Source organism: Vombatus ursinus, unplaced genomic scaffold, assembly GCF_900497805.2.
Source record: "Vombatus ursinus unplaced genomic scaffold, bare-nosed wombat genome assembly UNPS02014839.1, whole genome shotgun sequence".
Taxonomy (NCBI): domain Eukaryota; kingdom Metazoa; phylum Chordata; class Mammalia; order Diprotodontia; family Vombatidae; genus Vombatus; species Vombatus ursinus.
In genome coordinates this window covers 6,784,127-6,856,215 of record NW_020954617.1, presented here as the reverse complement: position 1 = coordinate 6,856,215, position 72,089 = coordinate 6,784,127, and the positions used below count along the sequence as shown (strand labels likewise).

General features: G+C 38.7%; 2 protein-coding genes across 7 annotated transcripts; one reads left to right on the top strand and one right to left on the bottom strand.

Moving 5' to 3' along the window:
• Positions 1-192: 192 nt before the first annotated feature.
• LOC114026454 (low affinity vacuolar monovalent cation/H(+) antiporter-like) lies at positions 193-6,952 on the top strand. 4 transcript variants are annotated; one of them, XM_027840155.1, is made up of 6 exons: positions 193-280; positions 1,472-3,042; positions 3,885-3,997; positions 4,384-4,532; positions 5,270-5,364; positions 6,565-6,952. In XM_027840155.1, exons 2-6 carry the CDS (start codon positions 3,005-3,007, stop codon positions 6,848-6,850), a joined length of 681 nt encoding a protein of 226 aa, XP_027695956.1. In that variant the 5' UTR covers positions 193-280; positions 1,472-3,004; the 3' UTR covers positions 6,851-6,952. The 4 variants fall into 4 exon arrangements, with proteins under 4 accessions (XP_027695956.1, XP_027695954.1, XP_027695957.1 ...); XM_027840156.1 differs by having other exon boundaries at positions 205-280; positions 3,005-3,042; XM_027840153.1 differs by having other exon boundaries at positions 1,472-3,997.
• Positions 6,953-15,390: 8,438 nt separating this feature from the next.
• On the bottom strand, positions 15,391-70,711 carry KLHDC10 (kelch domain containing 10). Of its 3 annotated transcripts, XM_027840149.1 has the most exons (10): positions 70,447-70,711; positions 53,606-53,692; positions 30,292-30,513; positions 28,920-29,074; positions 22,340-22,488; positions 21,226-21,310; positions 19,821-19,887; positions 19,008-19,055; positions 17,541-17,680; positions 15,391-16,919 (listed from the first exon to the last, which is right to left on the bottom strand). In XM_027840149.1, the coding sequence occupies exons 1-10, from the start codon at positions 70,607-70,609 to the stop codon at positions 16,710-16,712; spliced, it is 1,326 nt and encodes a 441-aa protein (XP_027695950.1). In that variant the 5' UTR covers positions 70,610-70,711; the 3' UTR covers positions 15,391-16,709. The 3 variants fall into 3 exon arrangements, with proteins under 3 accessions (XP_027695950.1, XP_027695951.1, XP_027695952.1); XM_027840150.1 differs by lacking the exon at positions 53,606-53,692; XM_027840151.1 differs by lacking the exon at positions 53,606-53,692 and having other exon boundaries at positions 70,594-70,711.
• Positions 70,712-72,089: the final 1,378 nt, after the last annotated feature.

Here is a 72,089-nt window from a genome sequence, read left to right as displayed (position 1 = left end):
AACTTTTCTAGTAGAAAATCAGTAGATCAAAGTTCAAATGCTACTCCTGTTACTTACTACTCATGTGTACCCTTGGGTCTCAGCCTTTCATCTGGAAAATGAGAAAACTGGGTTAGACAAATGATCCCTAAGGTTCCTTCCAGCCTAAAATCTGTGATCTGATGATGCTGATATTTCCAGGGTCTCTGCATGGTGATAGGAGCAATCCACCACCCTAAACAGAAGTTTAACAACTGGTCAGTGGGGGTCAGCTCTGCACTGCTCTTCCTGTCTGTGGCAGGTAAGCCAGGGATGTATGGGGTGGGGGTCAAAGTATCCCACAAAGAACAATGGCAGAGAATATCTGGGATGCATTTACCTGGTTTAAATTCTGGAAACAATGTACCAACACCCCAGATTGGGGGGGTGAGGGTGGGAAACAAAACTAAATTCAATCAGGTTTAGAGGGTGCTTAGGGACAGCTAAGTGGTACAGTGGATAGAGATCTGGGCCTGGAGTCAGGAAGACTCATCTTCCTGAGTTCAAATGTGGCCTCAGACACTTCCTAGCTATGTGACCCTGAGCAAGTCACTTCTCCCCACATCTGGAAAATGAGCTGAAAAAAGGAAATGGCAAACCACTCCAATATCTTTGCCAAGAAAACCCCAAATAGGGTCACTAAGAGTCAGACATGACTAAAAAACAACTGAACCTCAACAACAGAAGGCGCTTAAAAGCATATACAGGAAAGCCGAATAAATCTTTTTCTAAGGCCTTGGAAGTAAAACTCCCGTGTTCTCTGATCTGATTTCCACTCCCTTCTCCTCCTTCCTAATGTAATGGTGACTAAGGGAGAACCTTCAAGCCAGAGGCAAGTTTACAAGTCATTCAGTCCAGCTCCCCCAACCACTCCCCTTTTGCAGATGAACAAGTTGGAAGGGCAAAGGTGACTTGCCCAAGGTCACACGGGTTTTGATTATGAGTTTGGGGCTTTTTTTCTACAGTTGCCCCTTTCTTCTCTCAGGAAGGGGAAGCCTCCTCTGTTAATATAGGAAGCTTGAAGGCTGCTCAAACTTTATTCCCAGAAAGAAAGCCTGGACCTAAAAAACCTTAAATGGCCCCAGATGGGCTCAAATCTCAGGTTTCACTTAACTGCAGCCCTCGATTCCTACTTCCTGTCTTTACTTAGTCCTTACTTTTACCCTAATAAATGGCAATTTCTTAGATTCTTGAGATTTTAGGTCCTTAATGTGCTGAGCTCCTTTTACAGAGAATAGGGTACCTTGCCCTTTGAGAGGTAGCTGGCTGGCCAAATTGGAAGGCCATCATGACTTTGGGACCAGTGATAGAATTTGTTTGACCCTGGAGAAGTCTAGAGAACTTGTTCTGAGCCTTCAGGTCTCGGGCATCAGCAAGTATAGTGACCAGAAGAGTGAGGTCTCGGAATCCTATGTATCCATGAGACCTGACGCTAATTTCCTGACTGCGGCAGGTGTGATTGCCCTGATGTTATTCTCCAAGGTCTATGGGAGAATGATCTGTGGAGAGTGCCAGAACATTACCCCGGACCTCTCAGGAAGCTATCTGTGCCACAGCTGCCCATTTGACTTGGTAGGTAGAATGTCCTGCCCTGAGTTTCCCTGAGGCCAGCAAGACAGTAGGATGGAACCCAGCTAAGAAAACCTCATAAAGTACTAAATATGTACCTATATGTAGTACTGAAACTATTATGGGGGAAGAGGGGAGGGGAATGGAGAAAAAGGTAAATGCTGAACTAGGAAATAGAATTCCTGGAGTCTTTTTCTACTACTACTCAACTCCCTGTGTGACCTTGGGGAAGACTAAAATCAGTTTTCCCAGGAACACTCTCACGAATGATTGGTTATGGGCACTGCTAGCTTTTCTAACAGGGTTTAAGGACCCTAGAGGAGATGGTATATTAGACAAAGTAACTGGGTAGTCAACTAAAGTGTCCCTCAGCTCCTAGGTTTTTGAGGGGCCATAAATAATATAGGAATTCAGAGAGAGGGCTAGAATAATCAGGGGAGACTGTGGTAGAATTTAGATGGGGACCATTATAAACTGCATTCTAGGCAAGATTAATGAGAGTAAGGGAGTGGTGGACATGGAGATGAGTGTGGTGGGTGTATTGAAGACAGAACCACCCGACTGGAGTGAAGGATGCATTAGGCATCACTGGGAAAAGTAGAACTGAGGTAAGTCTGAGCCAGGTCATAAAGGGCCTTAAAAGAATTCTGGTATTCTGCTCAGAACAGCAGAGTATTGTTCTGGGCTTCATGTTTTAAGCCCAACAGTGACAAACTGGAGCACATTCAGAATAGGGCAAAGCGTGTCATGAGGATTGGTAAAAGGAAATAAGAATGTTTAGCCTGGAGAAGAGAAAACTGAGCATATTCATCTGAAGAAAACCTTATCCCATTATAATTTCTCTCCTCCCTAGCCTTTCTTTGTGTACTTCTACCCCCAAACCACTCCAGGCTCTACAAACTCTAGGGTCTCTGTAAGGCCCTGTAACGAAGCAAGCCCAGTGGAAAAACTGCCAAAGGGGAAGGATTTCCTAATCTTCTCATTTTGTATGGAAAAAATTCTCCCAAGGCAGTAGCTTCCCTTACCGATCGCCCTAGCTCTTTAAGAGTTTTGGTCAACCTCGTACTGAAACCAATATCCTAAGGATTATATCACTGCCTCCCTAAAGTTTACAATCCAATGAAGATTTCAGACTTCATCCTTTATCTATCCCTTTTCGTGTTCCCCCCAAGGGTAGGTTCTCCAAGTGCCAATCCTCTTTTGAGGCGGTCATCTCTTTATGTGAACTGGGCTAAGCAGGCGGCAGGGACAGGAGGATAAGTGGAATGAACGAAATGAGCCAGAGCCCAGACTCGATCCTGGGGAAGCACGAGAATCTTTTTGGGGGAAACATAAGACATAACTTGGACATGATGGAATAGCTCTTAAGGGTAATAACCCCTGTCCATCTGATTAATGGCTCAGGTCTGCCTTTCAGATGGAGAACAATGGAACTCTCTACTATAGCCATGTGCAGTAAGTATGACCTTGACCCTATGACCAGAGGGGAACCACTACTGGTTTTCTAGGATCGGGAATCTTTCATAACCAGTATCTGACTGCTTTGCCCATATCCCACCTGCTTGGCCCAAACACTTGGGACATTCTAGAAAGAACTGACTAGCCTTGTGACCCCTCCCTTCTCTGAGCTTCAAATTCTTCTCTAAATTGGGAATGTGTGCTACCTGCTTTGTAAAGTGGTTGTGAGGTGTGTGGAAGAGGCATTGAATTTGGAGCCAGAGGGCCTGTTGAATCCTCATCTGTGGCATGCTACTTGTATGATTTTTGTCTTATCTACCTCTCTGGGTCTCCCTCAGTTTCATCTATAAAATAAGGGGAACTGAAGTAGACATATTTTAACATTCCATGGACCTATGACTTGGAGATTCTCTCTCAAGAGGGCTTCATTCTTTATGGTCCCCCACAGGTAATAATAATGTGAATTATTTATTATTGGCCCAGTGGGAAATGGGCAGATGGGATGGAAAGAGGTTCTGAGAGTTGGAAAAGTGACTCATTATAACGGAAGTACTGATGTTAATTGTTATTTGTGGTGGCATCATACCAGCTGTGATATGGTGGCACTTGAGGCTGAGGTTTTCTCCTTCTAAACCAGCATACCTGCCTATTTCTGCTGTTGCGTCTCTCTGTATTTTCTTTGCCTTTCCCATCCCCAACTAGCTATGTCTTGCAGACATGGGCTCAGTCTCCTTGTCATTCTCACAAGACCTTCTCCCTTGTGGGACGAAGATATTAGGGTCCTTGCTGGGGCTGTTGGCCTCTGCCTTCTCCCCCTTCAACACAACATTCCGTTCCAGGCCCTTGGTATACATGGTGTCTCTCCTCCTCCCTGCTGCCTACCTCGTGGTCCTCCTCTTCACCCTGAAGACTCGCTCTCACATCTCTGACATCCACATCAGTGACTTCCCTTGTGAGTTGCTCGATGGTTAAAACCATCCTTCCCTTTGGCTTTTCTCTACATGGACCAGAGATTAGCAAGAAATTAACCAAGTTTCTCAGTTATGAAAGTGGTAGGAAGGGGGACAAACCATTTCACTTGGCAGAACCTGAGGGGGCTCCTGCACCTGGACTGTTATGCCCCTTATGATTAAATTGTTCAAGTTGAGAGTGGTGTTCTCCTTGCCCATCCCCTCCCCAAATCCCTGAAGCAGCAGAAAGGTGAACTCTGGAGGGACACTGGGGTCCACAAAGTTGAAGAGAGGAAAGAGTTTAGAGAATCTACAAGGGGCAATAACTGTTAGTCTTAAGGGTTTCACTTCAGTCTTCTCCCTCCTTCCCTCTACTCGTCCCTACCAGTGCCTGGGCACCATCATGGTGCCGTGGTTCACTGGCCCCGATGGCACGCGCTGCTCTTGCTGCTACTGTCCACCCTTTGCATGTCTGCCTGTGCTGACCTGACCACAGAGCACATCAGCCCCATTCTGGAGAGTTCCACCGTGTCCCAGGTGAGTTGGTATCTCCTGCCAGCTTCATTGTGGAGGCAGTGGCTCCATTCAGACAGACAGCCAGTGTTGCGAGGAGGGTCTATATAAGGAAAAAAATACTAGGCTGAAACGGAGACCAGGGTTCTAATTCTGACTCAGCTCAAAACTCACTGGGAGTTTTGAGTCTTCAAATCACTCTTGTCCCTCTTCTCTCAGAGGGGAGTGGTAATACCCAACATGCTCATTTCATAGTCTTGTTGGACCTGATATGATGCTGAAAAGGAATAAGCCCTCCACCTATTCACAATATCTATCATAAAATTCCATACATGAGGGTGACTGTTCCCATCATGTTCCTATCCTTGCCGGGCTCAACCAAAGCTCAGAGCCAGAGTAACGGATCCAACTTTGCTTTTACCCCAGACATTACCTTCTAGACTTGGGGCTCAGTATCTGTATCTTCTCACCCCATCCCCTGCCCAGTGGGGCTGCCTCAACTGCCTAAAGTAGCCCTTTTGAATGGTAGAGTTTTCCCTGTTGAGACTAAAGGCACTACTGCCATTGCCCTCTGAATGGGTACATCTGGGGCTTGCTGCCTTGGCCTAGGACTGCTGGGTATAATCTGCCCTGACCAAGTTAGTCAAATTTCTTGGTCCAGTCCAGATGCTAGTGCTCGGTTGCTTTTTAGAGATTTTTCTGTAGATACAAAAAAGATAGCAAGTTGTGGTTCAAGTGATTTTCTCTTTTCCTTCTCCCAGTATTTTGTAGGAGTAACTGTACTTGCCATGGTGCCTGAATTGCCTGAGATGGTCAATGGGATTCAGTTTGCCTTGCAGAACCACCTGAGTCTTAGGTGAGGATGCTATCCCTGCAGGGGTGGAGGGGCAGGGCAGAGCAGAGGATAGTCAGTAGGTAGTGCTGGACTCCTGGCAATAGTCTATTTCCCACAGGCCAAACACACACTGTTAGAGGTGTCCTGTAGAATATACTTCCCTAGTCCTTCCTCAGCTGGAGATCTTGTGACTGAAACCAGCATCAACATTCCAGCTAAAGAACTCTCAGCTTGAAGTAAGCAGAAGAAAGCTTTGTTAATGGAACCGAAGTATAGTAGGAAATACCTTCAAATAGCTTTGAGGTCCAGGCATATTATAAAGCTGGCTAGAGAGTAGGGAAGCCAGATTAGCCAAGGAAAGAGGTAGACTGAAATGAGACAGATGGTTCTCTCTGATTAGGCAGTATGACCTAATAAAATGAGAAGAATGATCTGGATTTTAATCCATTACCTAGCTGAGTGAACTAAGGCAAGTTACTTAACTTGTCTAAGCAAGCCCCAGTTTCCTTATCTGTAAAATAGGATTGGAATGGAGGTCTTTTCTAGCACTATGATTCTGAGTACTCTGTAGATAAGGTCATTGATGGGTCGCAGCTATTTCAGAAGGAAATGAGCTCTGGCTGTCACCTGGGGGTACAATTCAAGCACTGTGGGAGCTGTACTCCTCAGGTAGATACTTTCTCCATGGACAGGGGAAGAGAAGCCCTCAAGCACAAGGGAAGCATCCAGTCACGTTGCCCAAAAAGCCCTGTTGTTTTGAAGTGAAGAAGCCCTTCTGCTCTCAAGCTGTTAATTTTGCAGATTAAAAAGTAAAACTTTCTGTGTCCCTGGCAGAAGATAGCTTTGAAGCAGTAAGGACTAAGAAAAGGCTGGTATAATAACACTGTGAACAGAGGGTCAGAAAATCTGGGTTTGACTCTCAGGGTGATTTTCTGGGGAGTCTTTTTACACCTTTGGGCCTGTAAAAGGACTAGGTGATTTTTAAGGCCTCTTTTCAGTCAGGGGCATGGGGCACTGATTGCACCTACACCTGTGGCCCAGCTCACCTGGACAGGCACACCTTTCTTCCAGCTTCCTTTTTGACCACCTCACAGTCGAGAAACTCTGCCTATTCTTCAAGTGACTTGATCCCTTTTCTTTTTTTGACACACCAAAAACCATCTGACACTTATAACTTGACCTCTCTTTTTTTCTATCTCCCATTCCAATTCTTTCTTTTAGCATTGAGATTGGCAGCTGCATTGCAGTACAAGTCTGTATGCTGCAGATACCTATCCTGGTGCTGTTCTCTATCTTCTATGTAAGTCAACCGGGGAGTGCAAAGGATTTTCAGGGGGTCACTGACTTCGAGCACTTTGTGGAGGTGTATGCTACTCTCAGGAGTCCAATGGGCCTCCCTTGGGAGATAGGACACTTGAGTGTCTTCTGTGGACATTCATTCAACCCTCTGGAACACCCTTTGCTTGTGAGTAGATTAGACCCAGTAGTTCTTGGTTATCTTTTATAGTTACCTTGGACTTTTTCCAGATTTACATGTCCACTAAGGAAGGCTATCAGAAAGCACAGGGCACTCCTCTGCCTCTGTGCAAGAATGCTGATGAATTACTGAGACCTCTCTTGGATTGGAAGGGACCCACATAACTCAATGTGCCTGGCCTATTTCCCCACCTACAAAATGAAGATGACAGCATGTTACCATGCGAATAAAACGTGATGGCTGAGATGATATAAAGGGTTATGACAGAAAGAAAGAACACTGGATTTGGGGGGTCAAAAGATCTAGATTTCAATTCTGGCTCTGCTCCTAAGTAAGTGCCTTTTATGACCTTGAGCAAGTCAGAATGTTCATCTTTTTGGGCCTCAGTTTTATCTGCAATATAAGGAAGGTTGAAGTAGATCTCCAGAATCATTTTAAAACATGGAAGCACTCTGGGAATTGGGAAGTGTTTTAAAAGGGCTGTTAAAAAAGGGACCCCCTGTGGTCCTAAGCCCTCCCATCCTCATTACAAAGTTAAATTACCAGTAAGTTATTCTCTTCAGCCAACATGATTTACGCTGTTCTTCAGTGACCTTCACGTCTATGCCACCATGTTCAGTGTCATTCTCATGAATTATATCTTCATGGATGGCAAGTGTGACTACTTTCAAGGTACGTTTGAAGGGGAAGGGAGGAAAGTACATACAGGTAACCCTTGTATGGTCCTAGCTATTAGAACCTTTTTAAGTATGAGGTGCATTTTTCAAAATCCCCTATTTAGTTCTAGGTAGTAGCTCAGAAACTCCAGGTGGGACAGAGATACATATGTCCTAGGTAATTCTGAGTAGGGTAGCCTCTTGAATTGATTGTCCACTTACTTGTGGTGGAGGGGAGCAGCCTCTGTTGAAGGGAGGATATGTTAAGTTCTACTTTAAACTACATGACAAAGAAGGCTCTTAACTAGCCTCCAATTTCCAGGGAAACAGAAAAGTGACTGTTTTCTGAAATGGCTATTACCAAAACTTATTTAAAGTTTTGGTTTTCAGTTTGCTCCCAGGTAGTTGAACTATGAGCCCAAATGTGTCCCTCTCCCTCCTCAGGTACTGTGCTGGTAATGGTCTACTTCCTCCTCCTTGCTGTCTATTTCTTTGCTCCTTCTCCTGCTGGCTGCTGACATCTGCTTCCTATTGGACCTAGCATTTGGCTGCATCAGAGATGACTGGGTATTTCTCTTTGAGGCTGATGGACCTACATAGGTCTTAAGGATTTACCTCATCTGGTTTGAAATCTGCAGAACTACACTGGGAAGCCAGTAGAAGACAATCCAAATCTCTCTCCAACCTTATACCCCTTCTCTCTCTTTTTTTTTACATTGTGGGAACTATTACAGAAACAAAAGCCTTTGTACTTAAAACTTCATTCCCCTTGATTTTGAGGGGGAGGGAAAGAACTTGGCTAATGAGATCTCATTTTTTCTTTGGTCATTTTTGATTCTTACCACATCCAAGGATGAGTCTCCAAAGGGAAAGTGGTAAAATGGTCCCATGTTTTTCAGTCTCAATCTGTTTGTACTATTCTCCTTCCCTACTAAAGTATAGTTACTTTACACAAACTGCAGGTACCAAGATTTTTGCCGTGTCCTGAAAGTGTGAAGGCAGATTAAAGATGAAAAAGGGATCTCTGACCATTTACTCTGCTGCTATAAAGTGACAGCAGAGATAAAACCACCCTCACCTAAAGCCTGGGAAAGCCAATAGCTTTTGCATCTTTGTTTTAAAGAGATAAGCTGTCAAAATAGTAGAGATGCTAAAGTGGTTCTCTCTAGGTAGAAGGAGGAGGATCAGTTACACCGAATTCCCTTCTCCTTCACACATCATAAACTCACATGCTATTCAGCAAACACAGATTAGAAACTCAAAGGGGGAGGGAGAAAGAAAGGAGGTATAAGACTGTTATCTCCTTATTACCACTATTGCTAATTCACTGAAGACTAGGTATCAGTTGTTTGCTTGCTAGTCCTACAAGATGAGGACACTGCTTCAAAAGAGATTCATTTCAACAAAACAAAAATTTGAGCAGTCTATGAAGTTGGTTGTGAAGCTGCTTTTTCACTGATTAATTTGATGGAAATTATTTCCCTATTCAGGGAAACTTAGGTAATTGATATTGAGATAAGATAAAAGGGGGTTTGCACTGACAAAGAAAACCAAATGGAAGAAGAAGGAAGGGGATACCTGAATGTCCTTGGAGGTGGTATGTAATGTGTTCTGAAAGGATGAACAAAATTAAGTCTGAAACATGTAGATCTGCTTATGGAAAGCAGTACTTTACCAAGGGTATCAAAAGCCAAGTTATTCTATGGCCCTGACCAAAAAACTTTCAGGCAGCACTATTTTGATGGTTCCAAATTACCTTGGGCAGATAGCAGGGTCAAGGGTGGGATGAGTTATGACAAATATTAGCCTTCATTCCATCACCCAGAAATGGCAATTCTGGTGAAGAAGAGGGTATGTCCTTTGGTACTGTGTCTTATTAGTACCTGCTAGTACACACTGATTATATGACTATTAAATTTATTCCCCTTCACGATCCATAGGGAACCTTAAAATTAAGGATCACATAGATGAGGTGTAAGAGGTAAGCCCAAGGTTAAAAAGGAAGGCTGGGACAACTGGACTAGCTCATTAAAGTTTCTAGGCTTCTCCTCTGATTCTAACCTCTCACGTGACAAGGAAGGAGGGAACCATGCTAGGAACTGATTAGCAAATATTTGGGGCTAGGTTAATATAAGCTGGGAGGAGAAAGGGGAAAAAAAGGACAAAAAATTAGAGCTGCTTCTAGGTAGATAAAAAGCAATTGGAAACAGGATTTCTTTCCATATCTTATTAGAATTGAGTGTTAAAATGGGTGGGGAGAGGGGTTCTTCAATGGGAAATCTATCAAAAAAGGGAACACATAGTCAACATACTCATGACTTTCTGCCCCTTCCCTTTACAGGGAAGCTTCATGTTAAGAATCATAAAGAGCTATGTCAGTATCTGATTTGGACTCCTATGAATGTAATCTTAGAATAATCTGGCCAGGGACAGCCACATATTTTGGGGGTAGTGTTCAGTGTTGCATCAAGGTCCCTATCAATATTAACAAAGATGGGTTGTGTACTTTGTGGACTGTACAGTTGAAGCGAAATGAGCTCTATTAAACGCTGTTCCCCCTTAGGATCGTGACTGTAGAAGGGGACAGGCAGAACTAATACTGCTCTATTCAGACCTGGGTAACTGCTTAAACCTCCATGTTTCTACGGAGAAAGTAGGGCCATTTTTCATACAACCAGCTAACATAAGTGAAATGTGGGGACCATGGGCAGCAGTTCTTTTGTCTCTACTTAAGTGTAATCTTATTAAGGTTCTTGCCCTTAGCTGACAGTGAAGCCAATGAGCTACAGAATATAGAAGGGTGAATGTGGTCAAGGTCATTACTTCAATAGTTGCTACTGGCTTAAAAAAAAAAAATTCCACAGACTCCTACCCTTGGTCTCTTGCTTTGTAAATATATCTATGCCCATCACCCCTTCATCTGGTCAAGTGCACTTTGCATTCTTGCACTGACCTAAATTTGTCATGCAGGGGGTGGTATTAGAATCAGGTTCCTGACTCTCCTAAAATTCTTAGCATCTAATTCAACTCACCTCCTCCTACAGATGAGGCAACTGAGGCTCAAAGAAGGTGTGATATCCTTCAAGGTCACACAGTTAGTGGCAGAGTCAGACCTAAAATAGATTAATGACAGCCAACTTTACAGGGTACTTTATATACTTTGTTATTCCATCTCTATCACCGTATGAGTTGGATACTATCAAATTCCCATTTGACAAATGAGGAAACTGAGGCTCAACATTAAGCTGTTTGTCCTTGGTCACACAGCTCATCTTAGAAGCAGAACTCAAAGCTAGGAGCCTCTTATCACTATGTCTAGCCCCCTTTCCCCTTGACCATAGTGCCTCTTTCCCAAGTTTATATTTTCAATCTTTTTCAAACTATTTCCACCATTTTAGTTTTTATATCACAGGATACAAACTAAAATGCTATAACTGGAATGGTCTAAACTGCCAAGTTTTGGAGGGGAGGAGTTTGTTGGTAAGGTGTGAAATCCTAAATTATTTGGCCCCCAACTCAGAGTGCAGCTTACATAACTACTCTAAGGAGACTAGGCTGGCCATTAAGTAACTGAATTTTGAACAGGTTTATTGAGCAGATCTCTTTAGAAAACAAACAGCAAAATACTGACAAGGTATATGAATACACAGTGGATATACTAGGGAAATTTCCCTATGCTCCCTACTGCACAGAGAAAACCAGGCAAGATGGAAAAATTGTTCTATTTCATGCACACCAGATTGCAAAAAGACATCTGGAGCAGTCTAACAGGGCTGTACCATACAGGCACAGGGCAAGGCAACAATGTATGACCCCAAGCATACTATACTTCTGGTAAAGAGCTAGGCCTTGGTTCATTCTTTAGAACCTGTATCAAATTTGACTAGTGTCTCCTGGTATATACCTTCACAGTTATTTACCAACACTCCCACTTTTTGGAATAATGGATGTTAAAATGCTCTTCTGTGCCTTCCTTTGTATATTAAGTGGACAGCTGGACAAGATGCCAATCACCCACTTCAAATAGCCAAGTGGCGACTTCTCATTAGGACGGACATTGTTATGAACTCTGAAAACTTCTGGGTTTACATCCTGCTCTGCCTACACAGGGTTCGTGCCTTTAAAAAAGAGCCACGAGTACTTTTTGGAACTATAAACCTCAAAAAACTAGTAATTTTGTTCCAATGTCTGATAACTTAGGCACCCATCTTCTTATTTTAAGCATGATGTTTCAGCACTGACTCCAATTTACAACTTGTCCTGCTAAGAGGCCCATGCCGTTCCCGAATATCTGAGGAAGCAAGACAACCTGGACAAGAGTTTGGCTTGAGTTCATGGTCCCTGGAATTCAAACCTTTATTTCCTTCCCCCAGCTCCCTTGGAGCAAAAAATATTCAATACCACAACTGTTAAGATGAAAAGAGGGCCTACTGCATTATTTCAGGATGCTGGCAGGGAGTAGCTTTTAATTCAGTAAGCTGTAGACTTTTTCAGCTTCTATGAACATGGTAAAACAAGATCATTTTAAAGAATTGAGGTTTATGCTCCTCGAGAAAAATTTCTCCTAACCTGTTTTCAAAACTATGCAGCCAAATAAATAAAATGCTCAAAAGAGTAAATGAGGGCTCCAACCTTAGTGGTGATATGAGTAGCTGCAAAAAGTCAAAGAAATGTCTTACCTGTTAAATAATGTTTTCCCTTGTACCATATACCAACCTCCTTTTCCTTAGGTGCTGGGAATTCTTTGGTGGTTACAGGGGAGACAGAACATCTACAACTGAGTAGGTGTGTGTCTGAAAGTTACTCTTAAATTTCTTCCTATCTGTGCAACATGAGGATCATAAAGAGCTCCCGAAGTTACAGAAGTGGACAGAAAGCCAAAATGAAGATAATGGAGTGAATAATATTGACTGAAACAGAACCAAGGGCTACAGCAGGTCACACTAAGAGAGACTGACTTATCAACTATAATCAGTCTTGTTATTCATAACTGTTTATCCAATGGAACCCAGACACTTCTGCTCATTCTTTCCCTACAATTAAATACTTATTTAACCACGGTCATTACCATTACCCTTGCATTCCAAATAGACCCTGTTGACATTTCCTTTGTTTGAGATAATTCCATCTCAAGAACATGGTAACCAATGACATTCTTCTACTTTCTTTTTTTCCTAGTTATATTATCAATGCAAATTACTTAATACATATTTTCAATTTTAAGTCACTGGAAAAACTGACCTCCCAAAGAAAAAAGTTTCACTTTGGCCTATGATGAATGATTAACTATTTCATTTCCAGTCTTGTACAGGCTTAAAGAATTTAGAAAATACTTAAAAGAGTCACCTTCCAATTCACAGATAAACTACTTTGAGCATACTTTGGGAAGAATGGCATTAAGAAGTAAATTCAGATTTCTCCATTGATAGGTTAATCCTTTGATCCTAGGAAGGGAAAACTGATTTCCAAATGAGAAACAGGTGCCTTAATTTTAAAGCATTCTGTAAATATACGTCATTATTTTACTTCGGGGACAAAGACAGCTAGGAGATGTGCAAATAGTAGATGACACAAAGGAATTTTAAATAGACATTCCAACTATCATATGCCACCAAAAACTAAGTCCTTAAAACCTGATGCCAACACCCCCGTCCAATCTAAAACCAGACATAAAAATTCCAGTTTTGCCAAAAACTGGACTAAACCAAGCTGTCCAGCTAAAAGTCTGAGTGAATGTATGTGGTGTGATTATAAAACAAGGGACTGATTTCCCTAAGCCATACATGTAAATCTGTCACACTGTTCACATACCTATACATATTGATAACCTATGCCCAAGTCCTTCTCCAATGCCTTACAGAAGCATGGAACCTTAGGCCTACAACCCAGATGAAAAGGCTTTTCATGGACCACAGACTCTGTCACTCAAAGACCAACAGAAGCTCATCACCAGAAAAGAGGCCACTGGGTAAATTTTTGTGGCCTCAGCAATCCATGAAGACTGTCTACTAAGACAGAGATTTTTATCTGTAGCAAAAGGAGATGGCACTCAACAGCGATGAAATCACAGATCTTCTGAGGTATTAAAGAAGCATATATAAACACACATGCACATGTCTATATATGTGTGTATATATTTATACATGTTATCTGTATATAAATATATGGATTATTGCACTTAAATTGTAGGTGGCAAATAAGAGATGGTTAAGGATGTCTGAAAGAGGCAGAGAAGCAGGAGGCATATGCTTCCATGCGATAGGCACTAGAGTCAAGGTGAAATCATTTTGCTAGTTATAGAATTAATTTTTTTGCAAAGTCTTAAATTAATTCCAACAAGATCACATAAATATATACTACACACATGGGCACAGTGGATAGAACGCCAGGCATGGAGTCAGGAAGACTTGTATTCCTGAGTTCAAATCTGGCCCCAGACACTTACTAGCTATGTGACCTTGGGCAAGTCACTTAACCATTTGCTTCAGTTTCCTCATCAGTAAAATGAGCTGGAGAAGGAAATGGCAAACTACCCCAGTATCTTCACCAAGAAGGCCCCAAATTGGGTCAGGATGAGTCAGACACGGCTGAAGAACAACTCAATAACAAAACACAGATGGCATAGTAGAAAGAGTTTTCTGACATGGAGTCAGAAAAAAATGTGCTTGATTTGTGGTTCCAATCCTTTAGTAACTATGGGACTACTTAGCCAGTCACTTCAACTCAGCCTGTTTCATCTATAAAATAGTGATAATACTTAAAATACTTTCACAGTGAAGAAAGCATTTTGTTTATCTTAAAGCATTATATAAATGTGAGCTATCATTCAGGAAGAATTGTGTGTGCTTAATTATGCAGCATCCAGTCACACACATTCTTTTACTACTGCTGATTAGAACAGGACACTCTGGATAAAGGATGGAGGGAATCCTTTTTACAAGGAAGCAAGGTATACTGACTGCTGTGGTCAACAAGCCTCCCATGAGGCAAAGCTAGAGGGAGTGTTGTTCTTCTTCTGTCTCTGGTACTTCCCAAGGGTCTGCTAACAGAAGGCTTACAAAAAGGAGCAAGTCAAGATGGAACCAGAGCCTCTGTCCAGCTTTCTAGAGCAGCTGTCAGTTTCTGCTACAGAATCCAAAGGCTGGAAGCTGAAGGATCATTCGTGGGCCTCCACAGAAATGCCAGCCCACCTGCCCACCCCACCTAACAGCCTGGCTTGTTTGATCCTCCTGCCAACACTCTTAGCTTGGGTTGGCAGCTGGCTGACAGCAGCTTCCTCTGAACTAGAAATGGGCTTATCTAGACTAGTCATGACAGGGAAATAGTTCTCTTAATGAAGCAACTATAACAACAAACTATAAAAGGTAACTGGTTAGCAAACTATTAAAGCATAGGAAAGGGCAAGACCTACCATGTGATTGCCTCTTGCCTTAGGTACCCCATATCAAAAGAGGAACAAGCCAAAATTTCCAAAGCCCAAACAGTTATCCCAAACTACAGAACAAAAAAAAAAAATCTGTACATCTTCATGCCACACAGATGGGATGTTATGTAAAGGCTTGGAAGATGGATTAAACACTATACACTTCCACACTCCACACAGCTCTCCCCTCCTTTCCCAGATACTGGATGCTTTTAATTTAATTCAGAGACTATTTTAAAACATACACATCCTCAAGCAGTTTTTAAAGTGAAGGAAAGATAAAATTATTTTTAAGAGTTAGCTGAAAAAAAGGCACTTAAATGGAAAAACATGTCCCATATCTACATTAGACCTAGCTGGGACAACCAGGTCTGCATTTCCTGTATTTCTTAAGCACCTTTATTAACTATGTGTGTCTACATGTCCACCTGACAATGATCTATCTAATTATTATCTAAACAACTAGAGAAAAAGCAAATTAGAAATTCAAGTCACTTTCCCAAATTTAAAAAGAACAAGACTAAAAACTCCACACAAAAATGAAAATGACATTCAATTGCATTCTTCCCCCATGATGGTTTTAAAACGACACTTGGTTTCGCAGAATGGATAACATACTGATTTTGGCTTTTTCAAGCAACAAGGATCATATGACTCAGAGCACAATGCACGTCTGAACAGAAAGAAAAGCAGAATTATTTAAGGAAACAACCAAGTGCCAGTTGGCTTTCTAGAGGGAAAATCCCAATGCCTGAGAAAAAAAGAGGCTTGTGGTCCAGAGCCTAAAAAGCAGCAAGTTATTTACTAAGAGCAAATGGCATCAATTCTGAGAGGAAGATACTTTAAATGAAAGAAAGCCAAATCTTATGTTTCAGATCAGAGACCAAGTCTGAAGTCTCCAGAAAGGAAACAGCTGCAGGTCACCCTCATACACTTTGAACTACATGACCCTAGGACCTCATGATCTACTTAGTAGCCCATATTACATGACTTTTAAGCCATTTGTTTAGACCTACATTTCACCATGAGGTGAAAGAGAGGAGACACTTAGAAGAAAAAACACTGAGAAGATATGCCAGTGTTTTTAAGTCATTCTGGCTTTGTTTGGCCCACAGTCCCTTTTTATCCGGAATGTTCTTGGTGTCCTGGTCTTCAAGAACATCACACAAGTTTTTGATAAGTCAACATTTCCCTATCCCAAAAGGATAAACAGGTTAACAACTTAGTTGTGTTACCCTTCCAACCAAAGCCAAAGTATGCATTTGGGCTGTCTACAGAATAAGATGTCAAAGACTGTTGCAGTTAGGAAGATCTACTCAATTAAATACCTCTTTAGAAATAACATACTAAAATATGTGGCATTAAGGAAAACCAGCAAGGCTCTCAACAGGCACCCTTCCCATGTTTCCTGAACTACTGGAATTTGATGGTGGTATTTTAAAGTAGAAGAGCACTAGCCAAAAGTTGCTGACTGTACGTTCAGAACTTTCCTGAAAAAGCAGTCTATACTTTTATCTTGATTCATGACATTTTAAAGAGATTTTCAGAAAGCTAACTCCATCTCCCCCTTTTCCCATCAAGGAAGAGGGAATTTAGGGAAAGGGGGGAGGGAGAAGCAGCATAAGGGGAAATCCCCACATTTCCATCTACTTAAAAACAAATTTACAGAAAGGCATCTGATGTATTTTCTGAGTAAGGCCTTGATCAGGGTACTCAATCCTCTTGCTAGCATACTCCACGCTGCCCATAAATAGAGAAGGAAGTCTCTTTAAATTAGGATTTCCATGGTGAATGAACGGTCCAGAAAGCCTCATTTCAACCGCTCAATGAGTCCCTGTGTGAGTCCGAGGTGCAGAAGTTGTGTCCGGGAGAGATTCGCTAAGTGAGGGAAGGCCCCAAGCAGTTTCTCCCATGACAGTTCCAGAAGACTGGGTACCACCAGCCACATCTTAAATAATGACCCAGTCCGTTTATTTTCATGGATGTTCACCACTCCTCCATGAATGTACATGCAACCAGCCTGTAAACAAAGAGGGCAAGCAGAAAAGTACAAATTAAATGAGGAAGAAAGACATGCCAAAGATCTAGTGAAGACTCTCCTTCTTGGAAAAGATTTTTATAAAGCAAATAGAACCAAAATGAGATTAGCTATCAAATATGATGAACAAATACTGCTATCAAAAAAGGTGTGGCTGATGCCCATTAATAAAGAAAGCTATGGGTATTTAAGGTGTATCTCTTACAAGGCTGACATTCAGGAGGATTATAGACTTGGAGCAAGAAAAGACCTTGCAAACCATCATCTAGCCCAATTCCCTCATTTTATAGATGAGGAAACTGAGGCTTAAAGAGGTTATGATTTGTCCAGAGTCAAATAACTAGCAAATATCAGAGGAAGGATTGGAACCCAGTAATGGATCACTGATTTGACGCAGTGTGGTGTTTTGTAGGCATGGGTCTTGGTGTCAACTGTTCTGTTTATCTCCTAAACTCAGGAGTTTAGCAAACCTTGGAGGCAAGCTTCAAAGCAGAATCTTATATATAAAGGAGCTTAAACTGCTTATATTAGAACTTCTTCACCAAATATCTACAAACAGAAAATACCATCCACTCCCATGCAAGTAATAAAATAAAAACTTACTGGTGTTACAGCTGCACAGTGGAAATAAACTGGCTCAGGCATAACAGCTGGAAGCTTTACCCACTGGAAAGTTTGCAGACTCAATTTCCAGACATCTCCCAAAATCACTTCTCCATTATAACCGCCACAAACAAATACATCTACAAAGGACAGAAATAAAGAGCAGATTATATGAGCCAAATAAACTCAATATTTATGGCAGATTACAAGACTTGCTAAGGTAGGTTTTATTTTCATGCCACCTGAAGACACCAGTTGTGTGGTGCCGGGCTCCACGATGAAGGAAGGGAGTTGATGGGATAACTGGTAGGAAGAAAGCAAAATGAGGAAGATCAGGTATTACAGGATCTTTTAAAAATACCCATAATATCCCAAAAGAGTACAGATTCTCTCATCTACACCCCAAGTAAGTAGGAACATTCCCACAGGGGCAAGCACAACTGCTCCCTCACTTAGCTTTTGGTCACAAAAAGACAATCCCTGGCTTTCCTGCAGCCAGAGAGAAAAGGGTGAGATGAGGATCAGAAAGAAGACCCAACTCACTTGGGACACTCAGCATCACTATGTTCTAACTTTACTAAGTATGTTGAGACAATAAACTATCCACTTTCCATGATCAAAAGTAGGAACAAAAGTATATCAAAGTGAAAAGGTATTTTAGTTAAAAACCTGTAACTAACTGAAAAATTTATTAAAGAAGTGTAGACATTTGAGTTCTGTACAACAATTTAGGAATTTGAGCTAGAACTTGAAAACATAACTGCTTTTGCAGCATGTCTGTAAGATAAAGAACAGAAAATTTCTGAATCCCAAGAGTTCATCGTTAATGAAGTCAAAATAGCTCACTCAATTACAATTCAAGGATGATGACGATAAAATTTAGGTCACCCTTAGGAAAGATGTTTGGTTTGGTTTGGTTTTTAATCTGCTTTTTTAGTCTGAGTTCAAGAAAAACTTTAATATAACAGTTTGACTTCAGTCCTAACTAGAGTAGAAATAAGGAGTTAAAGTTTGTCCATCTTTCTGTTTCGAGGTGTTTTGTTTTTCTTTTTAAACTACCTCTGTTTCAAACTGAACTCTATAAATCTTACCCAAAAAGCACAAGCAACTTACGAAGGGCTCTCCATACCAAAAACAGTTCCTCAATGGATGGTACTTTTCCCAGTTCTACTTTTCAATGACTAAGATGCTATCATATTGTTAATAACTTTAAAGGAGATTGTGGGGCAAATGAAATAGAATCTTACAAGGAAAGGTTATTTATAAAACTTAGATAAAGAACTTAGAAAAATACTACCTCCTACTTCCTGAATGACGCAGGATATCTTTTGAAGCTACCAGTTCCATCTGGCACCAGAGAACAGATTCCTTCACTCCTATACACTACTGTTGTACTCTCCTATTTTCAATCAATCCCTCACTCATTGAGCACAGAGCTAGAAGTAGTATTCAGTTTAATGTCCTTACCATGTTTTATTTGTACACAACTGTGACATCTTCTGGCTGCAGGAAAACCTGCCAAACACACATATACAAGAGCTCTATTATTCACACAAAGCATAATGCTAATATGACATAGCAAAGGACATACTATAAATTGCTCAATTAAATTAGACACACAAACAAATTACTACATTAGGAAAAGCTGTAAAGTGGAATAACTTTGGTTTTACTAGAATGAGAAGAGACCACAAAGAATGGAGATACCTAATAACCAGCACAACTCTGGTATGATAAAGAGGTAGGGAGGCAATAGAGCAGGTTTTCCTATCCTTTGCAGAATCTGAGTTTTCCCAGGGCTCTTTACCCATAGAGGATCACAACTTCTAGACTGAAAGAGATTGTGGTGATCAACTACTGCAATGCCCTCATTTTACAGATGAGGAAATGAAGGCCCAGATAAGGGAAATGACTTGCCCACAGTTACAAAGGTAGCATGAAGCAAAGTTGGGATTTAAACCCAGGTTCTCCAACTCCAAATCTAATTCTCTATCCACTAGGAGGTTTTTAAATATAAATTTTCTTAACTCTGCTCCTCCATTTCTGTCATAAAATTCAACAATTCTTGTCAAAGCACATCTCTATACAGTGGCTGAATGATGGAAACAATTTTCATCTGACTCTTGACTATAGCTACCGTCTAACATCAGTCCAAATTAAAATATCAAGCATCTCTACTTTAGGAGCACAAATACCAATTAATTCATTTCCCCCCTTAAAAGCATTCAAAAAAGGAAATTAAATTTACTCAAGGATGGAGAATCAGCATTTATGATTTACCTATTTTTTCATGAGGTCTTGTTGCAATTTCCTCCCATGTGTTCGTTTCAAGGTTGTATGCGTGGATCTTGGGAAAAGAAAACACACACACGTATGCACATACATAAAAACTCACTTAGTAGAAAAAATGATAATCATTTGTGACTCTGGATGTCGAACAAGCCATATTTTAATGCCTGCCTGCAAAATTCCATGCATTCTGCTGAAAAGCTTTCCTGGGCCTTGCATCTCTCTATCTGTCCTCACTCTTTTAACAAAGACAGTAATTAGATTGAATCATTTGAAACACAATTCATCTGCAAGATGTATGATAATGAAATACTCAGTAGGACTGATATAATTTTCCAAATTTTCTCCAGATTAGGAGGCAGACTCTAATAGACTCTAAATCTTAAGACCCCTCTGAAGAAAAAGGATCCCAAATACATCAACAAAGAAAGGATAAGGATTGGTATACAAAAACCCATTTGGACTCAGTTCTCTAAAAACTGCATAACCCTAGTAATTCCTAACATCATAATTTACTGGATTGTACCTTCCTAATTCTATCCTCCAAGGAAATTAGACTGTGCCATACCATACCATGATTTAATTCCTTCCTATATAATCTTCTATTAGAAAACTAAATTTTTTCCTCTTATAACAATGGAAAAAGTACTGTAGTTGTGTGACATCAGGACATTGATCATCTCCACTCAGCAATGAGGTCAATGAAACAGAGATTCAAATAGCCCCTAAGGAATCAGTTTACGAACCTCAATGCAGTTTAATTTTCATTTACTCCCTTAACAAATAATCTGAGATATAGATTAAATGAACAAATAAAAGGCAAAAATAAAGTGTTAAGATATCCAGATCACATCATATTTCTATGCATGGTTAAATGCTAAAAGACCAAGGTTAAGCTATTAAAAAACATCAAAGTTTTCTTACTATATAGCTGTCTTTCAAGTAATGTCCACAAAGGTCTTTAGAAATATGAATTCACAGTTATACACAGTAGTGGGGCATGTAAATTATTTTCTATACAAGCTATTACTACTCAAAATGACTTGCTTCCTAGAGAACTCAGCAGATGCCAAAATTGATTTTATATCATAGATCCTGGGAAGAATGCAAGAACATGGAAATCCTAGTTCAAACTCCAACTCTACTAAGAACTTACTGGAAGCTTCTTTCAATTACTATATCTTCACTTCAAGTCACTTTCCTCATCTCTCTAAGGAAATATATTTCATAAAGCATATTCAGAAGCATAGGAGAAGATGACTGTCTGATGTGATACTATTAAAAGGTATTCTGAAAAAAATGACGTTCAACATATGTTAGTAACTCACCCTCTAAAAAAACCACAGTAACTGAAAGCTACATTTTCTTCATATCCTGTTCTGAAAAGCTTTTATACCTTATTTAAGGGATAAGCTGTCCAGGAAGTCCCACCTCCCAAGATGTATATCCTCTGCCCATCATGTGCAATTTCATGTCTATACCTGAAAATATCAAATATATAATTAGAAGAAATGTATTTTTGCCCAAATTTAATAAACAGACTTAGGTTACAGATCATCCAACAGGTCAAATTACTTATTTAGAAAGTCAGAAATCTACTTCAAAAACCAAAAAAACAAACCAAACAAAAAAAACCCCAAAAAACCCCAAAACCCTGTTTCTGACACCAAGGAAACATATGAAAGAACTTTAATAAACTAATCCAAAAAGAAGATCAAGTTGTTTCCTAGGGAACCAGTTTTCCTTCCTTCCCCGAGGGATATGATACTGATAAGACATCATTTTGCAATTGCTTTATCTACACGACAAAATAGTTCTGTAGCAATAAAAATAAAATATAACCAAGAGAAAGATACTCCGTCTTCCCCTATGCCATTTTGAATAAGTAAGACTCTTTAGGACGAACTAGGAGAAGGAAAAAGTTTGTTATTCAATAGAAAAAATCCATGAGTTTACGTGAGCTTAATCTTAAGAACAAGCAATTACTAAAAGACAGTGTATCAGGAAGGATGAGGGGAAAAACACTAGGGCTAGTATCTAAAAAGCAGAATAATGTAATGACTACTATTACAAGGCACTTACACTCGTATCTCCCCCCAGTACTCAGCAGCATGTATTATACAAACTAAGTGCTTAGTAAATATTTGAAGAATGAATAAATGAAAAATAGATGAGGGAATTAGGAATAACTGTCCTAACCACATTCCACTTATTTGGTTACTAATACTACTACTAACTTTTCTTCAAGATTTCAGTTGTTTTTCTAACATAGAAATTCCATATATATCCATATATTGAAAATTTTAATATCAAGGAGGAATGAAACAGAAAAGATTCTCCCATTAAGGGAAATGTACCATTCCCACATCAGAAGACTACTACTGTCTAAACTGAGATCTACTGACCAGTTTATTATTCTAAATTTAGCTAAATTTTCTTCAAGCTATGCACTGACATTTTAAACACGTAAAATCTTAGCAGCAAACACCAAATATATCTTAGAACTTTACCTTTCTTCTGGCAGATCACAATTCAGGTTGTTCGGTTTTAGCTGTATCCATTCCCGGGTATTCAGGTCTAACCGATGTAGGTCTGTACTGTAAACATAGCCAGTTGTTCCTCCAAAGACATAAAGGAAGCCATTTATAATAGCCATTGCCTAAAAAATAAAAAAAGGACAAAATCGATCTATTAATATCACTGACTCAAGTCATCTGAGTTACAGTATGGTTGTGCTACAAACAGACACTGATGGGGGCAGGTAATTAGGTAGTGTAACTAAGTCAAAGGGCAGTAGTGGTATAAAATTCAGAAGAAAAACTAAGTTGACTACTGGGGAGAAACAAGAAGGAACAGGTCTGGTAAAGAAAGAAGATGACCTTATATCATCTCAAATTCTTCACCACCAAAAATGCAAGTGATGGTGTGATGTTTTGGAAAAAGCAACAACAAATAATTAAAGTAAAAGAAAGAATGTCACGAGAGGCACAGAATCACTAAGACACACTTAGAGTGCTACAGTCTAAATATAAAGTATACTTAAAGTACTCTTATTTTGTTTAGAAAACTATTTTCCATTTATCCCTTCTCACTACAAGACCATAAACTAAGCTGTAGATGTCTTGGAGGTCCAGATTCATGTACATGGTGGCCATCGAAAGTTCAAGTATGGCAGGCACCAATGAAAGGAAGTACTAGTCAAAGACAGTAATGTTCTCAATAATAATTACACAGGCAAATTTCTTCAATTTCCTTTCTGAAAAAGAGTTTGAGACCCCACTTAGAGAGGCTGAAGAGTAGATGAAACCTTGTCACAAGTGGGTTTGCAAAAATGTCCATGTGCCTATGGTGTGGACTCTGTCAGAGAGCACATTAACCTTACCAGGATTTGTGCCTTGAAATATAATATGATGGTGCAGTCATATAGCTGCACTATCATATTATATTGGAGGAGGGAGGAAAGAAGGATGCTAAGGAGAGGATCTCTGCCATCAACAGGAAAAAAAAAAGGGGGAGCAGGGTGGGAGGCATTCCAAAAGGAGCAACGTTTTGACTAACAATGATTATCCTGGGCATCACCAGTACTGTTAGCTGACAGTAAAGTAAGGCTAAGATCATTTCATGGGACTACAAGTATATAATGAAGTCATACTGGCTCAAACTGTGCCTATTCATGAAGACAGCAAAGATGCAAGTTGAGGTAGGTAGTATCTTAAATCTAATCATCAATGAGTGAAAGAGAAATAGGCAGAAACTGGAAGAAGTAAGTAGCCAGAAACTGAATTTACAAATAAAACTGCTAAGAACATCTATTATTTGCATTAGGGCATTGGCAAGAAACTGCTAAATTATATTGGCAAAGCAAGCAGGAAAAGCAAGGAAAACCCATTAATGATAAAACTCAGGAGCTGCCAAGGACAAAGGCCCTGAGATGGGAAATAGACCTGACAAAAAAAGCAAGTTTGTTGTGGCAATTAACTATAAGAATTACCAACCCCCCCCCCCCAAACTAGCAACAAGACCTTTGTCCCAAGAGCACAATGAATCTGGAAAGGTATGAGATTTTGGTTGTTTCACCACCAGAAATGACTATGATGAAAAGACAAAAGATATCAATAAAACATAATTTTTAAATGAGTAGTAAGAACAACAGAGAACTAAAGCTTCTAGTTCCAGCAGGTGTATAGGGCAAGGAGAATTTTTCAGTAAGCTGCAAAGAGTACACTATGTTTTTGCCAACGCCTAGTGAGACAGATCTGTATAAGATGCAGGCAATTTTCACACTATAAATATAAAATGGAGAGAATGACTCCCTCCTCTCTCCCTTATCAGGGAGAAAGGAAATGTTCCTTGAAAGTAGAAATACAGAAAAGACAAAACAGAGAAAAAAGAATTTTGAACATATAGACCTATCCTATGTCAAGAGGTAAGAAGGTAGAAGGATCAATGAATCTTTATAACTAAAATAACAGGTAAGAGATTCTTCTCACTATAGAGATGGGCTCTCTGAGAAAGAAATCTTTTTCCATGCTCCAAAGAATGATGATAAGAATTCACAGGCACCACTAGGAGAGAGTCCAACCACTACAGGTTAAATAAAATAAATAATGATGGCTGGTGACATTTGGCTAAATGGATACTAAATCGCCCTCACATGAACCTGTAAAAAACAGTGAGCTACATTGTTTTTCTAGACCACATGTCCAAAATATGACAGAGAGCCTCTTGAGACTTGATAAACTCAGCAGCCATTTCCCACAGAGGAAAAAAATGATACTGTCAAAAGGAACCTAGAAAGCACTGCTAGAGACTATGAAGTTCTGGGCAAGAAACTGAAGAGGTTCGGAATGCATAGTGTTTTTATCCCTGCTGCCAAATCAAAGTAGAAAGGCAAATTTGTGAAATAACTAGTTAAGAAGATGGCATCAGAATAGAAATGGTATTTCTGATTCAAGATATCATTCACAGGGTCACAGATTGAGAGCTGGAAAGTATTTTGGAAGTTATAAAGTAAAACTCCCTCATTTTACAAATGAGAAACGAGAGACCCAAGAGCTTAAGTGAGTTCTCTAAGGTTATATAGGAAGTAAGTAGCAGACTCAATATTCAAACTCGAGTCCTCTGACTTCAAATGCAGTGTTCATTCCATGGCGCCATGCTGCCTCAAGTTCTTTCTTGGCTCTTAAGCTGTTAAAAATAAATTTACCTAGAGATTCACAAATTTGATCCAAAGAACTTCAAACTGAAAACAGGAGCAGGGGGTGGTAGAAACAGCTCATATGTATCCACTAAACTAGAGAACAGTAGGAATGACATAGGAAGAATATCAACATATAAAGGAACACTGAAAAAAAACATCCAAGAAGGAGGGAAGAAATAAAACTTGTGTTCTTATACGTTTATGCATTCATGTGATCTCATGCATTTATACATTCATTTATGCATGTATGACTACTTAACAAGGTAAAGCAGATACCTTATAAGGATATAAATTCAACCTCCTTTGAGATATACTAAGGCAGCATTGTATACTGGAAATGACACTGTGACCCCCTGGATTTAACTCCTGGCTCTGGTATGAATGAGCAGCTAGGTGGCACAGTGGATAGAGAGCCAGGCCTGGAGTTAGGAACACCGGACTTCAAATCTGGCCTCAGATACTTATAGCTGTGTGACCCTGGACAAGCCACTTCACCCTGTGTTCCTCATTCCTCATCTGTAAAATGAGGTGGTGAAGGAAATGGCAAACCACCCCAGGACCTTTGCCAAAAAAAAAAACAAAACAACACCCAAAATGGAATCACAAAGAATAGGACTGAAATAAGTCAACAGCAACAATCTGGTATGGACTCAATGTGTGACCTTAAGAAAGTTATACAGCTGCTTTAAGCCTCAGTTTCATCTGTCAAATAATGGAAGAAGTTAACCTAGCTGACATCTGAGTCCTCCTCTGGCCCCAAAGCCAATAATATGTCCTATACATATCTGAAGACAAGCGAGAACAGCATTGTTTTGTCTGGACCTAAACATCAGGAGTGGAGTGCAGAGGCACATTTTGGCTCAACATAAGGAAAATTGTCCTGACAACAAGAGTTGCCTCAAACTAGAATGGGCTTCCTCATAAAGCAGGAAGTTCCATCTCACTAGAGGTCTTCAGTTGGAGGCTGGATGCCTGCCTGTTGGCCATCTTGTAGAGGAGATGCCTATTCAGATAAGGACTGGACTACATGGCCTCCAAGCTCTCTTCCAATTCTAAATTTCTCTGATGTTAAAATTAAATGGCTTGTGACTGGAACCAGCAGCATCAGAAACCAAGTGTAATGAATCACATGCCCAGGGATTAGCAGTTAGCCATCAGTGACAAAATCTTTTCCTAGCCTATGTTGATAAAGATTCCTAAGCCCCACAAATTCAAAATAATTTGGGGACAGCTCATACACCAGTCAGGCAAAGGGAGCTCAATTTATAAACAGAAATGTTGGCAATGGGATTTATCGATCCTATAGGACCAGGGAAATAATGGCCAGTCCAGGGGACCAACCCACTTTCCCAATCTAAGTCAGCTGGGCACCCATCAAAGTGGCCATATACCCAAAGTACAGACACAGATGGGACATCGTTCATTTTGATAAGGATGAAGAAGTTGCACAGGCTCATGGCCAGGCCAGAATGTGAATGATACTGAATGCCTTAAGGGGAGGATAGTTCAGTGGACAGGCCCATCCAAGAATTCAGTTGAACCTTGATCTGGTGTTACTGCTTTATTAACTCAGGTAGTGTCAAACCCTGACCAGTTTATCCTTCACAGGATCACTCAGCCCTATGGAAGCCAAGTCAGCTTGATTCTATTCTAGGTCCTGTGAAAAGATATGGAGTCATGAGCCCCTTTCCTGTGGAACTCTCAAAGGCTCTCTTAAGTTTCAGCACAAACTCTTCATGCAAAACGCTGTTTTTCCTTACAAATTTAGAGCCACCCACTTAGTAATGCAACTTGTGAAATAGCCTGAAGGAAAACCAACAGGCAAGAATATCAGTAAGAATCAGAGCTGTATAAGAAACCTAGTCAGTTAAGACCAATATGGGAATTGTTTTGCTTGACTATGCCAATCTTGTTACAGACATTCTTTGAGGTTTTTTTTTCCCCCTCCAGTAAAAGGGGGAGGGCAGGAGGGAGAGAATGATAGATTTTTGTTCATTAAAAAAAATTTAAAGAAAGAAACCTAGTCAGTGGTTCAACTGTCCCCTTAAATTTCTTGGTAGGCTAAGTGGGCACCCAGGGCAGAGGTTAGATTTGTCAAGTGATGGGGCTCTGAATATCACAAGAGGCCTGATTCTCTTCTGTAAAGAGTCTTTTCCCAAAGAACTGCAATCTCCTCTACCATTTGCTAGACTGACACCCCTCTTGGGGTGTCCCCTTCCTAAAATAACCATAGGAAGGCCAGTGATGCTATGACTCACAGTACAGTAACTGACTGATTGAAATAAGATGTCGTTTCTAAGAAACTGTGGATAGCATTTTCAAAGCTAACCTACAGATAAGGTATTATAATCAATGAGATTTGGCCATCAATGAGAAGGATATGGAATAGATAAGTAACTATGTGGCCCAGCCCACCACCAGAAAGAAAGTCGAGTAAATTACCAAGGAAGACACCAAGAAGACTCCAAGAAGTAGAGTAGGTAAGGGAGAGGCAGGGCAGGTTAGCGAGCAATGCTCACCAATGTCCAGTCCGAGGCCAAATCATGGGGCCAAGCCAGAATCAGGAAGAGCCAGGGCTGGGGTCAGAGCACAAGCTGAAGTTAAAAAACCTGTGGGGTCAACAGAGCAGGACTAATGGTCAATGCCAATTATTTCCCAACAAGGAGGAGTACAATGCCATTTCCTTCTGAGTCACTGGAGATACTACCTGGGATTTCAAAGGGACCCTAACCGAGGGAACTAAGTAACCATTAATAAGGCCTAGGTCAAGAGCTATGTGTCCTGAGACCAGTTTTCAGATGACTTTTCTCCTACCCAAGCCTCCTAGAATATAAATCCTTGGCAGCTTAAAGATTATGGAGATGAATACCTATTATTCTTAAAGAATAAAACTCTTCCCAATCTAAAGGCAGGTACCATATGCACAAGATAGTTGAGGGGAAGCTAGATGATTGCTAGCTACAAAATTCTAATATCACAGACGTGAGTATGTGTACTAAATAATATCCGTTCTCTAAACAATTTGAAGAAAAATGCTTTAAAGATGATAAAGAAGTTATGAAAAAAAGAATCACCAAGAATCTCTGGCAACCACTTAGCTTCTTCCCATGTTCCCAGTGGGTTCGTCTTTAAAACAGATTCGGCTATCAGACAGTAGCTGTTCAGAGAATAAATACCCTAGGACAGGATTAAAGAGTCATCCAGCATAGCATAGAAGCCTCTTCAAATCTACTACCATAGCTAAGCATTTCAAGCTTATTATTTCAAGCAATCTTTGAACTGCGGCTTTGGAGAGGCTATGCTGGACTGCCCTCTATCACTGAATGGGGGCCCTTAAAGAGTCTGAAGAGCTGAAACTTGAATCAGTCACTCGAAAAGCTTTTGTTAAAGAGTATAATTGCTGCTCTTCAAAGTTAAAACATCCCTATAACAAGCACTGAAAGCATTTTTGTCCTTAGTAGTTCAGTTCAGTACCCACTGAGGATACCTCAGAAAATCCACCTTTTCAAACAGGGTATCTAACTGCAATATGGTTTTAAGAACAACTCTGAACAAATTAAGTCATTTTGACTATTAGAAATACCCAGATTATGTACAAAGGACCAATGAAGGAAGACATTATCTGCATGCAGAGGAAGAACTGATAAATAGATGTGTAGAACGACTTTACATACACATACATATTTGTGTCTGATGGTAGCCATTTCTAGGGGACGGGTGGGGGGCACAGAAAAAAAGGAAAAAAAAAAGAAATTTACATAACTGTATTATATATTTTAAAAGAATAGCTAGTTGTACGTAACAAAATTGCAGTTTCATGTGCAATCATCTTTTTCTACCATACTCACAGCCACAAAAATGTGAACAAATTAATGAACGTAAATTAATACCTGCCCATAAATCCGATTTGGTTTCTTCCCTCTACAGCTGAGCAGAGCCCATCGTTTGTATTTCACGTTGCAGACATGGACATCATTGCCATTGCTCTCACCAAAGGGAATGCCAGTGCCTCCAAACACTAACAGGTTGTTCCCATGCAACACAACTAGAAAGGGACAAAAAATTCTGTTCATGTTCTGTGTGTAGTATATGTACATACATGCACAAAATTACTTAAAAGATAAAAAAAAAGTCTCTGCTTTAGTAATTTCACAAAGTAGTTCAAATCAGTAACTATATGGCACAAAGATCTTTTCCAATGCCTTACTAAGCCCATATAATATGAAAGCTAGAGTAAACATATGATAGAAATACAGAACAATTTTAGATACGTATATAACAACACTGTAATTTAATATGATTGTAATTTTTAAAAATGTAAATAGCTTCCAGAGCAGAAGACAGTGGAGTCTTTACCTACCCACCTCTGGGCAAAGACACAATAAAATCCCTAAGGACTTCATAGGGGAAATGATTAACATGTTTCTCTGGCTCCTCATAATGATCTTTTGCATTTTAAATTTTGGCTACTGCTGCCTCCTTCTCCTCTGTGGGAAGATGGTGGCCTGTATCATTCAAGGTGCCAAAATAATAACTCTGACTAATCATTCCTCCTTCAAGTTATCTTCTCCCATCTATCCTTTTATTTTAACAGATAAACAGCAAATGCTCTTGAATGTCCAATTTATAAATTGGCCATTTGGGGATACAGACTCATATAGTAGAAAGAAGCAGAGGCTTTGAAGTCAGAAAATCTAGTTTCAAAATCTGACTTTGCCAACTAACAGCTATACAAACCTTGGTTATAAGCCCATCTTCTCATCTATAAAATGAAGACAACACTTGTACTATCTACCTCACAGAGTTCCGTGAGGATGAAAGGAGATCGTGCTATCTCTGTAACCACGAAGCACTAAGTTTAAGTTGTCATTGGTTCCTTCTTTATAATCCTGCCATAACTGATGTGTCGTGCGGTCGATCGAGCACAGGCCTTGAAGTCAGGAAGATCTGTCCTCCAATGTCTCTTCCAACACATACTGTGCAGTGATTGGGACAAGTCACTTTAACTTTCTAGTCCTTTATGCAACTCTCTAAGATGAGTTGCAGAAGAGGTGCTAATCTGTCTTTACAGAGGGAGTCTCTTTATCCAAGAAGTTTCGAGCATCAGTGAAATCACAGGTCTCTATCCTAATATTCTAAATAAATTCATTGATATTAACTTAAATACACAGACAATCTGATATAGTAAGTCTGCCCTCTCAGACAATTCTACTTAGTCAGAAATTCAGGAATGGAAAACTACCACTGAACTCTTAAACTCACGTGACATAGATGCTAGTTCTCTGGGCATGTAACCCTCTGTGCCCATTTGATGCCATACTCCTGTAGCAAAGTGGTACCTCCAAAGCTCCCTGAAGAGAGGATAATCTTCATTGTCTGGCCCTCCTGACTCATCATAATCCGGGTTATAGCCTCCAAATACATACAGATTGGTATTATCTGCCACACACCGATGTCCACTCCGTGCTGGTGGAGCTCTGTGACCTAGGAGAGTAGAAGACATTGCAATCTGCTGGCCCACCAATATAAAATTAATGCTGTAAAGAAATTTAGCCAGCTATCTCATTTTGGCTTTGAAAAAAAAAAACAGGGAAGATTTACAATGGACAAACTTCCCACTTGCTGGGAAGTTCATATAAACCACTGATTTTCTATAAATATTTGGATTTAAAAATTCAGCATTTCCATTACATATGCATAACTCTCAAAACTTGTTAACAAGACATAAAGATTCTGTCAGAAATCCCAAAACCTTGGATGTATGAAATCTCTCAAAAAAAAACTATTTCTGATGAACCCTCAATCTGGAATCTACAGAAGGAGAAATTTAATAATTACACTGAAAGGTCACAAGGAAAATTTTCTTTAGAAAAATGTGTGTATATTAGAAGCATATACACATAGCCACAAATGTATAAAATATGTACATATAAATAGACATATGCTAGACACACTCAAGAGAATATATAATCCATGCTTTCATTATACATAAGCCATATAATTATTTTTCTTGTTTTAGTAAAGCTATGATGGAAAAACTGTTTTAACTAGAAATTATAACAACTGCAAAATACCCCTCAACGAGGTCAAAGACAGAAAGGCCTCACGTACACCAAAATATTCATACTTTTTGTGGCAGCCAAAGTAGAAACAAAATGTGCGCTCACTGACTGGGGAACAGTTGAACAAATTGTGACATATTAATGTAATAGAATATTATTGCTCATGCAAATGACAAACATGATGAATTCATAGAAGCCTTGGAAGACCTGTATAAACTGAAAAGAGTAAAGCAGAACTAGGAGAACAATATACACGATGAAAAAAATGTAATGAAAACAACACTGAAAAGTGGCCAATCTGATTAACTGTAATGATCCCCTCTTGGCCCACAAAGACAAATGATGAAATACATTCTCTCAGCAGAGAAAAGAATAAAGAATGTTGCATATGCTATCAGATGGTCATTCTACTGGTTAGTTGGGCGTGCTTAACTATTTTTTCAACATTAAAAGGAGGTCTAATTGGGTCAAGAAAGACATATAATAAAAACAAAAGGCATCAAAACAGTGAAATTTTTTTAAATGTTTTTTTAAGAATAAACACAAGACAACACAGTACCCACAGAAAATATACCTGAGAAAGTCAATTGCAGGTTTAAAATGATTAGATGCAAGAAATGTGTAGTCTGTACTGGCTACTCTCCAAAAATCAGGACCTGGAACCATGCTTTATTTTGAAATAAGTTTTTATTGATATTTTCTGTTTCTTACATTACCACAGTATCCAACGTGTCCCACTCTTCCACCTCCCCTGCCTGAGGGCCTTCCCATTGACAAACAGTATATTTGGAGAGGGGGCAGAAAGTCAGTTGATCCCTATATTTAAAAAGTCTCAAAATGTTAATACCTGTGGACCTCTCACCTCCACAAAGGGGGGAGTTCAGGTATCTTCTCATAGCTCTTCACAGCAAGTCCAATTTGGTCTCCATAATTTTGTTACATTTCGTTTTTATTTGGGGGAAGTGGTTATTCCTCCAACTTTATATTGTTGCAGTCACTGTGTGTGTCGTTTTCTTGGCTCTGCTTATTTCACTATACATCAGTTCATATAGATCTTCCCACGCTTTTCTGTATTCATTACACATATCCTTTCTTATAGCACAGCAATATTCCATTACATTCAAATTACAGGCATCTAATTTATTTCCAATTATTAGCTATCACAAAGAATACAGCTATAAATGTGTTTTGGAGTATATGGAGTACCAACGGCTTCAAGCCTCTGCGTACAAGTCCAGTAATGGAGTCTCTGGTTCAAAGGGTATGTTCACTTTAGTCACTTTATTTGCATGATTTCAAATTGCTTTCCAAAATGGCTGTACTATTTCACAGCTCCACCAACAATGTATTGGTGCATTTATCTTTCTACAATCCCTTCAACATTGCCTGTTTCCATTTTGTGTTATTTTTGCCACTTTGCAGGGTGCAATGGAATCATGTTAGAAAGCATTATGAGAAAAAAAAACCTAACAACTATGTAAGAATAAAGGAATCACTGACAGCTAAATTATATAGATGTTAAATACTGATATAAAACTAACAGCACAGCAACTAAATTAAAGGAAATTATTGTCATCAATTAATAATAATTAATTGATTTATTATTAATAATTAAGTATTGTTATTAAATTATTAATGAAGAGCAAATGATTAGCTGAGAAAATCATCAATAGTAGGAAATGTCAATATCTTTTCAGAATATAATATTCTGCAAAAAAAATTCAGGCAAACAAATAAAAAAGTTATAGAAATACGCAGAATCCTGGGGATAGGGGAATTCATTGATAGATATACGGAGAGAACTAAATCGGTTAATTAAAGAATTTTTTTTTATTAAGTCTTCTTATCTCACCCAGGCTAGAAGTGCAGTAGTCACTCACCAGCCTGATTCCACTATTGATAGTTATACAGCTTTGACCTGATCTATATTCTGATGGGCAACCCACCACCACCATGTGTTATTGCCACACTTGGCATGAATACCTGATTGGCTTTAGCAGACTGCAACTCAGAACTCCCTAGGTCAAGAGACCCACCTGCCTCCCAGGTAGCACAGATTTCTGGCATGCCCAGAGTGAATTTACTTTTTATTCAAATGTAAATAGAACATTCCCATTAGGGAAAGAGGGTGAAATGAATTGGCAAATGTAGGTGATGTGAAAATAAAAGTATCAATAAAAATGTGATCACATTCTAAGCCATAAAGAATGGATAAACATAGAAAAAAAGAAAATTATAAATACTACATGACAGACTATACCTCAATTAAAATGTAATCAATAACAGATAAGTTTAAAAGAAGCAGACTGAAAGGGAAAACAAATGATTTGCTTTAGAATGGTAGGGAGTTGGTAAGTAATGACAGAAATATTAAAGAAAGAAAAGAACATCCATGAAACATTCCAAAATACACAGCATCAAGCAGAAAGATCAAAAGTATCACACCTAATCATTCACAAGCATTTACTGAATGACTACTACTATGTTTTATCTAGGCATTATGCTATAGACTGAGGATGCAAGAACAGTCAATGAAGCAATCCCTACTTACAAGATTATATTCTGAAGGGGAAGACAAGTGTATATATAAGCATATACGCCTAACTACTATAAAGAGAATAAATAAAAATGGATATATGGTTAAAAACAAGTGAGTTTCAGTGGGAGGCACTAACAGTTCAAGGGCTCATGAAGGGTTTCATGCAAAAGATAATGCCTGTGCTAAGTCTTAAAGGAAAAGACATTCAAAGAGGCAAAGGTGAGGAAGAACACTCCAGGCATGAGATAACCAGTACATGGAGAGGCAGGAAATAGAGTGTCTTGCGGGAGAAACAGAGAAGCCAGTTTGCTGGATGGATCATAAAGTACAGGAGGGGTCATAAAATACAAAGCTAGAAAGATAAGCTGGGACCACTGGCGGTATGAGGCTTTAAAAGCTAAATGGAGGAATTTATATTTTATTCTAGTGACAACTGGAAGACATTGGAGTTAGCTAAGTAGCAGTCATATGGTCATATCTGTTATAAACCTGGATGACTAAAAGAATGGTGGAACATTCAACAGAAATAAGTAAGTTTGAAAGAGGGGTGGGGTGAGTTTGAGATATATCTGGGCTGTCTAGTTTTAAATATCCAATAGGCAACTGGTGATGTGGGACTGAAGCTCAAAGGAGAAACTGCGGTTAGATATACAGATTTCCCTGCAAGCTCCTTGAGGGCAGGAACTATCTTGCATGTTTGTATTTGTATGCACAGTGTCTGGCACACAATAAGTCTTTAATAAATACTTTTTTTAAAAAAATATTAATTTATGTGGGAGTCATTGACATAAAGATGATGAAAGCACCAAGAAAGTATAAAGAAGACTATGGGGCCTAGCATAGTCTTCAGGAACACCCACATTTAGAGGCATGATACAGATATTTAGAAGGAGAGGATAGGCAATAAGGAAAAGAACTAGGAGAGCATATTCAGGAAAGGTGATCAACAGTGTCAAATACAGCAGGTAAGTCAAGAAGGATGAGAGTAAAGGGGAAGCTAGGTGGCGAAGTGGGCAGAGCTCTGACCTTGGAGGACCTGAGTTCAAATCGGTCCTCAGACACTTAATACTTACTAACTGTGTGACCCTGGCCAAGTCACTTAACCCCAATTGCCTCGCACAAAAAAAAAAAAGATGAGAGATGAAAAAAGGAACATCTAGTTTGGCAATCTCGTAACTATGGCAACAGTAATTTTAGTCAAGTGATAAGGTTAGAAGCCAGGTTACAAAGACTGAGAGAAGAGGAGGGCATGAACAGACATAAACAGCTTTTCCTAAGAGTCTGATTGAGAAAGGGAGATTTATAAGAAGAGAACAGAGCCTGGTGAAGACTTTCTGTAAGGATGGCGGATACTTGGACATTTTTCAAGGCAGTACAGAAGGATCCAGTAGATAGAGAGAAGTTGAAGATGGGGGGTGGAGGGGGGATGGAAACTGAGAAGACAGGATCAAAGCCACATGTAGAGAGGTTGGCCTTTGTCTTAGTATGTAATCTAAGGACCTTAGGATGTAACCTACATTTCAACACTGAAGATTCAACACTGAAAAAGAAGTATGTCAAAAAATTCACACTTCTCCAATCAAAATAAATCAACTGTTTACAAAATATAAGAACCCTTAGAGTTATGGTATTGGCCAAATTACTAAATATTTCAAAAATAATATTTCAAGGAAAAAGAAAAAAGGGTATGAAAAAGAAAAAAACTCCTGTTAGGGGAAGTTCAAGTGAAAGAAGCCTATATAGTTATTTAAAAGAAACTTGATTTCAGGGAATTTTTGTTAATTTTAGCTTAATGACAAAAACAAGAACTTTAAAATGTATTGTCTTTCAATACAATTACTGAGGGGAAAAAACCTAACCACTGTGATGCTAATGCAAATGGACATAATTCTCCAACAGAAAAAAAAGTCATAAAATGGATTTAAACACAGAATCCAGAAAGATGCTGTTTACAGGAAATAATTAATCCATAAAAAACTGAATCTATAAGGAACTTATACATAATTAATATAATTTCCCCACTAGAGGAATAAAACATAATGTATTCCTTCCTTTAAAAAGTGTTAACCAGAGGCAGCTAGGTGGCACAATGAATAGAGCAGCCGCCCTGAAGTCAGGAGTACCTGAGTTCAAATCCGGCCTCCGACCAAACACTTGACACTTATTAGCTGTGTGACCCTGGGCAAGCCACTTAACCCCAATTGCCTAAAAACAAAATAAATAAATGAATGAATGAATGAATATATGAATGAATAAATAAAAAGTGTTAACCAGATAAAAAAAGACACTCAGGTACTCTAGTGTTAAAAAAAGATTCAGACTGAAACAGCCTTGAGATACTAATTCCTAGGTATTAGAATGGTAAAAAAAAGAAAAATAGTGATGATCAGTGATGGTAAGGCAGCAGGAAAAAGGCACTAACATATGTCTTTGGTGAGACTATTACCAAGTATAGTCAGTCAGTTAATTAGCATTTATTAAATTAAATATATTATATAATAATTATAATATCTAAATTATGTATTTTATATATAAATTATACATTATAACATATAAATATATACTCTATTAAAAAATAAATTATTAAGTGCCTATTATGTGTCAAGCACTGTGCTAAGCAATAGGAATACAAAGAAAAGGCAAAAAACAAAAACCTCAACCCAAAACCAGTCCCTACTCTCAAGGAACTCAGTATACCAATGGACAAAATACGAAACCAATCGTGTACAAACTAGAGAACTACAGGATAAATTAGGTGTAGTCTCAGAGGGAAGGCACCAAGATAAGATGACAAGTTTGGGTTTTTTTATGTTTTTTTTTTTGTTTGTTTTTTTTGCTAGGCAATGGGGTTAAGTGATTTGCCCAGGGTCACACAGCTACTAAGTGTTGTGTGTCTGAGGTCGGATTTGAACTCAGGTCCTTCTGAACTCAGGGCCGGTGCTCTTATCCACCTAGCTGCCCCAAGGAAAAACTTCTTATAGAAGACAGGACAAGACTTCAATAAACATTTATTAAACACCTACAAAGTACCAAGCACTGTGTTAAGATCTGGAGGTATAAAAAGAGGCAAAAGACAGTCCTTACCCTCAAGGAGTTCACAATCTAAAGGAAGGGCTTAAAGGAAGTCAGGAAATCGAGGAGGGAAAATATTCTAGGTATGGGGAACAGACAGTGAAAATGCTCACATAGGCGATGGAGTGTCTCGTTCAAGGAACAGCAAGGAGGCCAGTGTCACAGGATCCCAGCAAACTATGGAGGGGAGTAAGATGTATGAGTGACGGAAAGGTAGGAAGAGGCCAGGTTATAAAAGGCTTTAAATGCCAAATACAGAATTTTATATTTTATCCTAGAGTTGATGGGGAGTCACTGGAGTTTATTGAATAAGGTAGATGATACAGTCAAGAGGAAGATGCTTTAAGATCAATTTTTTTTGGCAGCTGGGGTTAAGTCACTTGCCCAGGGTCACACAGCTAGTAAGTGTCTGAGGCCATATTTGAACTTAGGTCGTCCTGACTCCAGGGCTGGTACTCTCTCCACTGCGCCATCTAGCTACCCCAAGAAGATCAACTTGACAGCTGAGTGGAGGATAGATTGGTGTGGGGAGACCTGAGATAGGAAGACCAAGCAGCAAACTGCGGTCGTAGTCCAGGTGTGAAGTGATGAACATCTGCATCAAGGTGGTAGCAGTGTCAAAGGAGAGAAGGGATATACACAAGAGATATTACAAAGGTGAAACTAACAGGTCTTGCAACAAACTGGATATGGGGAGTGGGGGGTTGGGAAAAATTGGGAAGTCAAGGATGACAACTAAGTTTCAAGCCTTGGAGACTGGCAGGACACTGGTATCCTTCACAGTAACAGGAAAAATAGGAAGAGAAGAGGGTTTGAGGAAAAGATCACAAGTTCAATAATATACATGTGGTGTTTAAGATGCTTATAGGACATTCAGCTCAAAATATCTGACAGTTGAAGATGTAAGAACAAAGGTCAGAAGGTTAGGGCTGGACAAGTAAACCTGAAGAGTCATCTGTATGGATGGTAATTGAAACCACGGGGAGATAATGTGATCACCAAGTGAAATAGGACAGAGGGAGAAGAGGAAAGAGCCCAGGACAGAACCTTAGGGGGACCCCAAAGTTATCAGGTATGACCTGGATGAAGATCCAGCAAAGGAGACAGATGAGGTAAAGACAGGTAGGAGAAGAACAAGGTACATAGATTTTAGAAAGCAATATGCGAATATACAAAACATGACAAATTGGATTGTACCTTTTGGCCTTACAATTCCATTCCACTTTATCCTAAAAATGTCACAAAAGTAAAGCAACTGTATTATGGGTATTTATAGCTGTTTTATCTGCAGTAGCAATATGAACAACCCATATGCCCGGCAAATGAAGAATGACTGAATAAATTCTGGCATGTTCATGTAGTGAAATATCAATGTAGTATAATATTAAGGTGCCCCAAAGAATGATAAATATGAAGAGCACAGAGATATATGGAAGGACCTATATGGAGTGAGGCAAAGTGATATCAACAGAACCAGAATAACATTCATACTGACTACCATTCTCTTTTAAAAAAAAAAAAAAAGAAAAAGAAAGACAGAAAGAAAAAGCCAAAGGTAACAATTTCCAATAGACTTGGAAAGGGAAAGAAAGTAAATGCCTATTCTTTTTTTTTTTGGCCTGTTAATGTGTTTGGTTCTACTATGTTAAATGCCATGGGTTTTAGGTAAGATTTTGTTATCCCCCCCCCCCACTTTAGTCATCAACTAATTGCCTGTTGGGCATTTCAAACTGGATTATTCAAAGATATCTTAAAGTCAAATATCTAAAAGTAAATTTGTTATCTTTCTCCCTAAATGCCTCCCATTCTTCCAAACCTCCCTATTTCTCCATTCTTCCAGTCTCTCAGGCTCTTATTAGGATCATCCTCAAACCCTTACTTTCTTGCCCCAGTACATCAGCTGGCCAATCTTACCTTTTCTGCCTTGAAAACATCTCACACAAGGCTTCTTCAATTCACTCACAGAAGTCCTCCTCCTTTCTCACCTAGCTAATTTCAACATCCTTCTAACTGTTCTCACTAACTCAAGTCCTATCCATTCCAGACCATCCTACACATTGTTGCCAAAGAAATTTTTCTTAAGGGCAGATATGACTACTTTGTGATTTTCCTACTCAACCAATTCCAATGGCTCCCTACTACCTCTAGGATAAAATATAAACTCCTTGGTTTAGCTTTTTATTTTAATTTCTTTCAGTTAACCAGCATTTCTTTTCTCTTACTCTCACCTCCCCTACCCCACTGAAGACAAAAGGAAAAACAAATCCTTATAAGAAATATGCAGGTCTCTGGTCTAAGAGAGAGATGGCCAAATAACTATTCTTTTATTAAAATGCTGACATTACTAACAAAATGATTAAATTACCTGCCTCTCCCCCTCCACCCTAGAAAAAAGAAATATAGTCAAGGAAAAGCAAATTCCCTAAATGTGTCTCATTTTGCATACTGAGTCTATCACATCTTTTGTCAGGAAGTAGGTAGGTTTCTTCAGGAAGTATGGCTGATCACTGCATTGTTCAAAGTTTTTAAGTCTTTCAAATTTGTTTGTCTTTGCAATGTTGTATTGTCTTGTACTATATTAATTGTCCTCCTGGTTCTGCTTGCTTTACTCTGAATTAGTTCATTCAAGTCTTCCTAGGTTTCTCTGAAACCATCCTTTTCTTCACTTAAAATGTATCATATTCAAACAACATAATTTCTTCAACCATTCCCCAAAAGATGGGCAAACCATCAGTTTTCCATTCTTTGCCACCACAAAAGTGCAGCTATAAATATTTTTGTTCACATAAGTCCCTTTCCTCTTTTGGTATAGGCCTAGTCGTAGTATTCCTGGAGCAAAGGGTTTACGGTTTGCTCAAGTTTTAGGGTATAGTTCCAAATTACTTCCCAGAATGGTCAAACCAATTCTCAACTAAGCCAGTAGCTGGAATTAGTGGGCCTGTTTTCTCAAAGCTCCTCTAACATTCATTATTTTCTTCTTCTGTCATCTTTACCAACCTGAGGGGTATGAGGTGGAATAACAAAGTTGCTTTAATTTGTATTTCTCTGACTACTAGTGACTTGAAGCATTTTTTCCACATGGCTATTGACAGCTTGGATTTCTTCCTTTGAAAACTGTCTGTTCATCTCCTTTGGCGATTTATCAATTGGGCATTGGCTCTTGTTCTTATACATTTCAATCAGTTTCTAACAGATCTTAGAAATGAGACTTTTATCAGAGAAACTTGCTGCAAAAAATTTTAATCAATTAATGGTATCTCTTCTAAACTTCTCTGCATTCAATCTATAACTGCTTTTAACTTAATTTTATTTTTTTAATTAACAAAAATTCACCTCCTCTACATCCTAAATACCCCCTACAAAACAAAACAAAAACCAAAAACAAAATTTTAGCAATAAATATGCATAGTCAAGGAAAACAAATTCCTGCCCTGGCTATATCCAATAACAAAAACAAAAAACCCACATCTCAATCTGCACCACAATTATCTGTCAGAGGTGGATAGCATATTTCATCATGAGTCCTCTGAAATCATTGCTGATCACTGTGTTGATTAGTTCCCTGTCTCCACTTTAAAAAGAACAGAAGGGACAGCTAGGTGGTACAGTGGATAGTGCACCCTGGAATCAGGAGGACCTGAGTTCAAACCCAGCCTCAGACACTTGCCCAGGGTCACACAGCTAGTTAAGTGTCAAGTCCCATTGCCCAAAAAAAATTAAAAAAAAAAAAAAAGAACAGAGTGGAAAGAGCATGAAGGCTCTAGCTTTCATGCAATCTTCTATTCCTCTGCCCCACTTCCTTTTGCTCTGCCCAGAGCGCAATCATAGGCTATCTTTTCTTGCTTTCCTTTTAAACCCTTCTTCACGATCAACTCTCCCTAGAGTCTGTTTTACTTAGGATTACTCTTACCTGTGCCACACCCTGGTAAAACTGTCTTGGCAGATGGGCTAAACCAGGCTGAAGGTTATTGATGGCCTCAAAACCAGTGGTGAGTGAGGGGGCTAGCTCCCCAAGCACATAAAAACCTCCCCTAGCAGAATGGGCAGATGAGAACAATTTGTTCCAAAGGCCATTAAGGTGGCTGAAGGAGGCGCTGTGGAGAGCTTGCAGCTTGGTCAGACATCAAACATACCAAAGCCATCCAGGGCATCCCAAACCATCACCAGTTGTAATGATTTTTGTCTTGCCATTGGACTTCAATGACTATGGAAGACAGAGTGAGGCTGATGATTTGCACAACTCCATCTTGCTTAAATCCAATTCACACCCAAGTCAAGACATCACCCTATGATGTCACTGGTCCTCTTCAAAAACAAAGTAAAAGGGGCAGCTAGGTGGTGCAGTGGATAGAGTTCCAGCCTTGGAGTCACGAGGACCTGAGTTCAAATTTGGCCTCATACACTTGATGCTTACTAGCTGCGTGCCCTTGGGGCAAGTCAGTTAACCCCAATTGCCTAGCAAAAAACAAAAAGAAAGAACAAAAACAAAGTGTAAAAAAACAAACAAAAAAAAGTACAGGGACAGCTAGGAGGCACAGCGGATAGAGCTCAGGCCTTGGAGTCAGGAGGACCTGAGTTCAAATCCGGCCTCAGACACTTGATACTTACTAGCTGTGTGACCCTGGGCAAGTCACTTAACCCTGACTGCCTCACCAAAAAGCAAAAAAAAAAACCAAAGTACAATCAAAAATCCCTCCCTTAATCTATCTTCTCTCTTATTTCTCCCTTTTCTTTCCTTTCCCTTTTTCCCTGCTGAGTATATTCTTACATATAACTCTTTATGTGAATATTCTTCCCTCCTTCAACAAATTCAAATGAAAGTAAGATTCAGGTGTTATCTACTTCCCCCACCCCTTGCTCATTTGTATAGTCATCTATTTGCACACCTAAATTATGTAAGATTAATTTCCTCCTCCCTTCCTCTCCCCCTTTCCCTCCTAGCATATTCCTGTCCTCTCCCTCTTTTCCAAAATTTAAGATTATCCAAACAAAACAAACCACTTCTAAGCCATCTGTCTTAAAAGACTTTTTTTTTTTTAAGTGAGGCAATTGGGGTTAAGTGATTTCCCCAGAGTCATACAGCTAGTGAGTGTTATGTGTCTGAGGCCAAATTTGATCCCAGGTCCTCCTGACTTCAGGGCTGGTGCTCTATTCACTGCGCCATCTAGCTGCCCCTAAAAGACTTTTTCTATGACATCTGATAACGATAGAGTTCTTCTCATATTTGGTTGTAAACAGTTCACCCTCATCTAGTCCCTTACGATTGCTCACTCATATTTATCTTTTAATGTTTCTCTTAACTTCTGCATTTGTATTTCAAAGTTTCTACATAGCTCCGGTCTTTTCATTAGGAATGCTTGGAAGTCTTCTGTTTCATTAAAGATTCATTTTTTCCCTGTAGGATTATACTCAATTTTGCTAGGTAAGTTATTCTTGGTCGTACACCTATCTTTGTCCTCTGGAATATCGTATTTCAATCTCTCCACTCCTTTATGGAAACCTGCTATGATCTTTTAAAAAATACAGTATTTTATTTTTTCCCAATTACATGTAAAAACAATTTATAACCTTCCAAATTATCTCTTTCCCTCCCTCACCTCCCCCTACCCTAAGAAGGTAAGCAATTTGATACAAGTTACATATGTGCAAACATGTAAAGCATATTTCCATATTAGTTATGTTGTGATAGAACAGACCAAAAGAAAAAAAAACTTAAAAAAAAAAAGAAAAATGAAAAATAGTATGCTTTGATCTGCATTCAGACACCATCAATTCTTTCTCTGGATGTGGACAGCATTTTTATCATGAGACCTTTGGAACTGTCATGGATCACTGTAATCTTGAGAATAGTTAAGTCATTCATAGTTGATTATTGTATAATATTGCTGCTACTGTGTACAATGTTCTCCTAGTTTCGCTCATTTCACGATGCATCAGTTCATGTAAGACTTCCCAGGTTTTTTCTGAGAGCATCCTGATCATTATTTCTTATAGCACAATAGCACAATTATATTCAAATACTACAACTTGTTCAGCCATTTCCCAGTTGATGGGCATTCCCTCAATTTCTAATTCTTTGCCACCACAAAAAGAACTGCTATAAATATTTTTGTGCTTATAGGTCCTTTTCCTTTTTTTTTTAATCTCTTTGGGATACAGACCTAGTAGTGGTATTGCTGGATCAAAGGGTATACATAGTATGATTGCCCTTTGGGCATAGTTCCAAATTAGTCTCCAGAATAGATCAGTTCACAACTCCACAAACAGTGCATCAGTGTTCCAATTTTCCAACATCCCCTCCAACATTTATGAATTTCCTTTTCTGTCATATCAGCCAATCTGACAGGTGTAAGGTTGTACCTCAGAGTTGTTTTAATTTGCATTTCTCTAACCAATAGTGATTTAGAGCATTTTTTCATATGACTAGAGATAAGTTTTGATTTCTTCAACTGAAAACTGGCTGTTCATATCCTTTGATTGTTTATCAACTGGGGAATGATGTGTATTCTTATAAATTTGATTCAGTTCTCTATTTATTTGAGAAATGAGGCCTTCATCAGAGAAACTTGTAAAAAAAATTTTCCCTAGTTTCCTGCTTTCCCTTTTTTTTTTTTGGCGAGACAATCAGGGTTAAGTGACTTGCCCAGGGACACGCAGCTAGTAAGTGTCATGTGTCTAAGGCTGGATTTGAACTCAGGTCCTCCTGACTCTAGGATTGGTACTCTATCCACTGTGCCACCTAGCTGCCCCTCCTGTTTTTCTTCTAATCTTGGCTGCATTGGTTTTGTTTGTGCAAAAACTTTTTAATTTAAGGTAATCAAAATTATCCATTTTACATCCCATGACGCTATCTTTTTTTGTCATAAATTCTTTCCTTATCCATAGATATGATAGGTAAAATTTTCCATGCTCCCCTAATTTGCTTATGATATTACTCTTTATGCCTAAATCATGTACCCATCTTGATATTTTCTTGGTATACAGTATAAGGTGTTGATCTGGACCTAGTTTCTGACATCCTGTTTTCCAGTTTTCCCAGCAGTTTGTCAAATAGTGAGTTCTTGTCCCAGGAGCTAGGGTCTTTGAGTTTATCAAACACTAGATCATTATGATCATTTACTATACTGTCTTGTGTACTTAATGTACTTCACTGATCTACCACTCTATTTCTTAGCCAGTACCAGATAGTTTTGATGATTACACTTTATAATATAGTTTGAGATCTGGAATGGCTAGGCCGTTCTCCTTCACTTTTTTTTTCATTAATTCCCTTGATATTCTTGACCTTTTGTTCTTCCAGACACATTTTGTTATTGTTTTTTCTAGCTCTATAAAATAATTTTTGGTAGTTTATTTGATATGACATTGGATAAGTAAATTAATTTAGGTAGAAGAAATTTGCTATGATCTTGACTGTAGCTCTTTAGTACTTGAACTCTTTCTATCTGGTTACAGTTTTTCTTTGAAAAAAGAAAGACAGGTCAAATCTAGACAAATCTATAGGCCATATAAAGTTTGAGAGTTTTAATTTCAAGGTTTCTTCCAAGAGTTGAGTAATGGATTCTTTCTATTTTTATTCTCCCCTCTGGTTCTAAAAGATCTGAGCAAGTTTCTTTTAAGATTTCTTGAAATATGATGTCTAAATTCTGAAGGACTTATGATGAAAGGTGCTATCCATCTCCAGAAAAAGAATGGGTGGAGCCTGAAAGCAAATCAAAAATACTTTCTTCTTTATTTTTTCTTGGGGTTTGTCTGTGTTTTCTTTCACAGCATGACTTACATGGAAATGTATTTTGTGTGACTACACATGTATAACCTATGTCAAATTGTTTGCCTTTTCAATGTGGGGGGAAGGAGAGAATTTGGAATTCAAAATTTGAAAAAAGAATACTAAAATTGTTTTACATGTAATTGGGGAAAAATGAAATCTTAAATTAAAAAAGAAATATGCTGTCTAGGTTCTTCTTTTTGGTCATAGGCAGTCAAAGATTCTTAAATTCTCCCTCTCTGATCTGTTTCTCCAATCAGCTATTTTTGATATGAGATGCCTTACATTTTCTTTTTTTCTGTTCAGTCTTTTCACGTTGTTTTAACATCTTTTTGTTGCCTCATGGATTTATTAACTTCTATCTGGTCACTGCTATCCATCCAGAAGTCTGTTGCTTGGATAAGGTTTCATACTAAGCTGTTAATTCTCTTCCTAATTCTTTCTTCCACATTTTCAAATTTTCCCCTAGTAGTTATTTTTTCCCTAATTCTTTCCTCTAGTTCTTTCATTTCATCTATAAAATCATTTTTTAGCTCTTTAACTCTTTCTTCCACTCCTTTAAAAAAAATTTTTTTTTTGCTTTTTTTTTTTGGCGAGGTAATTGGGGTTAAGTGACTTGCCCAGGGTCACACAGCTAGTGTCAAGCGTCTGAGGACGGATTTGAACTCAGGTCCTCCTGACTCCAAGGCCGAAGCTCTATCCACTGCGCCACCTAGCTGCCCCTTTCTTCAACTCTTCCAGAAATTCTAACTGAATTTGTGCTCAGGTTGTGTAATTGAGCCTTTGCTTATAAGTATTTTAGAGTTATTCTCTTTCGGTTTTGTATCTAGGGTCTCTTTCACATTAACATCTCTTTTTGCCAGGATTTTTTTTTCTTGTCCTTCTAACCTTATTTCCCAAATTGGGACTTTGTGTTAGGACCAGGCTCTTCACACTTCCAGGGAATATCTCAACCATGCTTGGATATGTTTTGTATCTTCTTGGATCCTACTACTACTTTCTCAGGGTACTGAGTATTGTATCCTTCCAGGATTTCAGGACCAAGCTTTCAGTACATTCATAGCAGTCTGATCTGAGGGCTGCCCTCCTGGTCTGAGCTCGGCAAGTACCTGACCAGGTTTCAGTCTAAGCAACACAATAGTAGGCTTGACCTCGGTTAAACTCCAGGACGCTGTTGCTGAACTAAGCCACCATTATCCAGCTGGAAAGCTCTCAAGGTTCAGAATGACAAAACTTCAGGCTCCCCTTGGGTCTAGGTGCCTGCCCTGGTTATTCTGCTGCAGGCTACAGACTGGGCTATAAGATGGATTCAAGATTCTGATCTGCTCCTAGTCAGAGACACATAGTTTTTATCTGCTGTTGTATTTGCTACTCACTCAGTACACAGTCTAGGGCTGGCAACTGCTCCTTGCCCTAAAGGAGCACACAACCAGGCACCCTCCTCAACCCACACTGGATCTGTGACCCAGTAGTGGGTGGTGAACTACAGAGCTTCTACTTAGCACCTGTTCCTGCTCTTTGCCCAAGGTCAGGTTCCTCTATACGAAATCTGAGATTTCTTCTTGCCCTGGTGCACAGCTATAGGAAAACACTTGTTCAGTCCCTAGAAACACTTTGTGTGGCATGCTCTTGGCCAGACTCTGTCCCTAATGTGCAAAGACCTCTGACTCTCTATGCCAAAATGAGCTGGAAAAAATTACTCACTGTGATTTTTCTTGCATTTCCCAAATAGGATTAAATCTAATGAGTTTTCTAGATCTTTATGGAGTAGACATGGGTGCAAGTTCAGCTGTATCACATCCTTCTACTCTGCCTAACTAGTTTCTATTCTCTATTTAGCTTTTAAAACTAACCTGGCTCCAACCTACTTTTCCTATCTCATTTGAGTATTACTCCTCCCACACTCTATGTTCTAGACCAGGAATGGGGAACCTGCAGCCTCAAGGCCACATATGACTTTCTAGATCCTCAAGTGTGGCCTTTTGACTGAGTCCAAGTTTTATAGAACAAATCTTTATATAGAACAAATTAAGAAAATTTGTTCTGTGAAGTTTGGATTCAGTCAAAGTACCACACTCCCTTGAGGCTGTAGGTTCCCTATCTCTGTTCTACACAAACTAGACTTTTCTTTGTTCCTCATTCAAGACCTTCCAATCTCCTGTCTCTGTACCTTCATTCTAGCCATCCCAAAAGCTTGGAAAGCATTCACCTCCTCCACTCTCTGCCTCCTAGAATCCTGCTACTTAACATGCAGTATAGAGCCTTTTTTTTAACTTTTCGTTTGTTTTTTTCGCTTTTTAGTGAGGCGATCGGGATTAAGTGACTTACCCAGGGTCACACAGCTAGTAAGTGTTAAGTGTCTGAGGTCATGTTTGAACTCAGGTCCTTCTGACTCCAAGGCCAAAGTTCTATCCACTATGCCACCTAGCCGACCATATAGAGCCTTTCTTTACCATCAACTGTTAGTACCCCTCTCTCCCAACTTACCTTATATTTAACTACTTTGTATATATTTTATTTACTAACTTTATGCTTACCATATATTTTATAGGTACTTCTTGGGCACCTCACTAAAATGTAAGCTCACTTTGTACTTGTTTTTTTTAGTACCTAGAATGGTGCTTAATAAATACTTGATTATTGATACTTTAATTTGTTCTTTTGACTATCCTAGTTTATGATGAAATTCTAAAACTTTATCATGTATTCTACTTGCTCAAATCAGTATAGTACAAAATGACCAAATGAGCTGTTTTCGTATATATCAAGCTTTTCCTTTTAAGTTTCAACCCTTTTGAAAAATATATTTAACCATTTGAGATGGAATCCTCCTATCACTGTCTTTCTGTTACTCTTTTTAATTACATTCAATAGAATAAATATATATTAAGGGTCTTTTATGTACAAAGAGCCCTGCTTTGCAACTAGAAGATCTGAGTTCAAACCCCAGTTCTGCCACTTACAGTATGACCCTGAAAAAGTCTCTAAGGCTTTTTGGCCTCAGTTCTCATTTTGAAAATAAGGTTAAACTAAATGATCTCTAAGGCTCTGGGACACTATTTGCAAAGCCCTGTCCTAGCTGCTAAGTAAACAAAAAAAAAGTCATACAATCTGCCCTCATAAAGCTTACATTTACTCACGGGGTGCAACAAGTACATAAGTCTGTGTGTATATACACAAACACCACACCCACAAACACTCACATTCTCTGTCTCTCTCTGTCTCTGTCTCTCTCTCTCTTTCAGTAATATGCAAAACATTTACAACCAGGAGACTCATGAAGGCTTCATGGAAGAGGTGGCAACTGAACTGCACCTTGAATAAAGATAATGTTTCTGAGAGGGACAGATGAGAAATCAAAGTATACTACGGTATTGGAATGCTCAAGCTTGTGCCCAAAAAAGATTATTTTGGGAACTGTGTAAAGGATAGGTTAGAGAAAGCAGAGACTGGAGGCTGGAAGATCAGTTAGAAGTCTCTAACACAACAATAATAGTGGCAAAAAGATGATGAAGGTCTAAATTAGCAATTTTTTCCAGACTTTTTTTTTTATTCTGAACTTAAATGAACACACAAAAGAGGATTTCTATATACACAGCAGAACACAAAAAGAAGATTCTCTTTGAAATCACATATCTCCATTTCATACAACTTGCTATTTTTAAAAAGTATTTAATAAATTCTACATGTTATTTTCTAAACTGCTCTGTGATTCCTCTTGAATTTTCATTTGTGCATTTAAAAAATGCTTTTTGATTGGCATCACTATTGCTAATTCTACTTTTTTTCCCCACATGAATTAGCATTTTAACAATAAAAGCATGGAGAGGTAGATGCATGTGAGAGATATTATTGAAACAAAGTCATTGGGGGCAGCTAGGTGGGTCAGTGGATAGAGCTCCAGTCTTGGAGTCAGGAGGACCTGAGTTCAAGTCTGGCCTCAGACACTTGACACTTACTAGCTGTGGGACCCTGGGCAAGTCACTTAACCCTCAATGCCTCATCAAAAAGCAAAAAAATTAAATTAAATTTAAAAGAAAGAGAGAGATAAAGTCATTAAGATTTGGATGTGGGGTAACTGATATAGAACAGATACTGGTGAAAAGGGAGAGCAAAGCACCTAGGACCATTTCTAAGGTTATGAACTTAAGCTCATGGTAGGATAGTGATACCCCTTAATAGATATTGGGAAGTTTGGAGGAGGAAAAGTTTAAGAATCAGTTCTGTTTCAGACATGATGAATCTGAATTACTAGCAAGACAGCTAGCTAAAGGCATTAAGCAAGAAACTGGATGAGATGAGGAGACAGATTTGGCCTAACTGGATAGATTTGGGAGTGATCTACATAAACATGAACCCCATGGGAGCTGATGAGATCAACAAGGAAGAGAATATAAAGTGAAAAGAGTCAAAGTCCTGGGAGATACCCATACTTAGAGGGCAGGACATGGATGATTCAGCAAAACAGACCAAAGAGGAAGTCAGAGATAGGAGAACCGGCAAGAGTAGTCACCAAAACCAAGTCAGCAAAGAAACAAAAAGTATTTTGGAGAAATGAGTGATCTACAATATCAAAAGCTACAAAAGGTTTGAGAAAGATGAAAAGCAAAGAAAGGCCATAAGATCTGGCAGCTAAGGGATCACCAGTTACTTCTGAGGGGCCAGTTTCCAGGAGAGGTAAATAGCTGAGAACCGGACTGAAAGGTGTTGAGTAATAAATGGAGAATAAGGAAGTAAAAGTCAAAAGTACAGCTCTTCAGAGCAATCTGTCAGTGAAACAGAAAAAAGATATAGTGAAACAGCTTTCAGGGTTGGCAGGATAAGATGAAAGTTTTTAAGAATGAGGGAGACCTGTTTAGAGTCAATAGGGAAAAAGCCAACAAGAAAAGAATGAAAAGGATACAGACAAATACACCAAAATATTTATAGCAGTATTTTTTTGTCATAGAAAAGAACTGGAAACAAAGTTAAGTAGTTCCACTGATTGAGGAATGCCTATACAAACTGTGGTACATGAATATAACAGTATAGATTTAAGTGAACTGATATAAAGAGATTATGTTACAAAATTACATGTAACAAGCAAAGCTCCAAAGAAGATAAGAAGACACCTTCTCCCACACAACTTTACAGAGGTGGAAAGTCCACAGGTGGAGACTATCACATGTATTTTCAGATTTTTTTGATATATTGAGCAAGGTTTTGCTGATTTTTTTCTCTTCCTATTATTCTTCTTTCTTTAAAAAGTAGCTTTTTTGTTATATGGGATGGCTCTGGGCAGGGAGGAATACTGGAAGAAATTTCAGTGATAAGAAAATAAAAGCTATCAATTAAATTTTTTTTTTAAAGACAAAAGATGAGACAAGCTCCTAAAGGAGAGGAGTGAATATGATCAAGGGTACAAACAGAAGGAGTTAGCCTTGAAAGAAAAAGGGGCACTCTCTTCCCTCAGTGATTAGAAAACAGGAAGAGAGGAGAAATGAAGATATAGAAAGGTGTACAGAGGAGATGAAGGCACCCACAAATGAATGAATGATATTCTCAATAAAATAGGGGGCAAGGTCTACTTGCTGAGAAAGCAGGGCTGGTGCTGTTATTAGGAGCTTAAAGAGGAAAGAATTTTGGGATAGCTGCTGAGAGAAGCAAGGTAAGAGTTAATAAGCATGGTAAGTTAATATTGCCTTTTGGTACAGGGCGTGGCTGATGCTAAATGACATTACTATGCAGTAGATGTAGCAAGCACAATTGCATGAAAGAGGAAACAGAAGCATATGAAGGGGATGGAGAAGGAAAAATCTGAAGAATTGGAACAAGAGGAAAAATAATCAAGGGAGGAAGACAGTGCACAACCGAGCTGGTTTCTGTCAAGGGCATCACCATTCCTCCAGTCACTCAGGTTCCATACTGAGAAATTACCCTGGATTTCTCACACTCACTCCCCCATACTCAGTCTTGTCTATCCCACCTACAAAAACTATCCTTTTCCTTCTACTCACACCACAAACACTCTAATCCAGATCCTCATCATCTCTCACCTGGCCTACTTTAATAGCCTCCTAATATATGCTTTTTCCTTCATTCATTGGTCACTCAGGGAAGTTTCTCTCTTCTCCAATTCATCCTCCACATAGCTGGCAAATTGATTTTCCTAAAACACAGATACAATCATGTCACCCTCTTGCTAAAAAAAAAAAAACCCAGCAAGTCTACGCTGCCTTTAAGTACAAACGGAAGAGGACTTCCTATTTTTAATGCCCTTCACATTCCGGCTCTACTTTATCTGTCCCAGGTTGATTATACACTACTCCCTAACCTTCTCCAACTCACTCCAGACAATAAATGATCTGCTTTCACAGAGTACATGACATTCCATCCCCTGCCATGGTGCCTTTAAACACATTATCCCTCATTCCTGGAATGCCCTCTCTCATCTCCACCTCTTGGAAGCCCTAACTCCCCCCAAGATTCCATTCACGTGCAGCCTTTTTCAATGGATATCCCCTAATTTCCTCAGTTACTACCCTTCAATCACTGTGTATTTTATCTATCCTATATTTACTCACTTGTGAATAAGATATCTTATTGTTTCACTTCTGGCTTTTTATCCTCAGTACCTGGTACTAGTAGATGCTTCATAAATGCTTATTAATTTTTAAGTTAAATCTATGAAGGGAAAAAAGTAGCCAGAGAAGAAGTGATAGACAAAGAAGAAAACAGGAAGGGAGAAAGATTGGCAGTCGTAGTGAAGACAAAGGGTGACGAGCAAGGCAAAGGGAATGATGCAACAACAGGATGTTAAGAAAGGTCACGGAGCTAATAAAGTTTGGAATAATGGTGAGATTTAAGGCATGACTGCCCCCATAAGGAGATAAGGTAGAGTAAAGTTCAACAAAGGAGTTGAAAAGATTTATGAACTGGGCAGATACATGGGGCAGTGGTTAGATTGAAGGCTAGCAGTTAGAAGAAATTCTCTTCTCTGAGTTCAAATCCAGCCTCAGACCCTTACTAGCTTCCTGGCAAATCATTTAACTGTTTGCGTCAGTTTCCTCATCTGTAAAATGAGCTGGAAAAGGAAAAGGCAAACCACTCCAGTATCTTTGTCAAGAAAACTCCAAAGGACTCATGAAGAGTGGGACACAACTGAAAAATTACTGAAGAACAGTAACATGAAATGTGAAGCCATGTTGTTTGAGTGGAAGGAAAAGGAGAGTAGGCATTTTCTAACTCTGAACACAAAGAGCCTGGAGTAGTGGGGAGTTTGGACCAGGTGTCTTTGTCAGCAAAGGGACTGAACTCAAATCACATACAAATACTAACTTCATTCTCTTATAGGAAAGGCAGGTAGAGAACAGAATTTCTACAGAGGTTAATGGCAGTCCATAGGATTGAGTGACAAAAGTCTCCTCTCATGCTGGGCTACATGCATAAAAGGGCACTTTTTCTGGATTACTTTCTGCTTATGCACATCCTAGATGGTATCTTTTATGCCACTTTCTGGACACAAATCACTGCTGGAAATATGCTGCATCTACTTCATACCACCATATTTGGGTCATTTGCTGTTTGATTTTTCAGATGGTACTGTATCATATTCACAATTATTTGAGATTACCTTAAGGTTCTTTCAGAAGAATCTAGTATTTTCCTCAATGACTCAGGATTACCATAATGAACATCAGTGAAAATGCTGTACCATGATCCATTACTGACTACTGAAATATTCAGAGGTATGGTCCCATACTATTGTCTACGGTTTCCTTCTTTTAAGTTCTTGGGCCTGTTTTTTAAAGTTTTTCTGGTCTCCACTCAGTATCAGGCCATCAAGTACTATGATAACTATGCTTGCCTCTAGACACATAGAATCATAGGATCTAATAGTTCAAAGAGACTTCACTTGATACACAGATCACCTAGTCCAACTTCATCATTTTTTTAAAGAGGAAACAGACGCCTAAAGAGATGACATGCTTTGACCAGTCTTCCAGTCAGTAGCAGAACTGGAATTCAAACCAGGTCTTCTGACTCAAAATGTAGCGCTCTTTCTACTATACAATATATTACCCAATCCCTTCTACCTTAAGGTTTCAAATATATTGGAAGCTAAGGAATGTAATAACCAAGCTAGTGAGAACTCTGCATAAAAGAATAAAGAGATACTGGTTAAAAGTCAGATGGATTTTGATGTTTAAAAGCCAAAATAAAAAACTCCGTAACAACTATTTTGGTAAATGATGCAAAGATATTTTCTATATGAGTGACAGTTGTTTTTATATGAGTTACAGTTTTTATTTCTTTATAGTAAAATTAGCAAAGTTAAAAAAAAAAGTAACAATTACTTACATACCAAAACAGAGAATCTAGGAGGCACAGTGAACAGAGAGCACTGGACCTGAATTAAATCTGGCCTTAGACACTATTTACTAGCTATGTGGCCCAGGGCAAACCACTTAAACCTCTATTTGCCTCATTTTCCTCATCTATAAAAACAGGGCCAACCTCCCAGGGTTACTGTGAAGATAAAATGAGAGAATATGTATAAGGTGCACTTATTATTATTACAAAAAGAAACAACTCCTATGACAATCAATTTCATAAAATCTTTTTTAGGTTCAGGGGAAAAAATTTTAACTCTAAGATTTCCAATATGATTCAGTGGAGGAAAAAAAAAACCCACCATACTAGTGACAATTGCATGTCCACCTACATTTGTTCTTCTCCTAGAAAGGAAGGAAAGAAGGAAGGAAGGGAGGAAAAAAGATAAATAATACACAAAAAACCTATCCCATCTGCCTTCCTGTGACCATAATTTATCTTCTTTCAAATGCATTTTTGATCAGCTCAAAAAAGTGAAAAAGCTGTTAAGTGAACATGAGTTTCTCTTATCCTCTAAAACATATTAAATCATTCTAACTATCCCTTCCAAAAATATCTTTTAATTATTTTCTAAAAATGAGAAAATATGAAACACTGCTTCGTAAACTGAAAACTCAAGTCAAATTATAGACTTCCCCCCCTCCATTTATTTTGGTTCTTAATATACCAACAAGAAGCAGCAATCAGTTTGCATTTATAAAATTCAAGAATGATTCCCTTGAACCCACATGAAGTAAAGATCTCTTGCTAATTATCACCCACCTCTCAAAAACCTTTTAGGGATCCTTAGGATGGGACAGGACTGAGTGAAGCATCTCCTAACAGCGTCCCATCGTATTTTCTTCTTACCTGTTACCACAATTATCAGCAATGAGTCACACATACAACAAATGATAAGTAATACAATTATTATAGTTATAAAAACAGAAAAGACAGGAAAACAAAAATGCTTTGAAACTGGAGGATATGGAAAACAATTAACACTGCACAAGTGAAAAGAAACTAACCCTTAATCAGTAATTAGCATTTTCAACAATTACCCAATTGTGAACTAGTGACTACATTTTTATTTTTTCCAATCCTATTTACCTGAACAACCTCTGCATGCTTGAGAATGACAGGTTGCCACCTTGTGGCAAAATTCACCAAGTGTTTATGGCATAGACTAAATATCATGTAAGCAAAAAAGTTTAAAAAAAAAAACTGGAAATACAGTCCTGCTCAAAAAATAAAAGTGTAATTTAGATTCCGACTCTCTATTATGCTTTATTCTTTGTTGCTTAAATGGGTATAAGAATTAAGCAATAAGAATCTCAAAAATAAGAAATAAACTGATTTGCATAATACATATTTTAGGATGTAAGTCAAATCAAACACTCATTATACACCTCTACATTTTCATACTGGAAAAAGTAAATATATCACTCTTTAAAAGAAAAAATTGGTTTTACATATAAAATTAAAAGAATCATGTTTTTTTTTTAAAACATGGCAGTGCCACAATACCTATAACTACCTTCTATTTCTTAATGGGGGTCAATTTTTCTCTTCCTAAAGTTTAAGGCTATGCCCACAGGTTTTTAAAAATCTTCCCACATTTCAATTTCTTAAGAATATACTAGCTCTGTTTTCAGCCTGATGAAACTACATTCAGAAATTCACCCATGGCTGTTGTTGGCTTAAGCACATATATACACAGAAACTTCATGAGAGAATATGACCTGTACAGGTATACTACAAAATATTTTAAGACAAACAGAAACCCCTTAGATTAACCATAAAGATATAAGGACACAGTAGTTAGAGCTCTGGCCTTGGAATCAGGAGGGCCTGAGTCCAAATCCGGCCCCAGACACTTGAAACTTACTAGTTGTTTGACCCTGGGCAAGTCACTGCCTCGCAAAAAAAAAAAAAAAGATATAAGTAGGAGATAGAAGAACCAGAGTATCCATTTAAGGGAGTTGTTTGTTTGTTTTTTTAAAGCAAAGGCATATTTTAAAAATCAATCAAGTATACATTAAGAACTTATTACATTCTTTCATTTATGTTTTGAGGTTCATCAAACATTGGGTTACTAAGTTCTATTGTTTCTGATACTCGTTGTCTATTTTGTTCCATTAACCTGATTCTCTATTTTTCAACCAATACCAAATGGCTTTGATTACTGCTGCTTTATAATACAGTTTGTGATTTGGAAATGCCATTCTCTCTTCATTCTTACCTTTGTCATTTTCTTCCTGCCATTGTCATATTTCCCTCAATAATTTAGAGCATTTTTGCTCAAAATTAACTTTATTAAGATCAATAAATTATCTTATTAAAAGTCTGATTATTAAAGCATTAAAACTATAAATTAACTTTAGTACTACTGTCATTTTATATTAGCACTGCATAGCCATAAGCTCTGAATATTCCTCTAGCTCTTTAAGGAGCTCTTTATAATTGAATCTATACAAATATTGTGTATGCTACTTGGTAGACCGATCCCCAAATATTTTGGTTATTTTGTAGTCATTTATCAATCAGCATCTTTTTTTTGGGGGGGGGGTTGGTGAGGCAACTGGGGTTAAGTGACTTGCCCAGGGTCACACAGCTAGTGAGTGTTATGTTTCTGAGGTCGAATTTGAACTCGGGTCTTCCTGACTCCAGAGCCAGTGCTCTATCCACTTCGCCACCTAGCTGCCCCTATCAATCAGCATCTCTGTTGATTCCCTAGGATAGTCTAAATAAACCATCATATCATCAGCAAACAGGGATAATTTTATTTCCTCTTTACTTATCTTTACACTTTTAGTTTCTTTCTCTTATCTTATTGTTATTGCTAGAATTTCTAGAACTATATCAAATAATAGTGAGAAAAGTGGAGAACCTTGTTTTACTCCTATATATAATTAGGAAAGTTTGTAATATATCCCTATTGGATCTGATGCTTGTTTGGGGTTTACAGTGATCCTTTTTGTAATTTTTTTTAATCCTTCTATGCCTATACTTTTAAGGCTTCTAAAAAAAATAGCATTTAAGAGTGCTGAGCTTTGTGAAAGTCTTTTCTGTTTTATCTATTGAAATAATCATATGGTTTAGGATGTTTTTGTTTTTAATTATTATGTTGGTTGTTTTTCTAACACCAAATCATCTTTGGATCCCTGTCATAAGTCCAACTTTGTCATAATGAATGATTTCTTATAGTTGGATAAGATTTCATTTAAAATTTTTGAATGAATAGTCATTGGATATTGTTCTATAGTTCTTTTCTTCATCTTGCCCTGGTTTTGGTATTAGAAAACATGTATCTCATAAAAGGGATAGTGTAGAGTGCTTTCACATTTTCTTTTATAACAATTGGTGTTAAATGTTCTTTAAATATTTAATAAAATTCTCCTGTGATTCCATTTTTATGTTACTATGATTTGTGATGCAGTTGATTTTTCCTTTATGAATTTAGATGCTTTGACATTTGGAGCATTTAAGTTTAACAATGATATTGGTTTCGTGTCTACAGTTCCTATCAGAATAATGGAATTGCCTTGTTTATATCTGTGAGATTCTGTTTTTACTTCGTCTAAAGCAAGGCTGCAATTTCTGCTTTTTTGGATTCAGCTGATACATGATAAATTTTGTTATAGTTATCCATGTATGTCTTTGTTTTTGAGATAGATTTTTCTAAGTAACAAATTGGAGGATTTTGTTTTCTTATTCAATCTATCACTCTCTTTCATGTTACTGGATTGTTTAATCCAATCACATTTATAAAGTTATGAGTTAGGTTTTCCCCCCTCTATTTGTCTCTAACATCACTTTTTCTCTGACTGAGAATTTTTTTGTTCCCTATTATCTATATAGGATTTTGTTTCTTCAAGTATTTTTCCTTACTCTACTTTAAGGCAATCATATTCCTATACGTTCTCTTCCCCCCAACTCTTTTTTTCCCTCTCCACATTTGTCAATTATGTTGAAATAAAGTTAACTTGAGGAAGAACTCCCTATTTGACAAGAACTACTAGGAAACTAGAACACCATTTCACTGAAATTATATTCAAACTAACCTTTTATACCATGTACCACAATAAGCTGAAGATGGCTATGCAATCAGAATATAAAGGGTCACACCATAAAAAAAAATTAAAGGAGGGTGAGATCTTACACCTTTTACAACTAGTGATACTACAAGAATTCTTGATCAAATGAGGGGTACAGATAAAATAGGTAATTTCTATTACATTTGCAAAAATAAACTCAATAGTTAGCATAAGAAGGAAATTAATAACTGGAAAAAATCTTTGCATCAAATATTTCTGGTAAGAGCCTGATAGTTAAGATATATAGTGAATTAACAAAAATATATAATACCAAGAACCATCTCCCAATAGATAAGCAGTGAAAGGATATGAATCATTCTCACAAACTGCTAACTATTAACAACCACATGAAAGACAGCTCCAAAACAATAACAATTTTTTTATTATTAAAATTAAAACAGCTGTGCTTTCACTTCACATCCAACAAATTGGTAAAAATGCTGAAAAATGCAAAAAGTCACAGTTGGAGGGGCTGCAACAACATAGGAATATTGGTATACTGTTGGTAAAGCTACAAATTGGTCCAACCATTCTAAAAAACAATTTGGGAGTATGAAAAAAAAGTGACAAATCTTTTCACCTAGAGATCCCACTGCTAGGCATACACCCCAAAGTCAAAGACAAAAATAAAAGTCCCATAGAAGCCAAAATATTCACAGCAGCACTCTTTTGTGGTAGCAAAGAACTGGAGACAAAGTATATGCTACTGACTGGAGAATGACTAAGATGTGATACATGAATGTAACAGAATGTTTGTCATTATACCATAAGAAATATTAAAGATGAAGAATTCAGAGGAATATAGGAAGATGCATGAATTGATGCCAAGTAAGCATAAATGGAAAAAAAACCTATATAATAACTATGATAATGTAAACAAAAAGAAAAAGAAAATAAACTGATTCTATAACTGGAATCATAATGACTAAACACAGCCCAATGAAAGAAATGTAAAAACCCATTTCCTTCCTGTCCCTGACAACATGGAAGGAATCTAAATGTGGACTACTGCACAGCCTGTCAAATGTGATTAAGGTGTTTAGTTTTGTTAAAATGGCTTTTTAAAAAATCTTTACTACGAGTGAAGGCTCATTGAAGTGGGAGGATATATTCAGAAAAAAATAATAAGAGCAGTTAGTTGACACAATGGATGGAGCTCTGGCCTTGGAGTTTGGAGCACCTGAGTTCAAATCCAGCCTCAGATACTTGACACTTACTAGCTGTATGACCCTAGGCAAGTCACTTAACCCTGATTGCCTCACCAAAAAAAAAAAAAAAAAAAAAAACCATCAATAACACACACACACACACACACACACACACACAGAGTATTAACACAGTTTGTTTTAACAACAGGCTGCTCTCAAAAAATTTCCAGGTTGGAACACTAAGGCTAGAAGTGTAGCAACAAGTCAAAGGTGCAACACACTGCTGATTAGCACAGAAGCTCTGACCTGCTGTGGTTAGCTCTTCCTCAGGCAGCCTGGTGGTCCCTTGCTCCAGAGGGCTCACCATGCTGGTGCCAGTGTAGCAGAGTAGGACACTCTAAGGGAGAGTAAGAAGGAAGTATTGTGCCAGGTAGAACAAACCACAACTACCCTGTCCACCGTCTCCACACAGACTGCAATGGTGACAGCCCAGGAGCCTTGGAAATATGATTCCCAAACCACCAGACCTGCTTCAGGTCAGTACCCCACAGTCATAATTGAGGGGAGAGATCATTGAAGGGAAGGGGCCCACCTTCCTCATCGTTACTAGCAACAACTGCAGACCAACAAGCCTATGAGCACAAGGGTCCTAGAAGGGGCAGCTCCAAACAACCTGCTTTCTTTCCACCTCAACCAGCACTAGCAGCCTTCATCTCCAGAAGCAAATCTGGTGGAGAAGGAATCAACCATCCCCAACTACTGTCAACCAAACTGCCAATCACAGGGCAGGCTGAAGTAATGGAAGGCAGAGACAGAAGGCAGCATGTACCGACCAAGTTGAACCATCACCACCATTTTGATCACTATTTCCCGTCATACTCTGATGAAGACAGATCAGGACACTGAACCCAAGAGTCTTGGGAATGGCAATGCTTCTAGCCCAGAGCCTTCAGTCATCATCCTAAGAAGCAACTCCTACAGAGATGCAGCCCGGCAACCATTCCTGCAGTACTATTGCTACAGAAGACCCAGAGAAAAAAGTTCTTATCACTAGAGTCTTTGGCATTGTCAAATGGTTCAACATCAGAATCATATGATTTTTATCAGTCCAAATGACAAAGACAAGGGTGCTTTGCCAATGAATCCTAAGGACTGTGGGACCTTTCCACGTAACTTGCAACTGAAACACTCCATGTGTTATTGTCTACCCCATTTGACTGAGTTCCTAAAAGTAGGGACTATCTTACTTTTCTATTTCTATCCCCATCATTTAGTTGTGCTCTGCATGAAGTAAGGAGCTTAATAAATGCTTCATTCATCCACAAGAGACAACACATAAGAGATTTCAATTGTAAGTCAGGAAGTAATGTCAAAAAGACAAGTAGGGAACAAGAAATGTTCAATGTCACTATAGCACAGTGCCTTACACATAGTACAAAGTTATTTTTTTTAAATAATTTTTATTAACACCTTTTGCTTTTACATTAGTCATTTCTGATACACCTTACTACCACAATCAATGAGTCCTCTATTGTAACAAAAAAAAGTTAAGCTAAACCTACATCTATGTCCAATAGTACATGAATCATCATATGCTTACAGTCCCTGCCCCACTTCTATAAGTAAATATCTGTTGAATTGAAACACTAAAAGTCAAAGGATGATTTCCCCAATGGTTAAGCAGTCAAGGGATATGATCGAACAGTTCTCAAAAAAAAAAAAAGGAATTGGGGCAGCTAGGTGGCGCAGTGTATAGAGCACCGGCCCTGTATTCAGGAGGACCTGAGTTCAAATGCAATGTCAGACACATAACACTTACTAGCCTAGCTGTGTGACTCTGGGCAAGTCACTTAACCCCACTGCCTAACCAAAAAAAAAAAAAAATTGGCAAAGTTGACACAAGATGGGAATAATCTATGTTGAAGAAGATGCAGAATGGCACACTACCCCAGAGAATTCCCTTTCAAAGGGAAAGAATCAATATGTACAAAAATATTTATAGCAGTTCTTGTAGTGGCCAAGAAGTAGAAACTAAGGAGGTGCCTGTCAATCGTTGAATAACACATTATATTAATTTTTTGGTTGCCCTATCTCTCCCAGGCTAAAAGTACAGCAGCATCTCAAAGGCTCCATCTCACTGCTGATTAGCATGAAAACTCTGACATAATCTAGTTTCCCTTCTTCAAACACACTAGAGGCCCCCTGCTCCCAGAGGCTCAACATATTGATTCCAGACTTAATTTTGACACCCAGTTTTAGCCCTACTGAAGCTCAGCAGTAGCTGGGATTATAGGAGTACATCAACAAATGTGGGATGATATATGAATATTATTGTACTGTAAGAAATTACATTAGTGTCAGTTTCATAGAAACTTTAAGACTTGTATAAACTGATGTGAAGTGAACAGAACCCAGAGAATAACTTATACAATAACAACATATAAAGAGAAACGATTTTGAAAGATTTAAGAACTCTGATCAATGCAATAACCAAACAATTCCAAAAGGCTGGGGATAAACTCACCTACTGAAAGAGGTGATGAACTCAAGGTGCAGAATGAAACTTATTCTGAGACACTGTCAAAATGGGAATTTGTTTTGCTTGACTATGTTTACTTTTTAGGATTATTTTCTTTTTTTCTTGCAGGGGGAGAGGGGATGGATCCTAAGAATAGCCAGGCAACTCAGAAAAAAAGTCTAGACTGAGACTAACTCCCTAGCTAGGGATTTTTAGCTTTTATCACTCCTCAAACACAAAACTGACTTTCTACAAGTTTTGTTTTGGATTCAAGTGACCCTTACCTTGCTCCAATGCTTTGCATAATGTACTTTACCAAAGAGAGGGTGAGGGATTGCTATTAATTGGTATTGTTGACATAGTAGAAAATCCCTGGTTTAAATTTTTCTTTAAAAATCCAATATTATTGTACCTGCCTCATCTGCAAGGCACACAATGCTGAGAAACAAGTCAGAGACAGCTAAGTGACACAGTAGATAGAATGTTTGACTTGGGAATCAGAAAGACCTAAATTCAAATACTGGCACAGTAGTTTCTTCATCTGTGAAATATGGATAATTGTGGCATCTATTTCATAGGTGTAAGTAACTTGAAGCAATATCCAAACCTCTTCTCTCATGCAGGTTAAGCTGACTTTTCCTTAAAAGTTATTAAACCATAGGGGCAGGTAGGTGGCACAGGGGATAGAGCAACGGCCCTGGAGTCAGGAGGACCTGAGTTCAAATCCGGCCTCAGACCAAACACTTGACACTTACTAGCTGTGTGACCCTGGGCAAGTCACTCAACCCCAATTGCTTTAAAAAAAAAATAAAATAAAAAGTTATTAGACCTTCCAAAGGATACGAACAGGCATTTTTCAGATGAAATTAAATCTACCTTTAGTCATATGAAAAAATGCTCTAAATCATTATTGATTAGAAAAATGCAAATCAAAACAACTCTGAGGTACCACATCACACCTATCAGATTGGCTAACATGACATAACAGGAAAATGATAAATATTGGAAAATTGGAACATTAATGCATTGTTGGTGGAGTTGTGAACTGATCCAACCATTTTGGAGAGCTATATGGAACTATGCCCAAAGGTCTATAAAAATGTGCATACCCTTTAGCCCAGCAATAGCACTTCTAGGGCTATACCCCAAATAGATCATAAAAATGGGAAAAGGACCCACATGTACACAAATATTTATAGCAGCTCTTTCTGTGGAATTGGAAAGAACTGGAAATTGAGGGGTTGCCCATCAATTGGGGAATGGCTGAACAAGTTGTGGTATATGAATGTAGTGGAATACTACTGTGCTATAAGAAATGATGAGCAAGCAGACTTCAGAAAAACCTGGAAAGACCTGTATGGACCGATGCTGAGTGAATGGAGGAGAATCAGAACAATGTTGTACACAGTAACAGCCATGCTGTGTGATGACTAACTTTGATAGACTTAGCTCTTCTCAGCAGTGCAAGGATCTAAGACATCTGCAAAAGTCTCATGATAGAAATTATTATCCACATCCAAAAAAAGAACTATGGAGTTGGAATGCAGATCAAAGCATACTATTTGCTTTTTTTTCCTCTTCTGTTTTGTTTTGTTTCATCCCTCTTGTGGTTCCTCCTATTGCTTCTAAATCTTCCTTACAACATGACTAATGTGAAAATATGGTTAATAGGAATATATATGTAGAGCCTATATTAGATGGCACACAGTCTTGGAGAGGGAGGAGGGGAAGGAGGTGGAGAAAATTTAAACCCAAAAGCTTATGGAAGTGATTGTTGAAAACTAAAAATAAATAAATACATTTTTAAAAAAGTTATTGAGACCTTCCTCAAGAAGAGCTCAGACTGAGTACAAAGCAGCCTCAGAACAAGATAAATAATACATATAAGGGGGCTTCACTCAGCTGAAACAATCTGAGGTGTCCTCAATGCCTATTTTCATTGAAATCCTTCTCCTGCTATGGCTAAGTAAATATCCTTTGGTTACCTGTCGAGTGACCTACAAATGTCATATTGTTTCATTTTTGAGCCTAAACTGCCAGAGGACTGATCTGAGTAAGGCTCAACTCTAAACAATTGGCACAATCTCACGAGATTGGAAAATGAGTTCACTGAAGTAGGGTATGAGTAGGGCAGACAAAGAAAGGCAATAGTGGATTGGTTTTCATGCTTCTAGTGATGTTTTGATGATGCCTTCTTACTGTAAGGTACTCCTTACTCCTACTACGTTAGAGAGTAAACTGCCTGCGGCCATTCAGCAAGAAATGTACCTTCCCTGAGTTCAGATCCAGCCTCTGACACTAGACATTAGCTGTGTGACCCAAGGCAACTCACTTAACCCCAAATGCCTCACACACACACACAAAAAAGAAATGTACCTTCAAGATAAGTGAAGTAAATTGTGTTTTAGGTCATATAAATTTGTTGAACCTTCAAATCTGATAACTTAAGTCTTCTCCAAATTCTACTAGATGTCTTCACAACCTGTTTTAGCTTCAAAGCAGCCTAGACAGACCAAATTTTTTGATATGGAAAAAGAACTGTTCCACTCATTAAAAAAGAACAATTTCAAAAGACGGATTCAGAAGTACTAGTTGTGCTCAGTCTTTTCTGGGCTGGAAATGGACACCCTTGTATTTCAATTTATTATACAATTGAAAAAAGGCACCTCCCAGCTTTAAGAGACTTATATTTGTATAAACTGGCTTTGAATGGGTCTTTGCAAGTCAGACAATGTAGCTGAATCAGCAGTCCTCAGTCCTGTACGAGGACATAGCCAGCCACTGAGGCTTATGTCCACATGAAACCAAGGCAGGTCTCTAGAATTTTAGAATTGTCTCAACAATTGTGATGAATTAGTCATTTGAGTTTTGTTCATGTTTTTGTTTTTTAATTCAAAATTTGAGAAAACACCACCTATAATTTTGTAAAAGAGATTTTGTTGTGATTCTCTGGTAGTACAAGATATTGGGGAAAGTGCTGAAAAGGACAATGCTGGGGCGGGTAAGTAGCAAAGTAGATAGAGCACTGGTCCTTGAGTCATTACTTCATTTAATTAGCTGAGGACAGGCTGGAGTGATGCACTGTTTGTTTGTTTGAAGAGGGACCTCAAAAACCAAAAGAATACCCACTAAAACTTCTTAATGACCTCCAATGAGAGGGAACTCACTAATTCCCAAGTGAAGTTGGTTCCACTGTTAGCTCTAATAATTAGAAAACTTTCCTTTATGCAAACTTAAATCTAATTTTTTGCCATTTCAACCCACTGCTCTTAGTAGCACCCTTTGAAGCCAAGCACAAATCTAACACCTCTTCCACAAGGCTCTTTTCCTAAGATCGAAACCAAGAAAAGTTAAGTCATCAAAGAACTCATAGAATTGGAAAGAACCTTAGATATCTAACTCAATCCTTTCATTTTGGAGATGAGGCCCAGAGAGGTTCTCCCCATTCATCATCCCCTCAGCTCCCAGTGATCTTCTGAAAGCACAGTTCTGATCTTGTCTCTGTCTCATTCTCACCACACCACAGCATAGCACACCACACCACAGCACATCATACCACCACTACCACTACCACCTCCTCCTCCACCCCAATAAATTCATTTCAATGGTTTCCAATTACCTTCAGGATCAAATATAAAATCCTGTTGGGCTTTTAAAGCCTTTCATAACCTGGCCCCTTCCTATTTTTCTTAGTCTTACTCTTTATTGTTCTTTGCATAAGACATTCTCTCTCCTGAGTCTGTGCATATTTTCACCGAGCTGTCCCCCATGCATGGAATGCTTTCCTTCTTCATCTCTGCCTCCTGGCTTCCTTGGAGTCTCATCTAAAATCCCACCCTCTGCAAGGAATCTTTCCCAATCCCCCTTACAGCCAGTACCTCCCCTGAGATCACTTCCAATTGACCCTGTATGTATCTTGTATATACACAGTTGTTTCTATGTGGAAGCTCCCATTAGAATAGGAGCTCCCTAAGGGCAAAAACTGGTTTTGTCTTTCTTTGTATCCCCAGTGCTTAGCATAGTGCTTGCCACACAGTAAGAGCTTAATAAAAGCTTGCTGACTGAGACTTGTCCAAGACTACACAGCTAATTAGTGTCAAAAACCAGGCATGGAACCCAGGTAGCAAGATTTCTGGATTCCAATGTTTTTTAACAGACTAAGATCCAAGTCTTGGGATCCTGGTTCTGTATCTTTCGATCTTCTGCTTGTTTTACAAACTATCTGTCCTCTATAGTTAATAAAATTTTTTTTAAAAACCAAAAACTTGAAAAACCTAAAAAAATTTTCATGATTGCTTAAATGAGAGTAGGGAAAGGATAAGTGAACTGAATTTTATTTCAGAGACATGACAGAGCTGAAGAAGTTATGACAACAATCATGCTACAAGAACAACAAACTATGATGGGAAATGATAGTGTATTAGAAAGAACACTGTTTAAATCCCAGCTCTGTCATTTACTACCTTGAGAAAGTCACAAACTTATCTTGACCTGTGTCCTCATCTTTAAAATAAGGGGGGTATTTTGAATGACCTCTAATATCCCTTCTAGCTCTAAATCTCGAAATCTGTCAACCCTAAGCATTACTTAAATGGAATTTATGGCTGATCTCAAATAAAACAATGTTAATCTAATATGTTTACTGATAACATTTCCTGAATAGTGATGCTACATATTTATATGTAAAAGATAAACAGTACATAAGTGACCAATTAATGTTACTTTTACAAAGCTAAACAAAATTTAGTGTTTTCACTTTATTAGATCTTCACTACCTAAAATCATTGTCAACATCCCTGCCAAATGTCATAGATCTTATTTATGAATCACCCAGATCCGAGAGTCCCCAACCCTGCCCCCAAAAATCAAGGGATGAAACTCCCTGGGTTCCACCATTCCAGTCTTCTACTATGTACCCTCATATACCCCTAAAAGGTTCTTGAATCTTGAATTCTATCATCACAACTCCTGGCACCAGGAGTCCTGGCTTAAGGTAGAAATTTCAGACCACAATGCTACAGGTTTGGAAAAAAAGGGTTGACACATGAGAACTGCTACTAGATTCCCAGTTTTTTGGAATGTTGGGGAAGAGGAATAGGATGGGGGGCAGAAGAGCTAAGTCAGAGACCCTTCTCCCTAAATACTCTTAAAAAATGAGGGGCAGCTAGGTGGGGCAGTGGATAGAGCACCAGGCCTGGAGTCAAGAGGACTGGAGTTCAAATCGGGCCTCAGACCAGACACTTACTAGCTGTGTGATCCTGGACAAGTTACTTAACCCCAATTGTCTCACCAAAAAAAAAAAAAGACTAAGAGCAAATTTAACTTAAGGGCCAGTCTTGGTCTTATTTTTGTGAAAAACAAAAACACCAGGCTGTACTCAATTCAACAGCACATACATTAAAACTGGATCAATACTGAAGATTAGCATGGCCTACAAGCAAAACTGATACAGATTCAAGAAATGTTCATATTTCTATAATAAAAATGGCATTAGTACCTAAATAAATTTACTTATTCAATGCCATGCCAAACTACCAAAGGATTACTTTACAGAAAAAGAAAAAAGAAAAATTAAATTCATCTGGAGGAATAAAATATCAAAAATCTCAAGGGAAATAATGAAAAAGTGGGAAGGAAGGTAGTCTAGCAGCACCAGATCTCAAAACATACTTTCTACAAAGAAATAATTCTCAAAACAATTTGGCACTGCTTAAAAAATAGAGCAATTAGTAAAAGAGATGAGGTGAAAAACATACAGATGCAAATAAACCTAATAAGCTAGTGTTCAATTAAATCCAAAGACTCCAGCTACTGGGGTAAAGTCTCACTATTTGATGAAAACTGCTGGGAAAACAGCACTCTAGTTAGAAATTAGGTTTAAACCAACCTCATACTATATACCAAGGTTAGCTTCAAATGAATACATGACATTGATATAGAAGGTCACATCATAAAATATTAGAGGTACAAGGAAGAAAATAGTCTTTCAAATATGAGACCAGGAGAAGAGTTTATAACCAAACAACGGATAGAGAGGATCACAGAAGACAAAATGGATAATTTTTATTATATAAAATTTTAAAACTTTTGTACAAACAAATCACAAATAGATAAAATTAGAAGGCAACCAGTCAACTGGGGGGAAAAAATCTTGGCAACAAGCTTCTCTGATAAGGGTCTCATTTCCCAGCTATATAAGAAACTGATTAAATTTATAATAATAACCAATTTATAAGACTAGAGCCCCGATTAATAAATAGTTCAAGGACATCAACAGGCAGTTCTCAAGGAAATACAAAGTATCTATAACCATATGAAAAAATGTTCCAAATCACTAATAACTTGAGAAATGAAAATTTTTCTAAGCAACTCTAAGATTCCACCATCACACACCCCGGCAAAAGTGACAAAAAAAGAATATGAGAAAAGTCAGAGTGGTGGCTGAGAGAAAAAAAGGCAGCTGGTGGAGCTGTTAATTGGTTCAGACATTATGGAAACAATTTGAAATTATGTCCCAAAATTTACTAAACTGTACGTTCCCTTTGACCCAGTGATACCACTATTACATCCATATACTCCAAAAAGGTCAAAGAAAGAGGAAAAAGTCCTTCATATAGAAAAATATGTGTAGCAGCTCTTTTTGTAGTGGCAAAGAGCTGGAAACTAAGAAAGTACCTATAGAATGGGGAATAGATGAACACATTCATTATGGTGTATTAATGTAAAGGAACAACATTGTGGTATAAAGAAACAAAAAGTGATGGTTTCAGAGATACCTGAGAAGACTTGTTTGAACTGATACAGAAAGAAATGAGCAGAAAAAGTTATACTACAATATCAATAGTACAAAAATAAGCGGTTCTGAAAAGACTTAAGAACACTTATCAATACAATGATAACCATGATTCTTAACATCTGATGATAAAGAATGCTGCAGGGCAGCTAGGTGGCACAGGGGATAGAGCACCAGCCCTGAAGTCAGGAGGACCTGTAGTTCAAATCCAGCCTCAGACCAAACACTTGACACTTACTAGCTGTGTGACCCTGGGCAAGTCACTTAACCCCAACTGCCTTAAAAAAAAAAAAATGCTGCCCACCTCAAATATGAAGAATGAGAAACGTATTTTTGGATGTGGCCAATGTGGGAATTTGTTTTGACTAAGCTTGTACGATACAAGGGTTTTTACATTTCTTTTTTTTTTTAAGGAGAAAAGTGAAGGGAAAATAATAAATGCTTGATAATTAAAAAATAAAATGTAAAAAAATGTTCCAAAGAAAGCAAGTCCTCAATCTCTCCCCAACACTACATTCTCTCCCACCCCATCCCCATACAAAAAAAAAAAAAAAAAATCCTTTTGTTTCATGAGACCAAAGGTTTAAAATCCAAATACCTAAATGAATGGTAACATATCCATGTAAATAATAACCGACATTTAAATAAACACCTACTCCATAATGGGTACTGTGCTAAGCACTTTTCAAATATTATCTCATTTGCCATTATTATCCCCATTTTACAAATAAGGAAACTGAGGCAAATAGCGGCTAAGTGACTTGCCCAGGGTCTCACAGCTAGTACATATATAAGGCTGGATTATAAGTTATGTTTTTCTGATTGAAGGCCTAGCATTCTATTCACTGCACAACCCATATGCCTCAATGCTTAATGCTTCTGGGCCTGTTTCCTCATTTGCAAAATGAGTAGTTGGATAAAATGATATCTGAGGTCTTTTACAAATCTAAATGTATGATCTGAAGCCGAATCTGAATCAGGTCTTCCTGACTCTAAGCCCAGTGCTCTACCAACTGACCCACCTAATTAGTTCAAATTATAAAAATCAGATCCTTCTCTTTTGAATGGATAGGTGTTAAAGACCCAAAGTGCCAGAAAAAAAGCCTAGTGGAGAGGCTCAAGAGAGAAAGTGAACTGCAAAGACTGAAGAGAAGCAAGGAAAACCTGGAAGTCTTTACTGATTTCAATTTTTCTCCTGCCCCCACCTATCTTCATCTTTGGAGAACAATTAGAAGTTATGCCAAAGGTACTTCACATCCTGAAGGCCTTAACACCTGGAACTTCTGAGGAAATCACCACTGGAATTATCTGGCAATAACAAAAAAGCAGAACTGGCTAGAGCAGGGTTGGGAAACCTGTGGCCTTGAGGCCACATGTGGCCCTCTAGGTCCTCAAGTGCAGCCCTCTGACTGAATCCAAACTTCACAGAAGAAATCCTGATTTGTGGCCTTGAGGCTGCAGGTTCCCCACCCCTGGGCTAGACTAAAGAGTACAAGAAGAGGAGTAACATATAAAATTGGCAAAGGAGGCTGGACCTTATAAAAAGAGCAGCTTATACTTGACCCTAGTAGCAACAAGCACTTTCCTGAGTAGGGAAGTAACACAGTCAGACTTGCACTTCAGGAAAAATCACTTTGGTGCATTGAGGATGGATTGAAATGGAGAGAGACTTGAGATAGAGAGATGTCAAGAAGCTACTGTAAATAGTCCTGGCAGAAACGTATGAACTGTGACTATGTGAGTAAAGGAGATGGACAAAATCTGTAAAGTGACTAGATATGTGAGGTAAGGAAAATCAAGGATTACTATTAGGTGAACCTGGATGACTGAAAAGATGGTGGTGTCCTTAACAGAACCTCGGATCTTTGAGAAGGAGATGGTTTTTTTGGGGAAAAGATAACAATAACAGTTTTGGATATGGTGAGTTAGAAATCCAATTTGATATATCCGATATGTAACTGGAAATGCATGTGTCAAGGAGAAAGACTAGGGCTGGATATATAAGAAGGCAGTTTAATTCTATCCCAACCCCCCAATCCTAGAATACATCCCCCTACAATTCATTATCCAGGCTTAAAATTTAACCAAGAGATTTAAGATACTTTCCCAAATTTCCTGTATTGTAATTAGTCATTCAATTTGTAAAATACTAGTCATTACATTGTAAAATACACTACTGTGCATCTTTCAAAACTAATTTGTTCTGTTAACTTAATTAAAAAACTATCAATATAACACATTCAAATTTTATTCCTACCTACTTTTACCTCAATTCAACTAGAACTTTACACTGTTTTGCTTGTGAATATTGCAATGCATTAAGTTGTCCTGTAAAAGGCTAAAGTACTATCGTGCAATCCAATATTTGATAATAATAAATATCTTTTAAAGTCTTTGACAGTATTTCCTATCTGATATCTTTACTGAAGTAAATGTTCCACTGAATCATACCATCTTAGGATGTCTGCACAAAAACCATCTGATTTAAAATTCAAAAGGATAAATTCAAGTAACAAAGGTTTGTTTGTTTTCTGGGGGGAGGGACAGAGAAGGAAGTTTACACTGAATGTTAACTGCTTTTGACAGAATCTTAAGTGTGTCTCTTAAGTGAAAACACAAAGAAAAGCTTCCTTTCCTTCCTCCAAAATCTAATAACATCACTGATCCTTCGACCCCTTTCCAGAGTGCAATTTGTCCTGGATCACGCTGAAATATCAATTACTGAAACGGACCTTTTCGAGGCTTCTCCATAAGGAAGAGAAGCTCTCCCGGAACTTGTGAATCCTTCCTGTGCCAACACATCTCACCCTTGTAAATACATGCCCATCTGGAAGACCCGCTCCTGGGAAGGCTCTTCGCTAGCCCTAATTTAGCGCCCTTTCTGGAGTGACTTCCCACCCCCGGGCCGCCAGCCCTGCAGAGGGGGAAGGAGCTGACCAACAAAAAAGAAAACTCAAGAGTTCTCGGGGCTGCCGAGGCCTCCGCTGCGCAGCAAAACGCCAGCCCCAAGCAGAGCGCCCGCGGACCCGAAAGCTGTCGGCCCGCCCGGAGCCCGCTCCGAGGCTCACCTGGCAGATGCGGCGGCCCGCACAGCTTCACGAAGCGGTTGAGCAGCCCCGCTCCGCGGCCCCCACCCCCGCCGCCGCCGCCGCCTCCTCCGCCGCCACCGCCGGCACCCGCGGTGCCCCCTCCTCGCCGGCGGTTTCCGTCCCAACCTTGAGCCGCCGACATGACTCGTTGTTTCCGCTCGCGAACGGCCCAGCTCCGTCCCGGCCGCTCCTCAGCCGGCAGAGCCGGTGAGGAGTAATCCCTTCCTGGGCTCCTTCTCCGGGGACTGGGATAGAACGGAAAGGGAAAGGATGGGGACGGACGAATCTCACCAATGGCCAATAGCCGACCGCCCCGGCGAAGGCAACCAATAGAAGGCCCCGTTCTTGGCAGGCGGAAAGGCGAGACGTGGTAACCATAGCTATGGCAAGAAAGAAAAAAAAGTAGAAGTGGGGGGGTAGGGGAAGGAAAAGACAAGAGCAACCACACCCTAAGCTCATCTACCCGGCTCAGGTCGCCAGCGCGGCTGCGGCTCCTGAGAAATCGATCCAGAGCCAGGAAAAGCCAAACTGGCAGAGTTAGGGAGGACGCGCAGCCCACTTACCTTACAGTTGTTGGTTCAGTCGTTTTTCAAACGTGTACGACCCTTCATGACCCCATTTGCGGTTTTATTGGCAGAAATACTGGAGTGATTTGCCATTTCCTTCTCCAGCTCATTTAGTTGATGAGGAACTAAGGCAAACAGAGTTAAGTGACTTGCCCAGGGTCACACAGCTAGGACATGTCTGAGGCCAGATTTGAACTGGGGAAGATGAATCTTCCAAGTCCCAGGCCCAGCACTCTATCCACTGTGCTAATCAGCTGTCCCATACAATCAAAATCGGAAGCTGTTACTGCAAGGAAACATTAGTCTCTCCTGTTAATCTACCATATTTTCCTTGCCTGGCTGGCAATGGTGGTGGTGTTCCCTAAAAAAATTTAAAATGGGCCTTATGGTCTAGGTTACAAAGAACTGTGGGAAACAGCAAAGTCTGGTAGTTAAAATATATATGTGAGAAGTGGTGTTCCCCGGTTCTATGCAGAACACCACTCCACCACCAGCTAACTCTTCATTAGACCCTTCTATAATTCAATATGAGCCACTTAGACAAAATAGTACGCCATTAGGAATTGCTCAAAGCTTAGAAGACAATGTTTCAAGTAAGCCTAATCTGATTAATAATAGCTTTTTGTGGTGGCAAAGAATTGGAAATTTAAGGGATGCCTATCAATTGGGGAATGGCTGAGCATTATAGTATATGATTGTGATAGAATACTATTGTGCTATAAGAAATAACGAGCAAGATGCTTTCAGAAAAAAATTTAGGAATTTACATGAACTGATGTTGAGTGAAATGAGCAGAACCAGGAGAACATTATACACAGTAACAGCCCCATTGTGCGATGACTGACTTTGATAGACTTAGCTCTTCTCAGCAATGCAAGGATTTAAGACAACTCCAAAAGACTCGTGATGGAAAATGCTATCCACATCCAAAGAAAGAACTATGGAGTCTAAATGCAGATGGAAGCATATTATTTGCTCTCCTTTTCTTTTGTTGTTTTGTTTTATTGCTTCATTCTTGTGGTTCCTCCCATTAGTTCTAATTCTTCTTTACATCAT

Bases quoted from the DNA above. Each gene is read 5' to 3' on its own strand.
- LOC114026454 (XM_027840153.1), top strand. From the start codon at position 3,763: ATGGGCTCAGTCTCCTTGTCATTCTCACAAGACCTTCTCCCTTGTGGG. The intron at 4,533-5,269 runs GTGAGTTGGTAT...TCCTTCTCCCAG, and splicing joins AGAGTTCCACCGTGTCCCAG to TATTTTGTAGGAGTAACTGT. The intron at 5,365-6,564 runs GTGAGGATGCTA...TCTTTCTTTTAG, and splicing joins CAGAACCACCTGAGTCTTAG to CATTGAGATTGGCAGCTGCA.
- KLHDC10 (XM_027840149.1), bottom strand. From the start codon at position 70,609: ATGTCGGCGGCTCAAGGTTGGGACGGAAACCGCCGGCGAGGAGGGGGC. The intron at 30,514-53,605 runs GTGGGTGATAAT...CTACTCTCCTAG, and splicing joins CCCTAAAAGGTTTTTGAGAG to GTCACAGAGCTCCACCAGCA. The intron at 22,489-28,919 runs GTATTAATTTAC...TTTATTTTTTAG, and splicing joins CAAATCGGATTTATGGGCAG to GCAATGGCTATTATAAATGG.